The sequence below is a fragment of the Solanum stenotomum genome, chromosome 12 (genome assembly GCF_019186545.1).
Source record: "Solanum stenotomum isolate F172 chromosome 12, ASM1918654v1, whole genome shotgun sequence".
In the NCBI taxonomy this organism is placed as follows: Eukaryota; Viridiplantae; Streptophyta; class Magnoliopsida; order Solanales; family Solanaceae; genus Solanum; species Solanum stenotomum.
In genome coordinates, this window is record NC_064293.1 from 35586136 (window position 1) to 35658224 (window position 72089).

At 31.2% G+C, this 72089-nt stretch overlaps 5 protein-coding genes, 1 long non-coding RNA gene and 1 pseudogene across 6 annotated transcripts in view; 3 read left to right on the forward strand and 4 right to left on the reverse strand.

The window, feature by feature from the left end:
- Nucleotides 1-6473: 6473 nt before the first annotated feature.
- Nucleotides 6474-7231, reverse strand: LOC125849297 (homeobox-leucine zipper protein ATHB-52-like). The gene has a single exon (XM_049529358.1). The coding sequence runs from the start codon at nucleotides 7141-7143 to the stop codon at nucleotides 6604-6606; it is 540 nt and encodes a 179-aa protein (XP_049385315.1). The 5' UTR covers nucleotides 7144-7231; the 3' UTR covers nucleotides 6474-6603.
- Nucleotides 7232-17771: 10540 nt separating this feature from the next.
- On the forward strand, nucleotides 17772-27031 carry LOC125847229 (uncharacterized). Its single transcript, XM_049526895.1, has 14 exons — nucleotides 17772-18149; nucleotides 19686-19847; nucleotides 20239-20304; nucleotides 20577-20720; nucleotides 20826-20939; nucleotides 21219-21320; nucleotides 21434-21619; nucleotides 23060-23149; nucleotides 23217-23351; nucleotides 23624-23746; nucleotides 23845-23930; nucleotides 24005-24617; nucleotides 24865-24942; nucleotides 25455-27031. The coding sequence occupies exons 1-14, from the start codon at nucleotides 17856-17858 to the stop codon at nucleotides 26496-26498; spliced, it is 3237 nt and encodes a 1078-aa protein (XP_049382852.1). The 5' UTR covers nucleotides 17772-17855; the 3' UTR covers nucleotides 26499-27031.
- A 717-nt stretch (nucleotides 27032-27748) lies between these two features.
- Nucleotides 27749-32027, reverse strand: LOC125848055 (NAC domain-containing protein 73-like). Its single transcript, XM_049527847.1, has 4 exons — nucleotides 31917-32027; nucleotides 31584-31762; nucleotides 31273-31465; nucleotides 27749-28669 (listed from the first exon to the last, which is right to left on the reverse strand). The coding sequence occupies exons 2-4, from the start codon at nucleotides 31719-31721 to the stop codon at nucleotides 28113-28115; spliced, it is 888 nt and encodes a 295-aa protein (XP_049383804.1). The 5' UTR covers nucleotides 31722-31762; nucleotides 31917-32027; the 3' UTR covers nucleotides 27749-28112.
- A 2877-nt stretch (nucleotides 32028-34904) lies between these two features.
- On the forward strand, nucleotides 34905-37371 carry LOC125849432 (uncharacterized). Its single transcript, XR_007444627.1, has 2 exons — nucleotides 34905-35006; nucleotides 37049-37371. It is a non-coding gene; the product is annotated as an uncharacterized LOC125849432 (long non-coding RNA).
- LOC125847921 (flavonol 4'-sulfotransferase-like) lies at nucleotides 35686-37042 on the reverse strand (annotated as a pseudogene).
- A 4891-nt stretch (nucleotides 37372-42262) lies between the features above and the next one.
- LOC125846769 (receptor-like protein kinase HSL1) lies at nucleotides 42263-46023 on the reverse strand. The gene is made up of 2 exons (XM_049526364.1): nucleotides 43301-46023; nucleotides 42263-42741 (listed from the first exon to the last, which is right to left on the reverse strand). The coding sequence occupies exons 1-2, from the start codon at nucleotides 45909-45911 to the stop codon at nucleotides 42350-42352; spliced, it is 3003 nt and encodes a 1000-aa protein (XP_049382321.1). The 5' UTR covers nucleotides 45912-46023; the 3' UTR covers nucleotides 42263-42349.
- Nucleotides 46024-72039: 26016 nt separating this feature from the next.
- The window catches only part of LOC125848837 (protein DMP6-like), a 792-nt gene continuing 742 nt past the window's right edge, over nucleotides 72040-72089 (forward strand). The window contains exon 1 of the mRNA XM_049528780.1: nucleotides 72040-72089. This exon is cut by the window's right edge and continues 742 nt beyond it. The gene's annotated coding sequence lies outside the window, so the exon portion shown is untranslated.

Consider the following 72089-nt stretch of genomic DNA (forward strand, 5'->3'; position numbering starts at 1 on the left):
TCAATGGAACCAAGTCTGGCCTAAAGCGTCTTTGAGCTTGCTTAATGGGACGAGAACCATTTTTGACTGCCAACTGATGGACCGCTACTTTAGGATTCAATCCAGGCATTTCTTTATAACTCCAAGCGAAGACATCCCTGTATTCTTTGAGTATATTCATATAAGTGGCTTCTTCATCAATTTCTAGAAAGGCACTCAAGTAAGTCGGCCTTGGGTCTTTATCAGTGCCAAGGTTAACTTCTTTCAAAGGATCTATTGTGGTCTTTACTCCTTATTCAAGTTCCGGTGGAGCATCTCTAGCATCTTCCTCTTCTAACGGATCATTGTCATTGATAGATATATGACAACACCAGACAACATCTTCTAACTCTTCATCAATCTTTATTTGAGGCAGAGAATCGTACTCATTTTGGATTGTAACATGATTTGAGCAGCCTACACTTTCTTCATCTTCCTCGCGCTCCTTGGTGTAAACCACGGTGCAAACCTTTGCCTTAAGCTCCTCTTTACATGAAACTACAAGTTCCACTCGTCGCCTTATTCTAGAAGGAATCAAACTTTTGAAATCCTTTCGAACCAAATGTGAAGTAGGCGTTGTAACTTTTAAATAACTTCTCAGATTCTTATTTTTTTTCAATGGACCTAATCTCTTGAACACAGAAGTTCTTGCAGTCAATTCTCCGAGTCGATCAAAGACGGAAAGCTTTCTATTGGGAGCAGTAACATCATCTTCAAAAGTTATATGATTATTACTTGCTCTTCTTATGGAGATGCGAACTGGCGGTGGTTGGTTATAGCCTATGCCCTCACGTGATTGCCTGGTTTTATCAACTGATGGAAGTTTTCCTAACATTGATGGCTTATTAGGGTTATATCCAGCCTTCGCAAATAACTTGTAAGCATTAGGATCAAAACCTTCTCCCGTGCGTTTTGTAGGGAGTGCTACATCTCGCACTTGATTTTGAGCGACTGTCTTTACTGACAGCTCTGAAAGCAAGTTTATTGCATCAATCCGTCTGATAGGAAAAGTTAGTCCTCTTAATGCATCTTCTTGAAGGTTAGATGATTTGACTTCTTCTTTCTTTACTTTTGGAACATAGCGAAGTCCAGAATTCAGATTCTTCTTTGAAGACATGGTCTTCCCTTCATTGAGATTGGAACAAAGTACTTTAGTGTCAACTTTCACCTTTTCGACAACCGTATCAATTATTTTGCTTGTGATCTTGTCATACTTGATTGATTTGACATCATTGGATTTTGTCCCTTTAACAACATAACTCTTCAAGTAGAATTTTGCATCGGCAAAGTGCGTCTCAACTTCGGTGAAAGGATTATCGTCTGCAACTATCTTCCTTTCAATCCCGTCTTCAAGATACTTCAAACATTGATAGTAAGAAGATGAGACAATTCTATTCTTGTGTACCCAAGGCCTACCAAGTAATATATTGTATGAAGTCTTTGCATCGATCACGTGCATCCATGCGCTTGATTGCAAATCTTCCATGTGAATTTCTAATTTAATAGAGCCTATGGACCTCTGTCCTCCTTGATTGAATCCTTGTATCAACAAACGACTTTCACTAAGTTCTTCGGTCGTGATGCCAAGTTCCTTCAATGTATGAATGGGCAGGATGTTAACTCCAGATCCTTCATCTATCAAGATTCTATTTATCTTCTTCTTTCGCACGTGACCAACCATATACAAAGGACGATTGTGTAGTGTTTCACCAAACAGAAGATCGTTATCTGTGAATGTGATTTTTGTGTCACATGTATAAACTTCTTGGGAAGAAGGTTCAATAGGCTTTTCAGAAGATGAATGAGTCATCATTGACGAGATTTTCCTTGTTGCTTTTTCTTCGTCACTAGGAGACACTTTTGGTGAGGATTCTCTCGTTGTTCCTTCTCTGTCAGTTGGAGACACCTTCATTGTTTCTTCTTTATCAACATTGAAACATGATGCCTCGATATTTTCTTGAGTAGACTTTGTGCGCAACCAACTTGGTAAGAATTCTTCTAGAGTTACAGGATGTCGGGGTTTCTGGTAGTGATGCACTTCTACCTTCGCCTTCTTTGGGCACTTGATTGATTTCTGTTTCATCGATTTCTTCACCATTTTCTTTCTACTCGGTTGCTCACATGATTCTTTTTGTAAACTTGACTTGTTGCGTCTTCGCCTAGTCACAAGAATCCAGCCTTCATCACCATCTATATCAACTTAAGATTTGTCTAGTTCCAATAACTCTTCTTCATGCTTTTTAGCGATATGTATTTGGATCGAATCGAGCGAGCCGAATGTGATGGAGATTTGATTAGAACTAGCTTTCTCATCGTCAAGGACAATCTTCTTTTCTCTAACCAATCGCATCACTCTATCCTTGAAGACAAAACATTTTTCAAGAGGATGACTCACAAGTCTATGATATTTGCAATAATTTGGGTCATCAACTTTTCCAGCTTCATCAGGCCGCTTCATCTCTGGCAACTCAATCAGCTTTAATTCAAACAACTCATCGAAAATATCAGAAACGTCAGAATCCAAGAAGGGGTATTCCTTTTCTTGCATTTCCCTTAGGATTGATTTTTGGTCTGAACGCGCTTGAGAATTTGTTCTCACACTTTGCTTCTTCCCTTCCTTCGTAGTGAACTTTACAGGTGACACATTAACATTCATTGACTCTTTGTTGTCATTCTTGGGCACAAATTTGCTCCATCTATTAGGTTCCTGCTTGTCTCTTCCTTTGCGAGGGTCATGGACAAACGTCATATCCTTTCCAGCAGAGGACATGCTCAACTCCATATCATGAGCACGAGTAGCTAGATCTTCAAAGGATTTTGGTTTTATTCCTTGTAAGATATAAAGAAGCTCCCAGTGCATCCCTTGGATACACATTTCTATTGCAGAAGCTTCACTAAGCCTATCCTTGCAATTCAGACTCGCGTTCCTCCATCGATTTATAAAGTCTATGGCTGGTTCATCCTTCCTTTGGCGAGTATTCGTAAGTTCTACCATGCTTACAGTACGTCTCGTGCTATAGAATCGATTGAGAAACTCGTGCTCTAGCTGCTCCCAACTATCAGTAGAATTGGGCTCAAGATCTGTGTACCAATCAAAGGCATTTCCTTTTAGAGACCGGACAAACTGCTTGACAAGATAGTCTCCATATGTTCCAGCGTTATTACATGTCTCCACAAAGTGTGCAACATGTTGCTTTGGATTTCCTCTACCCTCAAATTGTTGAAATTTAGGGGGTTGATAACCAACAGGCATTTTTAAATTATCAATTCTTGCAGTGTATGGCTTGGCATACATATGAGAAGACTTGGTGGAGACTTCATACTTATCTTTGATAGTGCCTTCAATGAACTCCTTCAAGCGATCGAATGGGATCATTCCTTCAGAAGAAACTGGCATCTCATTAACAATCGGTGCTTTCTTTGTAGGATCTCCAATCTCTTGAACTTCAACACATTTTTCGGGCGCATGACTCGCTTCTCCATCTAAAAGTCCTTCCATTCGATCCATCAACTTATCGATTCTAGACTCTTGGTGTTGTACATGCTTTGTCAATCCTTCAACCAACTTCGTCAGATTTGCGAGTTGTTCCTCAGAAGAAGAAGCAGCAGCCACCATTGTTTGCATGATCATTGGAGATGTAGGAGAGTAGCATGGATTGTCGCGTAAGTTGATCTTCAGTGGACTCACATTACGCGATGCACGTGGAGGTGACTCATTCGTTGAATTATAGCTCTCCCTTGTGGTAGAGTTCTTGGAACCAGATTACTCAAGTAAAGCCAATGTCTTCTTGATCTTTTCAGCAATACTATTTCCTCCTTCCAAAGCATTTGTGGAGGAACTCTCTCTTTCTGGAGTTGAAGACCCAAAAACAGGAGTTGATGCGGACGACACTTGTAGTGTTTGTTGTCCTAGCGTAGCAGCTTTGTTTCTTGTAACAACTCCGAAACTTCCAAAGGTAACATCAAGAATGCCTTCAACTTCAGTAGAGAACTTGGAGCTAGTGGCCTTAGAGGCAGTTGATCGAGAGTTGTTCTTCATGGAAGTCATCTCGATGTTGTTTGATGCTTGAAAAGTTGAGATGAGAGGTAGAGATTGTCCCACTGGGCGTCCCAGAATTTGTAGACAATAAAATTGGCGTCGAGAAAACAATAATCAAGAACGAAAAATTATGCAACAATCGTTTTTATTATTTCAAAGTGCGAGTGTTACAATCTCTATTATTCCTCTGAATTCGCCTTTTCAAATATAATTCAAGGGCTCTTGAGCTTGATCTTGAACTTGAGATTTATCTCGATCTTGATCTTGATCTTAAACTTGGACTTGGACTTGGACTTGATTTTGAACTTTATCTTGATCTTGTACTTGAACTTGAACTTTATCTTGATCTTGACTTCTAGTTGAATCCAAGGGCTTCGAGCTTGATCTTGAATCCGGCGGTCTTGATCTTGATCGTTCTTGATCTTTATCGTTCTTGATCTTGATCGTTCTTGAGACTTGAATGTTCTTGAAACTTGAATGCTTGAATTCTTGAACTTGTAGAGAAATCTGCAGCTTTTGATCCACGAGCTTTCTCTAGCTTCTTGTTAAAATTCTTGGTCCTCTTTTCTGATTTATGAAGACCCCTATTTATAGTTTTAAAATAGAGGATTTGTGATTAGAAGAGGACTCCCCCCGGCCAATCAGATTTAAGTGACATGGCATATGGGCTTTATGGAGCGGGCTTTAATTAAATTCATATTTATTGAATTTAAATAATTAACTCAATTATATTAATCCATAATATTTATTTGGACTAATATATTAATGAATTTAATATAATTCCAATCATTTTATAAATTTATATTTAATAAATTTTAAATGATTACAAGTATATTAAGTCAAAAATTTTAAAGCAAATAGATAATTTAAAAAGTAAATAGAGACCGAGGGAGTATGCGTTATCACATGAATAATATTAATGGATTTTGAGTTCCGACTATGATTGTGATTGAAGATCTAATTTATATTACTTAACTAGTAGTTAGTATATATCTGTTATTCTGTTAATGTGTCGTGCTTACTTTTTTGTGTGTTAAATTATTTGTTGTGATTTATTTTTAGAAGAAAAATTTAGTTATTTTATTCTTTATTTTTATTTGGACAATTATATATATATATATATATATATATATATATATATAACATCACACTTATAAACGACTATTAATATTTAACCCCTTTGATCAATCCTTAATATATTTTTTGAATAATTTTTTTGCAAATACACTGATCAGTTTCTTCAATCCCTTTCTAATAAGAAACTCAAGAGATAATTAGGATCTGAATTATAAATTTTAAATAATAGAATAAAGTATGAATCACAAAAGAGAATATAGTCAGCGTGCAAAATGTGAAAGACTCCTCTTAATTAGATGATTAGTAGAATAGTAAGAAGTAAGTGATCAATTAACCCCCTTATACACTGATAATCATGGACTTAATTCTTTCGAATGCCCATATGATTATTCTAATTAATATCAATAATTAACCAGTGTATTCAACAAAAGAAAATCGTTAAACAAAGAAAAAATGGTTATAAAAAAAAGGAATTTTCGCAAATAGCCATTATAATAAACTTAATTATGCTTCATAGCTATAGTTTGCATATTTACGGGTTGTAGCTATAGTTTTAGCGGCCTCATTTGTATAATTCGTGGATTTGTATAATTCACATGTTTTTATAATTCGCAAGTTTGTATAATTCGCGGGTACATTCATTTGTATAATTCAGTTATTTTTATATAAAATCAAAATAACAAATTATACAATTATGTAAGCATTTATACACATTATATTATACAAAAATTATACAAATTTCGAATTATACAAACATGTGAAATATACAAAAATAAAAGGCTGAGCTGCGTAATTATAGCTAAAAGTAGATCGTGAATTATAATTAAAGTAAATTATAGCTATATTAACTAATTAACCAATATATGTTTGCTTAATTTGCGTAATTTTCCCAAAAAAAGAAACATAACGAATAGGAAAAAGAGTTCATAGGCCCATTGACAAATAATGGCCCAATGTTACTTTTTAGAGTTCAAAATAGGAGTAACTAATTATAGGGACGGAGGGAGTGTTTTAAATTTTAATTACCACATTAATGAATAAAATCACATTTATTTTAAAAGAATTTCTCTGAATGAATAAACGAATATGAGATGAACAACCTAAAATTTGAATGAAATTAAACCAACATGAATCTAGGTATGAGTAAATTTAGGAGCTTCATTATTTATTTCATACATAAAAGCAACAAACAATTAATTTATAGTCAAATATGAGTATATAGAGCACATCCAGGAATAGAATCATCAAGATTCAAGATAATATGAAACTCTTTTAGCCATAATTATTTGTTTGTCCAACTCAAATATTTTTTGTATGTACAAGAAAAAAGGGTAATAAATTAATTATGAAAAAACGTATCTTAAAATATTATATAAAAAGAAGAAGAAAACACAACTACATATCACATAAAGTCATAAACATCCTTCATTTTTTGGACTTAATAAGTTACCATATACATATGTAGCTTATCAAGACAAAGATGAAGCAAAGAAATTATGCCCATCATGATGTGTCCCAAAGTGGCCTTCATCACCAATTAAACAAGCATAAAACTCCTTATCAAGATGATTATGCTTGGATTGATCATGAAGTTGCAAACATGAAGTACTCCCAACTTCATCACATGAACTTGAAATTGATGAATAATTATTAGTTGTGGTGTTGAATCCCAACAACACTTCTTGATTTTTGTTTAGCTCCTTTCTAAGCCTCTCAACTTCCAATTTCAACTTCTCATTATCCTCAAGGGCATTATCTAGTCTTTGTTGCAAGGTTTTATAGTCAACCTCTAGGCTTTGACTTTTCCATCGTGCTCGCTTGTTCTGATACCATATTGCGACTTGCCTGGGTGGTAACCCCAGTTCCTGGGCAAGTTGGGATTTTCTATCGGAATCAAGCTTGTTATTGGAGCTAAAGCTAATCTCTAAGAGCCTCACTTGATCTTGGTTGAGCCTTTTCTTGTGACATTTTAGATGAATTTTTCGAGTTTGAGAACTCAAGAAATTCATTTTGATTAATAATATAATATAGTAGAAAGTTTATGAAAAATTCAAGAATTCGGGAGTCATATATTATGAGGAGAAGAGAATGATTAGGAATTTGGCTCCCATATATAGTTCACTTTCATTACTAAAGGGAGCCTACTAGAAAGTTGGGCAATATATCGTTTTCATGCATACACGAGGTCATCACGTGGGTGTGGTCTACTTATGATAGGATATTGACATAAAGTCTTTTTAATCAAATTAAAATCATATCATACTTATAAATTTAAATCTCTAATTATTCAATAATTTTTAATTTTGTTTATTGTCTTTACTCTCAATTAAATTTTCTAGCTCCAAAAGTCTTTAGGTGTAATTTGTAAACCCTAATTGAGGACATACATGGACTTAGGCATCTACCTAGTGGTAATTTGTGCATCCACACGTACATCACAATCTCAAATAAGTTGAGACTCATGAATTATATTATAATTAATTATTAAGTAAATAATTGTGATTTTCAAAATTACGTATATCATTGTAATCGATCTAGAATATTCTCTATATATATAGAAATTTCTCAAACTACATATATAAGTGGTTCTAAATTAATGGAAGCAATAAAACAACATAGTATTGATCTTTGACCATTGCCACAAAACACTAAAAAAATCATAGATAAATTTGGGAAGTATACGTTTGCTGACCAACTTCAATGATTTCAAAAGTTTTAAAAAGTACAAAAGAGAAGCATACAACTTCCTAGTGACTTTGGTACTTATTTGACTTTTTATACATAGTATTATCACAATTAGAACGTAGTAGTAATTACTACTACTATTGAAAAGACTTGACAAGGTGCTACCATGCACCACTAGAGACAATAGAGGAGTCAAATTGGGGGTGTTTGTAAGTGTAAGATTTTCATAAATTAATGTTAGAAATTTTAAAATATAAAAAAGTGTATTCGAAATCGAGTTATTATGAAGGTTTAGTATAATTAACACAACTGTTAATAAATTACCCTTGTACTCTGATTAAACCTTGTTTCGATGACTTTGATCCTTTAGATAAGCTATAATGACATCTTAACTACACATTTAATCTAGGTCAGACCCACAAACCATCTCCCTCCCACACAAAACATCAAGGAAAAAGAAAAGCAAATGAGTTTAAGTTATATTAAGTTATATATATTAAGTTATATATATATATATATATATATATATATATATATTAACTACACATTTAATCTAGGTCAGACCCACAAACCATCTCCCTCCCACACAAAACATCAAGGAAAAAGAAAAGCAAATGAGTTTAAGTTATATTAAGTTAATATATATATATATATATATATTCTGATGATGATGTAAATAATTTTTATATTATCGATAAAATTTATTATGCCATTTTCTGTGAAATTTAATGATCAAGTCTAACAAATCACGATTCAATGATACTATTGTAACTTTGGTCGACACATAAGATTCATGAAACTTTTAGACTTAATAAGTTATTTTTTTTGTAAGATTATCATATTAGATTTGATATAAAAAGTTTATTGTTCATTGTAACTTGACAATATAAAAACTCTTTATATCATCAGTATACTATAAAATATTAACTCGTTTGAATTTTATATAATTCTACCTAGGTTATCGATATTTTTTTTCTTCTAATTTTGTCTTCCAAATGTACATGAGAAGTTGCAAAAGGAAAATGTTCGAAAAACTACTCAAAGTCATAAAAGGTTATATACTATTGGTTCAATTTAGTACTCCTTCCATTTCATAGTAACTTAAGCTTTGAGGTGTTTCACATCCTTTAAGAAAAGTAGGTTAGGACATAAATTGAACATAATTTTCCATTTTTACCCTTATTAATTATTGTCAAAAATAACTAAACACTAATTATAATAACTAATTCCAATACTAACTTAAAGGGTAAAATTGAAAGAATATTTTAAAAATAGTCTTGAAGATTAAAAACTTAAGTTAATTTAAAAAATAACAAAGGGCTCAAAGCTTAAGTTAATATGGAATGGAGGGAGTACTCTATAATCTTTGGGGGTATGGAAAATAGCTATTTCTATTATTTGATTGATATAAAGTTCGAAAGAATATGTCGTTAGGAAGGAGGGCAATATTAGCCCCACTTTACAATGGCTAGTTAAATGCCATATTTCTACTTAATTTTCACCTGTACCTAGTGGGGTATTAAATATTTGGCATTTTGTATGACAGCATGGTAGTTTTAAAAAAGAGTTTAATATCCATGTGTCGATCACTCAAATATGTTTATATATATCAGATCACCTAAAAAAAAATCATAAAATAACAAGTTTGCTACAACAAATTAAGTTACTGATTGACGATTGTATAATATATCTTCCCATATTAGATTATCATATAATTAAGTTAAATCCTTTTCTAAAAAGTTGAAGAATTTTGAAGGTTGCACATATATATCCAATCTTGAGTAATTGGCATTTTCTGGCAAGTGCATGAACGCTGAAACCCTATTCATTTATATTCATTCCCCTTCTCACAACTAATTGATCTATTTCAATTCAAAGTATTAGTACTTAGTAGGGACTTAAGAAGCATGTAGACCAAGAAAGAGGACCCATAAATATTTGAAGCCATCATATATATGATTTTTTGTAAACAAGTAAGTGCGTTTGGTACGAATTTTTTTTTATTATATTTTTTACATAAAATATTATCATTTAAAAATAAATTAATTTTCGTTTAATTTAGACAAATGCTATAACTATAAAAGTGGGGGTAAAGGGCTAAATTTTTTTGTTTTGTCTATTATCCTAAAAATAGTTTTTAAAAAATTCTTTAAGGAGCTATTTTTTCTAAATTTTTTATTTTAATATCTAGACTGACCAAATTAAACATGAAAAATTGAAAAATATTTATCTTCCTACCAATCACATTCCACAAGTTATAAGAAAACAAATTCTGAAACTAGCTTACTTTCATGACTCATAAGACACTATATTCAGTGTATTACCACTTATGTTGTCACTTCTATTGACATTAATTAACATATCATGTCACACTTTATTCTGTCATTCTAAGTTTTTCTTTTGTAAAAGTATATTTTTGAGAGCATTTGGAATTGGAGGACAAAAAATTTTATGTTTCAAATTACATATGCTATAATTGTCGTGGGCAAAGCGCTCTCCCAACACTAGTCCTTTTTTTTTCTTCCAGATAATTTAACTTTTATGCACGAATAGTGTAAAAAGAATAGTTACACGATTAAATTACTTATAAGATTATTACAAGGAAACTTTTATTATAAGTATTGATTGATTTATTATAATTAACTTGATAAAAATAAGATCTTATTTTGTTATTATAATAAGTTAAATTATATTGATAATACGTAAGTATTATTCTTACACTATCAGGGGTCGTTTGGTTTGAAAATGAGTTATGATGGGATAAGTTATGTTGAGATAAGTTATATTGAGATAAGTTATGATGGAATAAGTTGTGTTGAGATTATTTTTTATTGAGTGTTTGGTTTGTTGTATTTAAAATAATAAATTTTAAGAACAATTTATTTGTTTACAAAAATGTCCTTCATTAATGTAAAAAGTGATATAACAAAAGGGTTAAAAGAGACATTTTTGTCATTTACCTATTTTATCCCGGGATAAGTTATCCCGGGATTACTATACCACCCAAGGAGAGGGATAACTTATCCCGGTACTAATTATTAATCCCGGGATAAGTTATCCCGAACTTGCCAACCAAACAACAAAATAAACGGTACTATAATTTAATCCCGGGACTATTTGGTATTATCCCTCACACCAAACAACCCCTCAAGGTATATAATTACTCTTATAACCAAATGATTAATTCCTATGGGTCCACTTTCATGTCCACCTAGGGGTGTATAAAATCGAATCGAAAATTGAACCAAACCGCAAACTGAGTCAACCCGAAAAAAAACCCGACTAGTGTTTGGTTTGACTTGGTTTGGTATTGGAAAAAAAAACCCGACTATATTTGGGTTGGTTTGGTTTTAACTAAAAAAACAACCCGAGACCAAACCAACCCGACATTATATAATTTTAAAATTTTATTTTATACATAAAAATATTTACTTTGATATAGTTTTTAAATATTTCTTATACTTTTTCATAGTTTTTATCTTTTAATATATTATTTCAAGTTTGAAACTTAGAATTATGAATGGTCCAATAAAAATTATAGTCCACATATGTTGGTAATTATAATAAAGCTTAAATCAAAATCAAATTAATATTAATGCAAAAAGAAAATCAATTCAACACTAAGAATGACAATACTATTGAATATTTGTTCTTTAGTTTTACATTGATTTAGACAATTAAAATACAAAATCTAATTTTAATTTCTTTTAATATTTAGTCATGTAACTAATACTTATTAAACTTATTTTAGCATGATTTAGTACTTTTAAATTATGATCATTTTCATTATGACTTGTTAATTTGCAATATTTGTTTTATGCTATTTCATTATTATTACTATTTTTGTTGAATATTTTAGTGTCATTAATCAGATCATATTGTGTTATTTTTTTAAGAAATACCTTAGATATTTGTATTTTGGTAGGACTAAAGAAATATTTGAAGTACAAGTAAATTATATGTTTGTATGAATACTTTACCGGAAAAACCCAAAACAACCCGAAAAACCAAAAAATCCGAAAAAACCCGAGGTTGAAAAACCCTAGTTTTATTGGTTTGATTTGGTTTATAAATTTAAAAATCCAATACAAATAATTTGGTTTGATATTTGAAAAGCTTGAACCAACCCGGCAACCCCTATGCTGCTGGATTTCCAATTATCCAAATTTTTGGATTAACATTTGAATTTAACTTTAAACTTTGTACTTATTATATGTGGGATGTTTCCACTAATTCCATGCGTCTTAATTATTCTTGATTAAGTTTTGTTATTATTAAACAATAATAATAATAATTCTAGATCTTCACTATTCCAGACAACAAATTAAAGGTCATTTTCTGCCGACGAAGTTTTATCAATTTAACCTCAATTTTCAAAAACTATTTTAAAGCCTATTTGAATGAGTTTATAACTTGGCCTATAAGTATAAAGCCATATTAAAAAAATTTAACTTTATGACTTTTGACCTATTTTTGTTATTCTGGTTTCGAAAATGTATTTTAAAGCATTTTTTTATTTTATTCAAACACTACAAATTTTGGCTAACCTGTAAAACAATCCAATTCAAAAGTATCGTTTGGTATATATTTCCTTAATTATCACCATCTGCCATTTTATTTACTTTCTATCAAAACAATCTATTTACTGCTCCACAAAGGTAAATGTAAGATATGCGTACATCATATATATCCTCTTTAAACCCTACTTAATTATGAATTTACATTGAATATATATGTTATTTACGTAACTAGTTTGTTTAATGTAAGCAGTGTGCTTTTGATTTTTAAAGACACTAATCAACCTATCATGACAAAAACTCCAATAGGAAAAGGATAATGATAATCCTAGTCGTTTTAGCTTAACTTGGAAGTGATTAAGAATTATTAAATTAAGTGAAAGCACTAATTTTAATGTGTTAAAAAGAACAAAGATAAGGCTGTCATTTTAGTAGCTAATCACTTTCTACATTTGTCTAGCAAGCCCTATTGATATCAACATCCTAAATTAAAGCAGCTACCTCCAGCTATATTTGATTGGATCTAACTCTTAAGTTATAATACACCAGCAGTTTAAAGATAGTAACATGTAAACATATTTTTCTTTCCCTTGCATGTAGGGCTGTGTATCAGACGGATTGATTCGGTAACATATTAGCAATTATCAGATGGTTATCGGGCGGTGTATCAATTAATCTCTAATCTCTATGGTATTTTTTTCCCGATGAATGCACCTTACAAAAATGATGACTTTTAAACCATAACAAGATAAAATGGATAAATTGATTTGTCACATTTTAATTGTCCAGTTGAAACATCTTTATCAATGACTCGATAAATTGTTGCATATTTTTCATGTACATATCCTCAGTGCTTTTCTGAGTTTGCTGACTTGCGCTCTATTCTTTAAAGCAAAATAGATAATTATAAAAAAGTATATAGATTTTCATAGCTATACCTATACGGCTTTAGCCTTTAGGAATTAGGACTAAGAAAAGATAAATATATAATTACTCTTATATATTATGGTAAAATATTAAATGAGGTTAATATGCCTAGTATAAAAATATAGGGTTGACGGTTTACCTAGTAAGAAAATTGAATAATTCTTCCCTTCATCAATAAGTCGTTAATTATAAAATTTTAATTTGTTCCCCAATCATTTATTTGATAACTCAATACCAATAAGCCAATAAACCAATTTTGTGATTGGCTTATTGATTACGGTTAGATTTTGAATACCTTACTTGCATGTGCATATCGAAACCATTTGATAAACTCATTAAGTAACTATTCGATTGTGAGAGAGAGAGACGATTCTTTGATAAAAATATAAACTTTGAACTAATTAAATCAACCTCAAAACTCAGTTTAAGAGTTGATGATTTCTCAAAACTCTATTAAGGAAAACGATCACATCTTTACCAATGTGGAGTATGGGCACGCCAAACAATTATAGCATGAACAATATTATAGTATTTATTTTTTTAAAAGAGAAAAGGGTTAAAAATGCCCTCAACGTATTGCAAATGGGACAAAAATGCCCTTCTTCCACCTATTGGATCAAAAATGCCCTTAAGGTTATTTTTAAGGTTAAAAATGCCCTTCTTTAACAGAATTTTGACATGGCATAAATGAATTTTTAAATTAAACACATGGCATTAAAGTATTGGTCCACGTAAATTTTTGACCCAACTCAAAGAATTCGACTGATGATTGGATTGGACTTCCATCTTCCTGTTTCCTATTATTGAGGAACCAGTGCTCACTTCCCCCAAAAACTCCATTGCATCCCACCAGTAACCTTAGCCTGAACATGGTAACAATCCCCGCAGTGGAACCACCCAGGATATTTGTGACCACGGTCTGTCCGATCGTCCCACGAAGGTCCAGTTTCCTTGATCAACCATATGTGGGTAACGCAACAAGAATTCTATGGAAGGATCCAGGATTAAACCCAAACCACAACAACAATGTTCCTAATAGATTTCAGTCTCTGACACTCAAACCAAGCAACCGTGGTGAAATCCATTCAATAAATTAAGTAGATTCGAACAAAAAAAAAACAGAAAATCAGCTGGGTTATATTAAAAAGGGTAGGTCAGTTCCATGGGGTTGGGTCAAAAATTCATGTGGACCAATACTTTAACGCCATGTGTTTAATTTAAAAATTTATTTATGTCATGTTATAATTCTGTTAAAGAAGGGCATTTTTAACCTTAAAAATAACTTTAAGGGCATTTTTGATCCAATAGGTGAAAGGAGGGCATTTTTGACCTATTTTCAATACGTTGAGGGCATTTTTAACCCTTTTTCCTTTAAAAATATATAAATTATAGAGTGTTCAAAGTTGGATAAATAAAAAATTAAAATGGATCCAAGCATGATAACATATCATGAATATTCGGTCGATATACAAAACTGATAAAAATACTATTAATATGAAAATTTCTGCCAAAAACTAATTGGACTTAACTAACTAACTGGGCCAATAATACAGCAGAGCCCAAACCAGATGACTAGCCCAATACAAATTTAACTCAACATAAGTTGGCAGGAGAAATTAAAAATTACTGAAATACACGTCTTATGTTTCTCTTATTTCCAATATCTCTTTCTATTTCTAATATCCCTTATTTCTTTAATATATCCGAGCTACATATTAATGTATTCGAGCCAGTATTTAATGTATCCGAGCTACATATTATGTATCCGGTTGATTTTATAATGTATTCGAGCTAGTTTTTAATGTATCTGAGCTAGTTTTTAATGTATCCGAGATACATATTATGTATCCGGTTTATTTTATAATGTATCCGAGCTACATATTATGTATACGGTTTGTGTAACTTTTTAAGGAATTAATGTAACTACAAACTAAAGAGGGATAGATTGTAATTTCATATTAAAACTATGTGATTCCTAAAATTTACCCAAATAATAATAGAATATAATTTAGAAAATTGAATTGTTTCTCACGCACAAAAAAAAATAAATCATGATAGATAACTTGTTGTACACAATCTAAAAATCACACATTAGAATCACAAAAATAGTTGGTGATGTAACGACCGGTAACAATTGAGCACTCTAATGTATAATAAAATATCTTTACTATACACTTTCAATTTTAAAAAATTTAAAGTTTTTGTAAGTATTAGTAGACGTCAATACTTAGAATATATCACCTCTTTTAATTATTAACAATAGTCTCCATAAACTTGCGAATATAATATATTTTTCAGTTGATATTTGTAGTTGTATAATTAATGAAGAGAAAATACATAATTACCCCATCAAACTTAGACCCTTTTCTGAAGAAGACACCTTAAGTTTGCGGAGGTCCTATCATCCCACGAAACCATTTAAATTTACAATAAATACGCCATTTTGATCCATTTTTACAGCAATTATAATTTCACACTAGAAAAGCGCGTAAAAGAGTAAAATTGCGGCCCCAATCCAATGGAAAACTGACACATGACATTGTTAAACCAAAGTGAAAAGAGGCCCACGTTTCTTCTTCCCCAAACCACCATTAATGGCTGTTGAGAGCTTTTCTCAACAACAAAAGTTGGTTTTTTACTACGTGAAGCGAATTTTTTTATTGTATACTCTATTATCAAGTTCTAGCAATTCATCTTAAGGCCTTTTATTAGAAAAAAATCTACTTAACAACGACATAATACTTGATCAATTTAGCACCTAATTTACCTTTCAGCAAAGAAATTTGAACCCATTTATGTTCATATAGCTTCCCCAAATCAAAAGTATCAAAGAATCTACTTGAACAAATTCAAAAAAATGTGAAATTCACTTATAGAACTCAAAGTTGGTCTTGATTTCGGAATACCCACAAAGCTAAAAAGGATTAAACTATTTTTTGAAGAAAAATATTTGAAATCAAACACCAAAAACACTGAACAATAACAAACAAAACTTACATAAATATATATCTACAAAGAAATTCAGAAAAAAAAATTCTTTTGAAGTGAAGTAAATCGAAAGAACTGGGAAAAGGAATTGGGAAAGATGAACGATGAATTTTCTAAAAAGATTTAAGGGTTAAAATGTGAGTGGGTTGGGGTTTTACCCGACCCACTATTAAAGAAGTAAGAAAAATAAAAAAATATTATTTTTTATGGGGTGAAACACACGCACTGGTCATGAGATTACAAATATTGTAAAAGTAGTGTATTTAAAATTGTTGAAAATGGTTGGATGGGGTAATAGAACCCCCGCAAACTTTAGATGTCTACTTCAAAAAATGGTACAAGTTTGATGGGGTAATTATGTATTTTCCCATTAATGAAAGACACATGTTTATGCGATTAACTAATCTATCTAATAGACATGTGAGAATACATATATAGGTAAACATTTTATAAATATGAATCAGAAATATCTAATTAAATTATTTAATATATGTTGAGATGATTAATTTCAATCATATATTATAAAAGGGAAAAGAGTAAAAAATGCCCTTAAACTATATGAAATGAACAAAAATGCCCTTCATTTATAGTTTGGCTAAAAAATGTTCTTGCTGTCAATACTTTGGTCCAAAAATGTCCTTGCAGTCAATACTTTGGTCTAAAAATGCCCATATAGTAACAAAATGGGTCAAAAATACCCTTTTCTGAATAAATATATATATTTTTCCTTTTAAACACATTTTCTTCCTAATTAAAATATTATTAAAGAACACTATTCTTGTTTTCTTTCTTCTAAAATCACTTTAGCAAATAAAAATGTAGGAAATATTTTTTTCTTCTTCTTAATCTCATTTTATCAATTAAATTAAAATAACTTCATGTACCCTTTCGACAAATAATATATGTCATATATATAAATCATAGTATATCCATCATTAATTTATATTTATATAACGATAAAAAATAATGATAATAAAATAAGAAATATTTTCATTTTTTATTTTTTTTCTTAATTGATGTAAGATAAATATTTGCTAATTTTTAAAAAAATTGTTAGGAAAAGAATGTGTTAAAAAGAAAATAATAATATATTTATTTGGAAAATGAGCATTTTGACCCATTAAATAACAATAAAGGCATTTTGCGACCAGACTACAAACGGAAGGCCTTTTTATTCCTTTCGCATAGTTTAAGGGCATTTTTGAACCGAAGTATTGACGATAAGGATATTTTTGAGCCAAACTATAAACTGAGGGCCATTTTGTTCCTTTCATATAGTTTAAGAGCATTTTTGATCATTTTTCCATTATAAAAAAACAGCTTGTGTAATTGGGAAAAAGAAGGAAAAGACTATTTTGGCATTCCATAAAAACCCATAACTACATTTCTGTACGGACACTCCTTTTCTATTGGCAAGGGTAAGGATGTAAATTAAAATATTCTTCTCAATAGCCACACGCTGGGACACCCTATAAACTCTTCCATGTCTCTTAATTGCCGTTTTTTCCCTCTTTTCCATTTACATATAAAAAAAGCTCTCCACATAAAATTCGAATTCCTCTCTCTTCGTTTCGCGTAAAGTAACACCGTCAGTGTGTGAGAATATGTTGAGGTTTTTCGGCAGAGGCTCCACCGGAGACTCGCCGCAGCAAGATTCTCCGTCACCGTCACCGTCTCCATCTCCATCGTCCTCGCCTTCTCCATCGCCTCCAAAGCGCTCCTCTGTCAATGTTGCTTCGGGACCAGCGAGGCCGATACGTTTTGTGTATTGCGATGAGAAAGGGAAGTTCCAGATCGATCCCGAAGCCCTAGCGGTACTTCAGCTTGTCAAGGAACCAGTTGGTGTTGTCTCCGTTTGCGGTCGCGCTCGTCAAGGAAAGAGCTTTATATTAAACCAGGTTAGTCTAATTTTAAATTTCAGTAAAGCAAACATTTTTATTCTTAGGTTATCTGTGCTATTTATGGTGTGCAATATATATTTCATTATTAGGGTTCATGCTTGCAGGTGTTGTAGTTTTTAACTTGAAGTGAGACTTTGTGACCTAGTAATAGCTACATAATTGTTCAGATAAACTAATTTCATAAAGCACAATGCTTTGAAATGAAAAACAGAATAGGAGGTAAATACTAAGGAACTAAAGCAGCAGCAAAAATAGGTTTGGTGAATTAGGACGAGAACTTTCCTGAATATTGAATTGCAGAAGTTGGGAAACTATGTGTAAGTAAGTGGTTTGCAAATGTCATGTTAGAGATTGAAGCTAGGGTGAGTTTGTAGTTCTGAGACTGCAGATGGAAAAAGTTTGTTTTTTGGCTGTCTAATTATTTGCTAAGGTTCCAGGAAGATATTGACCAACAATGAGAGGATTTAGCATGTCAGCTGTATCAACTAGGATGTTCATTGTAGATGACTAAAAACAAGATGGAGAATCTGAAGCACACTAATAGAATACTCATAAAAAAATTTGACCAGATAAATAAGGAACTATGCAACAGAGTGTTCATGCTGGAGTTTTCTAAATTGTTCTTTTAGAACCGTGGTATCCGGACCAACTTGCACCCCACCTCAACTAATTCCACTAGGTACCTTCTATCTCTTACTGATGCATATATCGGGTAGCTTGTCCACCAAGGCTTGATCAGATATGAAGAAGTTTGGTTTTGAACCTGAGAGTTGAGACCTAATAGTTCTCAACCACTCCGGTCTAGAACTCCTTATCTGTTGCCTCATGTAGTAAGCTTGATCTGCCTTGAGTAACTACCCTCCTGTTTTGAAGGTTGCCCGCATGTGTCTCTTATGCCATGTGGAAGGAGAGGAGTGTCAGATGTTTTAAGGGGAAGACAGATATTGTACAGAAGCCGAAATACATATGTTTATGCTTTTTGTTGTTATCTACAGGATCTGAAGGATGAAAATAGCATTGCTAGATTTCATAGAATCTTTCAAGAATAGGTTTTTGTACAGCAGAATTCCTTCCTTTTAGTTGCTTTTAATGAAGGATCCCTAATTCATGTTCTGCCTTTGCACCATCTTATTGCTAGACCGCTCTATTTTTAATATAACGTTTACTCACCTATGAAAAGAAACTCCATTTTTTGCCTCATAAAGTAAAACTTTATCTCCATTGTGCACAGTGTTCCTTTTTTTTTTTTTTCCCTTTAATTTATTTAAGCACAATTTGCATATACTGCTGTCAAGCCTTACTGATAGAAATAGTATAGCTTGTCGTCACCCCATGGGCCAAAGCCATAATAAAATGATAGCTAGTGTTTTTCTTTAGGAGACTTGTTTGATTTATTGTATGGATAAATTTATCAGGAAAATAAACCCCTTCCGTTCTTTGGCCATTTCCTTCTGATGTTAGATATTTAACGTAAGGAAGAGTTCCCTAGTTATCAAAAACAAGATAACTGAGAGTTTCCTCCATTTGATGTAGCTTCTTGGGAGGAGCAGTGGCTTTCAAGTAGCACCAACTCATCGCCCATGTACCAAAGGCATTTGGCTGTGGAGTGCACCTTTACGAAGAACAGCTCTTGATGGAACAGAATACAACCTTCTACTGCTGGACACTGAAGGAATCGATGCTTATGATCAAACGGTTAGATTTTGTGCTTAAATATTTTTATCATTGCTGTACTGGTAAAATACGGGCAGCTTTCTTTGATTCACCATGCTTTTTTTCCTTATAGTAGATCCTTTTACTTTTACCTACTCCCCCACCTCCACTAAATGACAAAGAAAATGTCAGCTATGTGTCAACTCTGAATAATTGTTTTTCTTTCTTGTTTGGGTTAGTATTCTGCATAATTGTTCCTCACTGAGTATTACTCTTACTCTTCAAAAAAAAAAAATTGTCTCCTTCTAACTTGTTCATTTTGGGTTCGATTAAACTTTAAAGGAATAGGAACTCAAGGAATACTTTTTCTCTGGCAATCCCCCTCCCTTCTATTTATGTCTTCCTCCTTATTCATCTTTTAGTTGTTCAACAGGGAACATACAGCACACAGATATTCTCCTTGGCAGTCCTCCTCTCGAGTATGTTTGTTTATAATCAGGTTTGAACGACCCAGGCATGGATCTCCTATCTTTTTCTGACAAGATGTTCTTGCTAGATAATCATTCAATCATAAAGGGCTTAGGTTATGTGTCTTGCAGGAATGCCTTTTTTCTTGTAGTTACTAATGAGAAAAAGACATTCTCATAAGATACATCCTTTCTCCTTTCGATTTATATACTTCTGTTGTTTTTACTGTTTGCTTTTTTTTTTTTACTTCTTGTTTGACTTGTATCCAATTTAGACTAGTTTCCTAATATTTTTATTGATTAGATGGGTGGTATTGATGAAGCTGCTCTTGATCGGCTCTCTCTCGTCACTGAAATGACTAAGCATATACGTGTTAGAGCTTCTGGAGGAAGGACCAGTGCCTCTGAGCTTGGACAGTTCTCTCCAATCTTTGTTTGGTTGCTTAGGGTAAGTTGGAATTTATTTATTAATATCAGTTTAGCTTCTTTTAAGGTTTCCCCTTCTGAATTATAAGTAAATGGCATGCACGTATTACTTTTTTCTTTTGAATAGGATTTTTATTTAGACTTGACTGAGGATAATCATAAGATAACACCACGGGACTACCTAGAGCTTGCTTTACGACCAGTTCAAGGTGGTAGGAGAGATGTAGCTGCTAAAAATGAGGTACTCACATCAAATCATTATTCTTTCATTTTGCTTATCCACAAAAGCTCAATTGCTATGAGTAATCTTCTCTATCCTAAGGGCTTCAATGGTAGTTCTGTTTTGCCTTTTTTGATCTGGCGCTAGTTCTTTCTTACTTATTAATAAAGAGAGTATTCTCTCTATCCAAAGGACTGGCTGGCTGATCTTGTAGAATACTTGCACTTGATTTATTTTTGTCTCATATTTTGTATAAATAAATTCCCATAGTAGATAAAAAATTTTAACTTGTGACTGCAGATTAGGGAGTCCATTCGTGCTCTTTTCCCTGACAGAGAATGCTTCACCCTTGTGCGGCCACTGAGCAACGAGAATGAGCTCCAACGGCTTGACCAAATACCTGTCAGTGCTTATGATTCATTTCTTGTATTCTCTGTGATTATAATTACTATCTGATTGTTTTATTGTGGGAATAATCCTTCATAGTTCTTACTGTGGTTTCATGGCACATGCAGATAGAAAAACTAAGGCCGGAGTTTAAAGCAGGTCTTGATGCTTTGACAAGATTTGTTTTTGAGAGGACTAAACCCAAGCAGTTTGGAGCTACTGTAATGACAGGGCCGATATTTGCCCGTATAACTCAGTCCTTCGTTGATGCTCTTAACAATGGGGCAGTGCCCACAATTACATCTTCATGGCAGGTAGATATTAGTACATTTTGTTTCTTCAATCTGCTTGTTGTTCTTATTTGTATCTACAGTAGTATGAGTTGTTATATATTATTTGGTTGTGGACACTGAGAGGATAAACTGGGGAAAAACGATTATTCTTGCTTTAGATGTTTTTATGTGCATGATTTGTAACCAAGCGTCATTGATATTTTGTATTAGAGGCTTGTGACCTTTATATAATGTTTCATGACCATGCATTTCTTCGGGCTTATGGTAAATATTGTGTCATAAGGGACTGAATGCTGATACATATGAAAGCCACTAATCATATATTATTTATTTTTTTGAACTGGTAAACATGAGGCCACTAATCATATATGACGGTATTTATATTCCGGTCATGACTTCTGTAAAGCAACAAAAATCCTTCTTTACCATGTTGTATTATTTATTTAATAGAGGCATCTTTATTTCCTCTACTACGATCTGAATCAAATATTGTTTGTTTTCTTTGACAAAAGAATGATAATATGACATCTTTATGCTCATGTTGCCTTTCTTCCTTCTTATAGATTTGAATATAAAGTTTCACCAATTCCATTGTCTAGAGTTGAACTATTTGCTTATCTTGTTCTATGGGCCTTCTTTGTATAATTGTGTCTTCTGATTGCTCATGACCCATATGATTTTTCTGTATCTTGGCTGCCCTTCTTGTTTTAGTTCAGCTCGATTAGACTATCGAAAAATCAGAAAAAATGAATTTGGAATACATGATGGGACCAGCGGATAATTGTAGAATTGCTCAACGTTCTAAACTATGTGAGAAAATTGAGCTGGGAAGCACTTTGCTGATAGCTTTTAGAAGTAGGGGAGCATGCTGAGATGTATAGATGTCCAATCCTGCAACAGCTAGTTGTTTGGCCTAGTCTTGGGATTGTCTCAGACTTCAATGGACAAAATAAGTGACTATGGTTCATTTTGTGGCTAAAATTGCACTTCTCTGCGGTATGAAGAAATGGATGACTTTTTTTCAGGGTTCTTTTATTAGATGCTAATAACTGCATGCTGTTTATTTCCTTTCTAGCTCGTCTATCTTATTTGGTTTGCAAGTAAGTCTTTTTCTATTCCCTTTGCTGTTAAATTGGACTGACAAAAATGGCAGACTTACTAGTTTAGTAGTGAATAGGCAGAGAACCATATTTTGGTCTAGGTTTCTCATGCCTTTTGGTATGCTACTTGTATTGTATATCGTGGTTCTTCCACATTAATAAAGTTAGTTTCTACTTCGTAAAAAAAAAACTAGTGAATTGTATATGGAGGATCTTGCGGATATTATTCAACTTCCCATCTGTAATTGTATTTATGAAAAGTAGTTTTCAGATGAAGCACAATGCTAGTAACCATTTTTTATCCTTTATGTACCCTTGCACATGATATGAAATTTTGTTGACTGTGATTTTCCTGTGGCAGAGCGTTGAGGAAGCTGAGTGTCAAAGAGCATATGATTTGGCTGCTGAAATGTACATGACTTCTTTTGATCGTTCTAAGCCTCCGGAGGAAGTAAGTACTGCTGTGTTTCGTAAGTAATGCAATTTAAAAATATCTACTGATATTTTTGTAATTGCAGGCTGCACTAAGAGAAGCACATGAAGATGCTATCCAGAAGTCCATGGCTGCATTTAATTCTACGGCTGTAGGGGCTGGATCCATCAGAACCAAATATGAGAAACGTCTCCAAAATTTCATAAAGAAAGCATTTGAGGTTTTGATTATTATTTCTGCCCCTCTTTTTTTGTTTGTTTGCTTTGATGACTGTAGTGTCAGGGCCATCTTTCACGCACCTCGACTAAATTCCCCCTAATATTTAGGAAAAGAGGTCCACAAGAGAGGTGTATAGTTGGAGAAAGCTTAAATTCACCCTTAAAATGATTGGACATGTCACCATTTTAGTTGTTGTCTTTACCTTTGCTTGCATATTAACTGTACTTTGATATATCTCCAAAAATATGCTGATTTGTACTGATTCTAATGTAGGACATTAGAAAGGATGCTTTTAGGGAGTCTTCTCTACAATGTTCTAATGCGATACAGGACATGGAAAATAGACTGAGAAAAGCTTGTCATGCTCCTGATGCAAAAGTAGATACTGTGCTCAAAGTAAGTCTTTATGGTAGACTTTAAAACCTATTTGGGTAGCTAAACTAAAATTGTTTGTATAATGAGTTGTTTACGTTGTAAATCCATGTTGTATGTAGGTTCTTGATGATTCTGTGTCCAAATATGAGGCGATGTGTCAAGGTCCTGAAAAATGTAGAAAGTTACTAGTCTTCTTACAACAAAGGTTTGTTATTCCATAGTTCTTACTGAAGCACTTCAGTTTAGGAATGTATATGTGATTCATTTTGAATTTTGCAGCTTGGAGGGGCCACTTGTTGATCTCATCAATAAACAAATAGACCAAATTGGGTCAGAGAAAACTGCACTTGCATTGAAGTGTCGTTCCATTGAGGATAAGATGAGCTTCCTTAACAAACAACTGGAAGCTAGTGAGAAGTTTAAATCTGAATACTTGAAGCGCTATGAAGATGCCACCAGTGACAAGAAGAAGCTTGCAGAAGATTATGCAGGCCGTATTGCAAATTTGCAGAGTAAACATAGTATGTTAGAAGAAAGATATGCCAGCTTATCAAAAACATTAGATTCTACTAGAATCGAGTCCATGGAATGGAAAAGGAAATATGAGCAATTACTTTCGAAACAGAAGGCTGGGGAGGAACAGTCAAATGCAGAGATAAGTATTCTTAAGTCGAGAACTAGTGCTGCAGAAGCAAGGGTTAATGCTGCCAAAGAGCAAGCTGAATCTGCTCAAGAGGAGGCAGAGGAGTGGAAACGTAAGTACGGCATTGCTGCCAAGGAAGCAAAGAATGCTCTTGAGAAGGCAGCAGCTGTCCAAGAGCGCACTAGCAAGCAAGCACAATTGCGAGAGGATGCTTTACGGGATGAATTTTCGAGTACTTTGGCTAATAAGGTGAATTTCTACTTGATAGATTGATGCTAGTTATTGGCTTCATTTTCTTTTGCTTCTCATCCCTCTACCTAAAAACCTCAGTAAAATGTTAAAATGGTGCCTAACTCCGTGCAGCTATGTTTTCTCTTGTACTTTGCTTGATGGACTGTGCCAGCCGACTTGATTGGTGTTCCGAAATGATAATTGAGATTCTTGCCTTTTCTTTTCAGTACAGTAATTGAGATTTTCTGTTCTTGTGAAATTGCAGGAAGAGGAGATTAAGGAGAAGGCAGCAAAACTTGAGCAAGCTGAGCAGCGTTTGTCAACTTTAAATTTGGAGTTGAAGGTGCACGTCTTCTATATAAAACTAGTTTACGTGTATCTTCACCTGATTTGTGCATGATTTCTTTTTTTAAAACAGGATGGAGAAAAATGTATGGGAGAAAGATGGGAGGTTGGGAGAGACAGATGTTTAACTTGCTTTAAAGTGACCTGTAAATTCCATGCTTGCAGAAGAAGTCACTACCTCCATCATCCAATATCTGTTCCTTAGATTTATGAAAAGTTGTCTCTCAGCTCTGTAGTTATTGGTAGCCATGACATTTGTGTATTGGTCATGGATAGACAGATTTAGATAGTTTGTCCCTATGCTGGTGCATACCTTGCAAGATGATTGTCATATACCTGGCATTGCTCCTTATAATATGAGAATAGTAGTCCGTTAGATCTTCATATTCATATCTCACTTCATATAGTTAGCCCAATATATGCACAAGTTCTGGTACTAATGACATACTCTACCTACTAAAAAAAAGGTACTTTTACTATTGGTTATGCTAAGATCTTTACCTTACACAGGTTGCTGAGTCAAAGATAGAGAACTATGACCTGGAGGTCTCATCCTTGAAGCGTGCAATTAAGGAATTAGGTGAAAGGTTTGAGCGCATCAATGCTACTGCATTATCATTTGAAAGAGAAGTTAGGATTCTGGAACAAGAGAAAGTTCATCTGGAGCAGAAGTATCGGTCTGAGTTCAGTAGATTTGAAGATGTTGAGGATAGATGTAAATCAGCTGAAAGAGAGGCTAAAAGAGCGACTGAGCTGGCTGATAAAGCAAGGGTTGAAGCAGCTACTGCCCAGAAAGAAAAGAGTGAAATCCATCGAGTAGCTATGGAAAGGTCGGCTCAGATCGAGAGGAATGAGAGAAATATACAAAACTTGGAGAGGCAAAGAGATGACTTGGCCGATGAATTAGAGAGGTGCCGTGCATCTGAGTTTGATGCACAGTCAAAAGTTACAACTTTGGAGGCCAGAGTCGAAGAAAGGGAAAAGGAAATTGAATCACTTCTGAAATCAAATAATGAACAGAGAGCCAGTACTGTGCAGGTCCTTGAGAGTTTGTTGGAGACTGAGCGTGCTGCGCGTTCTGAGGCAAACAACAGGGCAGAAGCACTATCAGTTCAGTTGCAAACTACACAAGGAAAGCTGGATCTTCTTCAGCAACAGCTAACTAAAGTTCGGCTGAATGAAACAGCATTAGATAGCAAACTTAGAACTGCTTCCCATGGAAAACGTGCCAGGATAGAAGAATATGAAGCCGGTGTCGAATCTGCTCTTGATATGGGCACAAGTGATAGAGCAACCAGGGGAAATAAGAGGTCAAAGAGTACGACCAGCCCCATGGCAGTCACCTGTCCAGAAGATGGGGGCTCCGAGTTTAGGGGAGATGATGTTACTAGTAGTCAACAAACAAATACCGAGGATTATACTAAATACACAGTGCAGAAACTGAAGCAAGAGCTCACAAAGCATAATTTTGGTGCTGAACTGCTCCTATTGAAAAATCCCAACAAGAAGGATATTCTAGCTTTATATGAGAAATGTGTTCTCCAGAAATCGTAGCTTCCGCTGTGCTTCCTAGAAAGGTTTGAAGTAACTCCCCAACAAATTTGACCAGGTGACTCTCTGATATCTTAGGAGATTTTACATGGAAATCTTTAGCGCACTACCTTTTGACAGAAGCTGGTATAACTGCTGATGCTGCTGACTTAACCATTGATGTAACTTAAAGACTGTTTTCCCATCTGGGGTGTATTCTATTCTGGTCTATAGACATTTTGTTGTTTGTTCGCTGTGCTTAGTGCGCTGCAGCGACTCAAGAGTTGAAATTGGTGTATTGAGAGACTACTAGTATGCGGTTGTCACCCCTCGTTTTGGGGCTGACTCTAGGTTTTAAGTTTGTTTGATTCGTTTCTTCTTCCCCTGTTTCAGTTTTAGATGTTAATGATTGGTACTTGGTAAGATCACGTTATGTAAATCCCAGGACAAGCATGTTGTGTAAGAATTCCTGCTGAGGTAGTTGATTTTTTTTCCACTTTTCAACTTCATTTCCTGTAAGCTGTTGATTTTGTCAACTAAAAATTGGAGTTATTTATTTATTTATTAAATATGTATGTTTTTCTTAATTTTGTATTTCATTGTCATAACTCATATTTATGTTCGTAAGTGGGGTTATCACAGCTTTGCTGAGTACAACTTCTCTACGATTTAAACCAATGCTGCCTTTTTTGATCCAAGTTCTGCTGGAGCTTTTGGTGGTAGCAATGCATTTTTGTGAATTTGAATCTAATTGGAGATAGTACGAGAGAGACATTCATTAAAATTGAAAAGTATATCTTCACTTGCCAGAAAGTGAATGCACATTCATTTGATCCTTGTGGATTGAAAGGTAGACTAGACCGGACCTGCATGACCCTCCAGTCCTCCTAGGAGCCAATAGATGAATGAAGGATAATTTTTAAATAAATCCAATAATATACTACTCCATAATTTTAGCCCTTCTCCACAACGTAACATGGGTCAAGTTTCAACATAGAAATATATTTTTTTTTGCTTAAAACTAACTTGATCCAAATGTTGCCTACGTTCTCTCACAAACTAGAACTCAAAATTCTTAGTAGGCCAAATTATGAAAATGTAATTTAATACAATATTCTCCTAATTAGTGAATGAAATAAAAAGAAAATCAAACTACCAATCTTTCTAGATTATCCCATATTTTTCCAAATTGTTTGTTCAATCAAACCATTAACTAAATTGATTAGCCAGCTTTGTTCCAAATTTCCATACCAACAAGAAGTCATGAGAATATATATATGAATACAAAGAAAATTTAAATTAAGCTTATGAAGACGTAATCGTTCATCATTTACATCTTACATACATACATAACTCTTAATAAAAATAAAAAACAAGTAAATAATGAACACTGTATATTGTCTACCTTTAAAACAAAAACAAAAAAAAAAACCTAATTAAACAAAGAACTGATGACTATGCATTACTAAGAAAGTAGATTATTAATCTTTAATCTGTTTAAAATAAACATTTATTTTATTCCTCCATCCTCATTAGTACCTCAAATCTTTTAACTTACTTGACTATTACACACTACAACAACAACCCCAACATTTTTTTTTTAATATTCTTAATAGTAATTATTTTCTTCCTACTTTCTCATTTCTCTTTGCTTGCTTCTGAAGGTATAACAAAAGATGAGCCATCACCATGAACAACCAAATTCTGAATTAACTCATCATGAGGTGAGCTTTGGCTCTCAACATTATATGAAATGAAAGGATTAGGATTATAATAATCGACGAAATTCGTTGTTTTAAGGACAGGGTTAATAATAATATTGTTGCTGTGATGATCAAGTGGTTTTTTTATGGCAAATGATCCACATTGTCTAGGTTGTGTTTGGTAGAAAACTTTTGAAACAACTAATTCTCCATCTTTTTCTTCTTCATTTTCACCTAAGTGATATTGGTGCATTACCCAATTTGTTTTCTCAGGCTTTCTTTGCCTACCATAATTTGTATAAAGTACCAAAATTTTCTTGTAACCTTTGAGAACTCCACTTATATAAACTGGCCTTGTTTTACCTGTCTTGTGCCATCTTGTTTCACCACCATCAATTTCAGTGTGTACCTTTCGACGTTTTCTAGTCCCCGTCGTGTATGCTTTTGATGGACGATGAAAGAAATGACGCACTTGACCATCCTTGCTCACTCCTGTATGCATGCAGTAGCGTATTCAGAATTTTAAGTAATATTTAATGTACTATATCCTTTGATCATCTCTAGGAATGAAATGTTCTATAAGAAAATGACACAACTTTTCAGTAGTTAAAAGGAGCCAATCATAGGCAGTATGAAATTTTTATTTTTATTTTTTCCTCTTCATCTTTTTAATAATAAGTAAAGTAACACATGAATAATGTGTATTTGTGTGTCATATACTCTTGTTACAATAACAAGGAAAGAATTTACGTGATCCATGACAAATGGCATAGCATATAATTAGCATCAAAATATGATATTCCGTCCATTTAATTTGATATTTTTCACAAAATCTATAACAAACTTTTTATAAGGTTAGTAATTATTCAATGGAATCAATAAGGTGCGAGTAAATTATTTTTGAATGCCACTATTATAAACAGAAATCTATAACAATCTTTCTAAGAGGCAATAAGTACACAATGAAATAGTTAAAGTGCAAGCATATTATTTTTGAACGTCATCATTATAAACAAATTAAAATCTTAACTTTTTAAGAGGTAGCAAATACTCTCAATATAATAGTCAAGGTACAAGTAAACTGTTTTATTAACGTAACCATTATAAACAAAAATCTATAACAAGCTTTTTAAGAGGTAGGAAGTAGTGTACTGAATGGAATAGTTAAGGTGTAATAATTGAACTATTTTTTAACACCATCATTATAAACAAATTAAAATCTAAAATCTTAAAAGATAGAAAATACTCAATTGAATAATCAAGGTAAAAGTAAATTGTTTCTTAACACAACCATTATAAACAAAAATCTATATGAAAAGCAATATTCTAAAAGGTATATAGCATGTACTCAATGAAATAGTTGGAGTGTTAGTATACACTATTTTTTAATAAATGCCACCATTATAAACTACTATTTTTTAGACACCACCATTTAAAAAAATTATAACAAATTTCACACACTACTAAAAATAATAGTTTTTTCATTGTTAATGAATGAAAATTTTGTGTTATATAACATGATTTTTTCACTCATTTTTCAACAAAGCAGCTCATTGAAAAAAGACATAATGGAAAACAGATTCTCACTTAAATACTAAAAAACTTTCAAATTTTACCGTGTAAAAACACTGATATTTTTTTTTCCTCGCCAATTCAATCAAAATATTTATAAAAAGTATTTATTGAACATTTTCTAGTGGAAAATTTTATAGAAAAATGTAGTAACTTTTTAAATAGTGATAGTTAGTATGTTGCATAAGGTACACTCCATTGACATTGGTATCTTGAATAACTTTTTACCAAATAGGTAACTTAGTTCCCTTAACCAAGTATTTTCCACTTTTGGATATTTGAAGAAAGAGTGAAATTCTCAATCCAGTTGGCAGTTGGCACCTTCAACAGCTAGCCACTAAAGGCTATTTTGTTAGTAACAACTTCTCAAACCAAGTGAATAAAAGGCCACAAAATGAGGAAAAAGGAAATAACTCATTAACAGAATTTCATGGCTTGAAATTTCCAAGAAATGAATAAAACAAATTTAGAATAATACAAATACTTAACTTTTACCACTAAATTGTCTCACTTGGGAAATTTCCTAAACCATAAAATAATACTGTAACAAATTGTGACATATATAAAAGAATTATCCCCATAGGTTGAAGATTTTTCACGAAAACAAAAATCAAGAAAAAAGAAAGATTATTAATAGTAGTAAATATTTTTTTAGAAAATTTGCCTACCAAAATTAGAAAAATTCTAATTTTATATAATGCTAATTGCTAAGTGTGACCCACTCTAATAACTAATCCGAATATAAATCCTGGAAGGAATAAAATCTGGACAAGAAAACATCATGAATCTTCTTAGTAATTTCACTACTTCCTCTTTTTTGTTTTTGTGAATGTAGAAACATTGTCTTTTATCTTAAACTCCGCCAGCGTGAGCTTGTTTACATTGCTAGTCCTCAATTCAGATAAAGTGAGCATTATAGTTTCAACATTACGACAAAATTATATAAAATATATAGCTGATTTGGACGTTTTAACCAAAACGAATTCTATTTCGATTGTTACCTTCTTCATTACAATGTTCTCATACACAAGAATATATATATTCTGGTTATGGATAGTTGTGGTAGGCTAATAACCAGTGTAAGGTAATTAAATACATATTCTTTTATAATGTATTGTATTGTATTATATTATATTGTATTGTATTTCATCGTTGCGTAATGTTACACGTCAATAGTTGGAAAGATAAACGCACAAAGAAAATAGTGTATAGGCTAGGTAAATCTACTATAGGTAAATGAATAAAATAAGATTATTGAAAATTAAAGTAAAGACATAATGGTAAAAAAAAGAAAGGTAACGACTCGATCAACCAAACCAGTCCTTTCATAAAATGGAACTTTTCGTTATTACCCAACACTCAATTTAACGATATATACGACACAACAAAATTGAAGTAACAATCAAAATAAATACATGTATTTGTATTAACAAAACAATATAGGTAACAAGCAGTTAATTGTTTATGATTTATATTGATGTAAATATATATGATTTATGAATATTAATGAAAAAAAATATTACCTGGTAATTTCTGTGGATGAGTGTAGCAAATACCATTTTGTCCATCAATGGTCAAAATGAAATCATCAATAAGGGGATGAATTTTATGGGTATCTGAAAGGACTTTTGCTTCTAAATGTTCAAGTATCTCTCCATCTGATGGATCAAACTTCACTCCAGCTGGTAGACCAGGCAAATCATGTCGTATTCCCCTCTATTTTCATTATATAAACACCCAAAATTACTTCTTTCGTCTCAATTTATGTGACACAGTTTACAAATTTGAATCTCGAAATTCTAATTGAGAGATAAGGGAGTAGTATTTAAAATACCTGATGTTGAAGCTGTATGTTGTGTCCACATGAAGGACAAGTTATGAATCTAGTTTTTGAAGTGATCATAATAACATTATTTTCCTGATCTGATGATGATATTATTGGGAGAGCTGTTGATTGACTGCACCATGCCATATTTCTACTTACATCGATCCCTAATTTAATTTGATTGATTTCTATAAAAACAGAAAGAAAACTGTAAAGACGACGACAATAACAACATATCCAGTGTAAAGATCGAGACAATAAATAATTTAATTAGATGAGGAGAATATTTAAATTAAAAAGCATGTTTTTGAAGTGATGAGAAGGAATTGAGCTCTCTCTTACTTTTTTTTTTGTAGTTTCTAATTCTCTTCTGTTTAGATGAAAATGGAGTACTGTTTTTGTGCTGCTGTGTTGAAACCAGTAAAAAGAGAAGAGGAAGAAAAAGGGTCAGATTTTTGTGTGAAAGGAACAAGCTTGGAATTAATATTGTTTTTAAATTTCTAGAGATGAGAAGAAAAAATGAAAAAAGAAAATTAGTTGCTTGGACGTCAAGTTTAGTTATCTTAATGTGTATATATACACATGTACCAGATTAAATACAACTTTTTCCGTTTTAATTTATTTGACTTGATATAAAGTTAAGAAAGTAAAGAAGATTTTTAAATCATATGATATTAAATTAAAGATATGTTAATTGGATCAAAATGTTCTCTAATTTTTTTATCTTAAATACCTCATGTGGAAAGTTGAAATTAAAACGGAGAAAACTTTCAAGTCAGTTTTTCATACTATTCCATGCAAAGGCGGACCCACCCTATAAGGTGGGGTGCACGTGCACCCATTAACTTCGGAATAAATTATGTGTGTATATATATATATATATATGTATGTATGTCTATATTGAGAAACTGGTAGAAATTATGATATAATTAGCAGTACACCTATGAAGAACATAAGAGTGATGTTGTGCTACTGGTACAAGCCAAAGGAACCGGAAAGTATTGATAGAGGGCTCTTTACCTCTCAATGTAAATTTAAATTTAGTCAGATTCTAATTATGCAGGTTTATCTTAGAGCTCATATTTGACCTAAAGTAATATTGATGCATCCGAAGTCTTCAAATCTTGAATTCGCCTCTGATTCCATGATTTTGAATCTATATTTGTAATTTACCCATAACTATAAAAGAAAGTATTGATAGAGAGCGTTGTACCTCTCAACGCGAATTTAAATTTAGTCAAATTTTAATTATGCAGGTACGTACACAACACCGGATGAAAAAAATTCGACCCTTACTTTACTAAAAATGGGTTTATTTACTTGACCTAATGAAATGAAATATGAGTATAATAAGTATAGTAGAGTGTAGAAGGGGGCAAAGAGAAATTCTTGTGTAGGACATTTCACCTCTTTTAGGTTCATCACTCTAACAAGAAGAAAGAGATGGAGGGATATAATTAGCTGCAGTGTCAACCTAGAGTATTCTTAAAGCTATAATATATATAAGATAGATTGGTAATTGAAGGTTTGGTATATATATACGTACGTACCAACAAATGTGAAAGTAACAAACGCTGAATTACAACCTAACTTATCTTGTATTTTTATACTCTTTCTTTTCTTTGCGTGATCGAGTGATATGATGAATAATGAATGTGATTCATCCATCCTTAATCATAAATATTAATTTCAAACTTGTAAAAATGATAAATTTTCTATTAGTTAGTGCTTTCGATCGTCTGCCCTTTTAATGAGCTCTATGCAAAACGATTTCAAATAAATCGAGCCAATTTGTATTGATAGTATTATATTTGATGTATATCTCTGCATAGTCACTATATTGAACATATTATTCATGGTCTTTGATTCCCTGAGTATACTTGATTCCAATAAGGTAGAATCCAAGATATTAGTTAGAATCCTAAGATAAGAGTTTATTGGATTTTTGGTTGAAAATTTTGAAAGAGGCGGAATAGGTATAACTTTTTACTCCAAAGTTGAACAGATGAAGCAGTTCATTTTGGCGAAAACTAGATTCATAGAACATTATTTTGATAACGACAATAGAAAAATTGTAACCTTTTTCACATTATAAGAAATTGTAGCAGCCGACACGCTAAGGGTTTATTGGATATTAGTATTTTGTAGGTCGTTATCTAATCGAAATGGTAGTCATTAAATAATTATGAAACTGAAACTTATCAGAGAAGCTACGCAATATGAAGCTTTATGAGGAAGCTTTGGTTTTTAGGGTTTTACTTTAACGTATGGACAGAGTTTTTTTGCCAGGATATATATAATATTATAAGCCATAAATAATTCGATCGATTTTTCTTGTATACTTTATTACAAAGATCAAGAACTTTACTTGTAATTTTAATTTGATCAATTATTATAACATTTCTTTGGGTTAATTTTTTAAGTTAAATAAAATTTGATTAATTTAATATTTAAGTTTAAAATTTAAATATTCGAAAACTATATGAAAAATACTTTAAGTTGCACTCCTTAAAACATCATAAAGTATTAGTCAAAGTTTATTCAATTTAATTCTCGATAAGTAAAACATGACAAGTAAAAATGACGAAAAAAAACACTAGATATAGTCCCTATTGTAATTAGAGATATGGTCAAAATGACATTGATTTTTTTATTAAAAAAAATTTCCCTTGACTAACTTGCACCTTCAATTGAACTTTTAAGCTTGACCTCTGTTCCTTTTTGAGGAATTTTAATGACTTAATATCATCTTTGGAACTTCCCCTCGCATTGATTGTTAATCCATGTGTATTAGTGTTTGTATTATAGAAAAGTCGAATATATCGATAATTTTTTTAAAATTGCACTAAATTTTATTTAGCTATTTGAAGTATAATATATTTTTAATTGAATATTTTGAACATGTGATAAATAATTTCTATTATATATTTTTTGTACATATTTCGGAAAAGTTTCTTTATAATAAATAAGTTAATCACACAAACCACAACACCCTCTTTAATTATACACATCATCAACAAGGGGAACATACTCTCGGAACATGCATGAGTTTCTACAAATTATTCATAAGGTTGATTTGCGTAATTAAAGAAGTTGACATATTTTAACTTATTATCTTATCTACGTAATAGGTGTTTGAGAACACATACACCATTTTTTCAATTTTTTGAATAAAAAATGCAATAACATGTTATCACTATTTCAAATGCTCAAGGAAAACATGTTATAACAGAAGTATCTAAATAAAATTCAGTGGGCTTTGAATGTTGGCCCATATCTCACACCTGAAAAGGGCTTTGACCCGTTTGGATACCAAATCATAAAATGAAATTAGAGTAAAAGCTTTGAACGCTGCGGCGGCAGTTACAGGGAAATCAAAGGCCCTTCCTTGAAGACAATTTTCTCCATAACAAGGTTTTTTGGTATCAAGAGGTAAGTTAAATCTCAAAACTAATTTGTTCTTGCTATATTGATGTTTCATTAATATGATTTGCAAATTTATCTGTTGTGATTTTGTCAATTCAATCATTGTTTTGAGTGTTACAAATATGTAAGCAGCAAGGAATAGAACACTTCATTTGTAAAACTAACCCCAATATTAGGAGTTGGTATAGTGTGCAGAGTGAGTGTAAACAATTGTATTCTTGGACAAACTTTTAGGGGGGCGGAGCCTATAGCAATTAGAAAAATCTGGTCCAAAGTGGGGAGGGGCTTAAGTGCTACACTTGGCTAATGGCAAGGACAATTTTGGTCCAAAAAACAAAAAGGACAACAAAATTGTGTTATTTCAGTAGTTCAGAGATATTTTTTACCCTTTTCCCAATACTCAATGATTATAATAGAATAGAAGGCCCTGATGAGGCGTAAAAACTAATTGTCCAAAAAAAAAAACAACAACTAATGAGGTTAAGAGACATTGTTATCAGAGATAAGTTTCTATATACCTTGATAAATGTAAGACTTAAACGTGTGATTTTAAATAGAAATCATGAAATATGAAGTATTGATTACAAAGTGAAATGCAAAAAGAAAATAACGATAGTGATATTCTGAAAGATAACGGAACCACTCAGACATACAATTTATTTCATTTAAGAGAAATAGGATTTGCCTATGAATTTGTGATGGTTGACACACCAAATTTAAAGTTTGATCCTCTTAGCTTTTCTTTTGTGATATGATCCATTCTTTCTATCATGTTATCTGTTAGATGATTCTTCCAATCTCCGGGCTTACCCTTCCTGAAATAGGCGCTGTTATCTATCTGCAAAGAGGATATTGACCGATCCTGCCCATTCTTAATCACCTCCAAATTGCTCAAGTTGTCAAAACTACATAATATGACAATCCTTTCTGGTAACCCTTCTCCCTCTTCGTCCCTTGAAAATGGTTTTCCCATGAACTCAGCCAATTTTCTCACGTAGAACAATGTGTCTTTTGTTAATTCTTCATATTTGAGAAACAATAGTGATTCTGGCTTGTCTAAATTTTGTTTCCAAAACATGATCCCAGTACGGTCCCCACATTGTTTTCCCTTCACAGAACAACTCGAACCCTTCCTCAAAGGAAATTAACAATTCTGTTGTTTCATCTGACTCTCCTTGCTGCAGCCATGTAAATCTTTGCATGAAATGCCAAAGAGAAATGAAAGTGTCCTTGGGTTCCCTGCACAAGTAAATCATCTTTGTACCGTCCAGGGACTGGACAGATTTGGGTAAAGCATCAAATGGTATATGTGTGGCTATAAGAGGAATATTTTGAGCCTTCATATCGGAAGGATTTTTTGGAGAATCAAATTCCAAGGAAGGAATGAGAACATGAGGAAGATTAGTGAGCAAAGGGCTGTTTTCCATATTAAAATGATCTCTGGTTACAATTGCGTAACACAGAGCTTTGAGTCATGTGCAACCAGTTTTAGGAGCACTACAAAAGTATATATCGTTCCAAGAAGACTTAAAGTTTTGTTGTGCTGAAATGATAGCTTGAAGCACTGGAAACGGATACCAAAAGCCTTGGTACTGATACAAATCCATGAAATCATTCGACCCTTTTCCCTTTGGAAGCGTTGATATAAGCTTCTTGAATTTAGAGCTCGCTTCTTCTTCTTCTTCGGCAACATGAGAGAGGTTTATGGTCATGTTATTGATGGGGGAAGAATCCATGAAGGTTTAATTCAACCAAATACTGGCTAGCTAGCTAGCTTATGAGAGAATGAAGAGAAGATAGTAAATGGATCATGGATTGGGTTGTGAGAGGTTCTCTTTTTTCTTTAAAAAATAATTATTTGACTTTATACTTACTATTTTACTCGCAATGGCATGTTCATATATGATATATTTAATCCTGCAAGTGTTAGGCCGTCTCAACAAGATTGAACATGCCATTACTAGTCCTCCACATGGTCTTAGACATTTCTTTATTCTTTGAGATTTTTCTTGTTTTGCTTATGTTAGCAAAAGCAATTGCATATCCAGGATTTGAACTGATCAAAACCTTTGATTAAAGATGAAGAAGTAGTTACCACCGTCCTCCACAACCTTTGTTGGTGAGATTCTACCTTAGTTATCACTTGACGAGTGATTCAATTCCACTATTAATTTTATAGCATCTGCTCTGTCACTTACATTGCCAGCACATGTTATTGCAAGAAGTATTTCCTTCGTTATTTTTGGGTGATCGGTTTTATGGCTACTGCACATGTTATTTTTTTTTAGTTATATGATTTTTTCATTGGAGATCAATAAAATATTGTATATTATTCAACTTATACAATTGATCATAAGAAATTATTTCTTTACATTTTTCTTCGTTATTCATCAGAATGCATGTATCTCTGAAGCTCTATCTCCACTTATAACAAACAATTAAATTTTAATTCACTTATAAATATCCATCTTAGGGTGAAGACAGGCATATGAAATAGCGTTTGGCCATTCGATACCATATCACGATATGGAATCGTGAGATGGAACTAGCGTTTGGACATGCGCTTTCACGCTAATTCCATCTCATAATTTCATATTATGAGATGAAATATCATATTCTCCAAAAATCATGATATGAGAATTTCATATCATGATTTTGGATTTTTTTAATACAAAAGTTAATCCACAAGTTTATATTTTGTTAAAACAACCCCACATTATATCTACTAAACATTTATTTCGTATGTAAATAAAATTAATAATCATATTATTACATTTAAAAAATTATTATTCTCACCAACATAAAATTTATTATTACTTTAAATTTGATAAATATAAATGATAAAGTAGGAATTGATTTGGTGAATATAAATAAATAAGAGCGGAGGGAGTGATACTTTTTTGGTTTTTCATAATAAGAAAAACTTTTCTTTCAGCTACATATGAAAATGTTTTAAGCAATTTAATATGAAAAAGGACAAAAATTGGTGATGTATGTTTGATAATCACTACTTCCAATATGTTTGATTTTAGCTCAAAATTAATGCACTGAAAATGTGTAATTGCACACAAGTGGAACAAGGCATGAACCATTATGACAATTGACACACAAGTGAAAATTATCATAACTTGTACATTGTCACGTAATTATTTGTGAGAATATCAAAGAAGTGATAAAATATTTATGGTTTATGAGCATGAAAACATAGTTGCTAATGATATTGACCAACAAATGACCCAAAGTAAAAATGTTGGTTCGTCTTCTCGGTCATATGATCGAAAAATGCAAGTTTAACGTGAAGAGATTGTTCGTACTATATGGAAAATTATATTAAAGACTAGTACACTACAATCTATGTTCATTTTTTTTATTGAATTAAAGTTAGGTGAAACAGTTACTTAAGTGGAAAACAAATAGTTTTGTAATAATATTATGAGATTTTATAATTTTTTGTTTATTTGGTAAGATTGAATAAACAATTGGGAATATTTTAATAGTTTTACAACTTATGAGATTTTTATGTTTATGAGAAAATATACAATCCAAAATATCATGTCGCATGTCCAAACAAATTCAATTTCATCTCATGATTTCATATTTTGATATCATATCATGATTCCATATCACGATTTTATATTGCATGGCCAAACAGGGCCGAAATGAGATGGAGAGAACAAATAAGAATCGCACTATGTATCTAGGCAAAAATTATGTTATCCCTTTGATTCAATCCGTTTCAAATGAGTTGGTTATCCAATCATACAAAAGTGGATTAACCAGTCTACTAATTGCACTTTCTTTAAAATAGGTAAAGGTGTAGATACTTCTAAAAGAAAAATGAGTTATTTTTCTTTGATTTAAGAAAAATGGCTTTCATATGTAAATTAAGGAAAAAATAATTGTAACTTTCTTAAATTAGAAAAATATTTTTCAAAAATTTTCTTAAACAGATCCAGACTTGAGATCTGACTTCTGACATATAGACTCGATTCAAGACCACTCAGTTTTCAAAAAAGAAATATATCTTTTAAGAAAACATAGAATCTTGCTTGCAACTTAGACGTTCTTATTTCTTTACCTAATAAGAAGTAATGGATAGTATGGGTGTAATATCATCCCTTTTTATTCATATCAAATGTGAATTGGGTCGAATATTTTGTCTATTTAACTTAACACAAGTGATGAATGGAGCAGTAATGAGGAGAAGAAAGAACAATCATTGAAAGTTTTGGTGTTGACGTGATATTAAAGAAAGTTAGGGTGTGGAAGCATTAATGAGGAAGAATTAAAGAGCTACCAAAAATACTGAGGAAATTATAAAAGCTGAAAATGAAAGGATATTGAGAAAATGGGCCACGGGGAATCAGTATTAAAGCCCGAGTAAGTACTGACAAATGTACAGAGTGGGGTCAAAGGCCCACAAAGATACTGGATTTGTAATTTGGGCCTGTTATGTGTACACGTGCATGGGCCTATCAAAATCTTACTATTGGGAAAGCAACCGGGTCATTTGCACTTTTGCCCCTAACTTTTTTGCGAGCATAAATTTGAGTATTTTTGTATCATAATATCTCACAAAGTTATGCCCCGCGCCATTAAACAATATAGGATTAATTACAAAAATCCCACTTTTTGGTTTACTTATTACCGTTATCCCCAATAAGTTTTACAAATTTCCAAAATTCCTCATTTTCACGCATCAGATTAGTGTATCTTGCGCATCAGATTAATGTATCAGTGCATCAAATTAGTGTATCTCACGCATCAGATTAGTGTATCATGTATAAAATGTAATGTATCTTACTTAACGATTAATGTATCTCGCTCATCAGATTAATGTATCAGTACTTATATTATTGTATCCGTTTGAGGAATTTCTGTAATTATAAACTTTTATGGGATAGATTGTAATTTTACCTTAAAAGTATGTGATTTCTGTAATTTGCCCAAGAATATTATGTCCATTGAGGATAAGTTTGATTTTTAAGGGTAAAAATTAGAGAAAAATTACTTTTTACACGATAAAGTGTTTATAGATGAGTTAACTTTATGTATATTAGTAAAATGGAGTGCATTGAATAATAAGGAATTGGGAATTTATTTCTCAACTAAATCTACTATATCAACTTTGCTCTAAATCCTATTTCTTTCTCTTGTTTTTACTCTTTTTCAATGAGACAAGAGGGTTATCTCACGTACATTGAATTGAATGATAATGAATTGGGAATTTTTTTTCCAACCACCCTGCCCTTCACCAAAGACAAACTTATTGGATAAAGTTCAACTACTATTTCATAAGTTCATATCATCCATTTTACCCTTAATTCTTCTCCATTTATTTTTCTTATTAATAAAAGATATCTCCCTTTAAATATATTTAGGAATTAAGATCTTGACGCGTTTATAAAATGAAGAAAATAAAATGTCTTTTTCAGATTTTTTTATCGTAAAAACGAGAATCTTTTTATATAAAAGGGAAAAGGGTTTGAAATATATTCGAACTTTGATTGAAATTGTTGTAACAATTTCAAACTTTGGACATGATCTATTATCCCATGCACTATTTAATAGTGTATTTTAAAGATATACAGGGTAATAGTTCCTACCCAAAGTTTGGAATTGTTACACCAATTTCGATCAAAGTTCAGATATATTTCAAACATTTTCCCTTTATAAAAAGGACACAAAATTATATCGCATTCTAGGTCACTTTCCTCCCCGTGAAAATAAGACTTATGCAGTATATTTATGCCAATTTATTGTGAAGTTCCAAAGTTTACCTACCTCAGATATTATTGTATCCTTCCATTTTAAAGGGTGTGAGGTGTCAAATAGTGACCACCCAGAAGAATTGCTGTATAATTAGATAGAAATAGGAAAGATAATTAGTTACTTATCCACATGGGAAACAAATTAAGTACAATAAATATGAATATAAGGAATTGTTGTTCCAACTACCATGTCCTTATTCAATGAACAAAACTATTGGATAATCCCTCTAAAGTAATTTCAAGTTAAGTTTTTAGGGGTCATTTGATAGTTGGTTAGAGTCATGCAGGTATTATTAATGTAGAAATTAATTATAAATGACATATGCATTATTATATATATGTATTACTAGTTATGTATGTATTATCCTTCATAAAATAATACATAAATTTCCTCATAACTTTTACATGTATTATTTATTTATACGGATTTCTGAAAAGCTTATATTCTATCGAAATTTCTTCTTTTATTAAAAAAAAATACATAATTTTCTTCAAAACTAATAATTTACATAACTAATATCAGTACCAAACCATCCTAGATGTTTCCCTAAAAACAACCTTTTTGTCTACCTTTTCAATGTAAAGAGTAATAGGTATATACCTAATGTTTTATTTGAATTTTGAACAGTCCAGATTTGATAAAGTTGATCCAATATCTAAATTATTCTTTTCATTTTTTTCTTAATCCCAATATTTAAAATATTATAAATCAAGAAAAAAAAACAAGCACACGTGCAAGAAGTCTCAGATGTGGGCTACCAAATGGCTAGTGTCCTTGTGGACATGCTCTGGATTGTCCTCTTCCCTTAGCTATATTTCTGGTGAACTGTTTCAGATGTATTTGAGCCGTAGAGATGAATAAGCTAAGGGACCCCATTACACTTTAATGTGAAACAGGGCCATAAATAACTCACCAAACTATACTACTTCCTAATAATTGGCTTCACATTCTCTTACACAGTTACAAATTTCAAAATACTACAGTAACATCTTTCAACAATTAAGCCTAGAGGAAGCTGAAATATTCCCCTTCTTTTGCTAGTTACTTCTCCATTTGATTGTCTGGTTTTGATATGATACAAGAGTATTAAGAAAATAATTGGTTTTTAAAGTTGAAACTAAAGAGTTGAATTAAAAAGAAAGAGATATTCTTTTTTAAATGGATTATAGATGGAAGTAAGACAAACGAATGGAAACGGAGAGTATTAAAAGCAGTAGTTCAATTGTAACAACTAACTTTAAAATTTGCTTGATTAGACTCAAAAGAATAAATAAAAATCACAGTCAAGGAAATAGAGTATAGGTAGCACATTTAAGATCTTTTAGTGCCAGATAGTAAAATACTTACTGCAATAACTTTTGGTAGTTGGATGAGATTTTTACAATGAAAAACAAGCTTCTTGATCCAACTCTATTTTTTTTCCTAATATTCTTTTTTTTCATTCAACTTCAATTCTTTCTTTGCCATCAACCCAAACATCTAGTGGGAAATAGTGGGGAAAGAATTAAGTAGTTAGCAGATGAACAAAGAAGTTAATTGAGTCTCACTTTTAAAGGACAAAATTTGTTGAGACATTCTTAAGCCACACTTCCTTGATCAGATGTTTCTTCATAGTAATAAGGTGTCAACTTGCCATCCTTTGAGGCAGCCTTGGGCAAGTTCCCACCACCCACTTCTTGCAACATTTTAACGACTCGTCTCATCGAGGGTCGGTTAATTGGGAGAGGGCTAGTGCAGAGTAGGCCAATGTTTAGGGCCTTGCATATCTCCTCCTTGAAACAAGTATCAAGTTTAGGGTCAATTACATGATCTACACCCTTTTGGTCCAATGCACTGCATACCCATTTCACCAGATCCTTTTCCCCGAACTCAGGATCCACAGGGCGTTTCCCCGTTACAAGCTCTAGGATGACCACACCGAAGCTGTATATATCACTCTTCTCGTTCACCCGCAGTGTGTATGCATATTCTGGAATGCAAAAAAGAATTCAGTCAACTCAGCAGTTGCAAGGAAACAAACACAACAAAGAATGACCAACATGAAACGAAAAATATGGGTGGGTGGTTATAAAACATAGCAGCCGCCCACAATATAGCTAGCTGTTCAGATTTCAAACATCATAAGTGGAAAGCTAAATATATATCTTTTTCTACAGTCCTAATACAGTCTTTTGTGCTCAAGAGCGATTAAATCAGAACCGTTTAACTTGGTTACGGAAACTCGTGGAGCCTACTTAACTGTTCACAAACTATGATCTAGAGCAATGGTACACTGTTACTGTATTAGGGGGTACTCCAGATATGAGCCAATTACTTAACAAATGTGGAATATCTAGGAAATATTGTAGTATATAGATCTAGCCTTCTACACAATAGATGCCACATAGCTACAGTAATACTAGATCTCATTTTTGAAAGGCTACAGTAATCCATAAACTTACAGGCATAATAATTTGCAAGTAAAACTCAATATGAACAAATTCAACACAAATTCATGAAACTGAAGCTGAAAAAGTTAATCCACTAACCTGGAGCAATGTAACCACAAGACCCTGCAATAACAGACATAGACTTGATTGCCTTAGCATTGGCATCGACCGCCTTTGCAACACCAAAGTCAGCAACACGAGCTCCAAACTCACCATCCAGCAAGATGTTATTTGACTTAACATCTCTGTGAACGATAGGTGGAGCACAGTCATGATGCAAGTAAGAGAGTCCCTCAGCTGCATCCATGGCTATCTTATATCTCATAGGCCAGTCTAGCAGGCCACTTTTGCTGCTGTGTAGCAAATCACCCAAACTTCCATTAGGCATATACTCATAGACCAAAAGTTTGCAATCCCTAGTTGTACAACAACACCATAGCTTAACAATGTTCTTGTGTCGAATCTTCCCCAACGTCTCAACCTCTGCTTCAAACCCATCTTCTTGAATGCTACCTTTCTCGATATCACTACAATCATCTACAATTTTCACACTTCTCAAAATCTTCTTCACCGCAACAGTGTCACCCTTGCTCAGAACCACCTTGTAAACCTTCCCAGAAGAGCCACTGCCAATTAAGTTGTCCTCATCAAGAGCATCCAAGATTTCATACTCGTTGAAACCCAATTTATGAAACGACATCAAAGTCCATTTAGACTTATCAATAGCCCTTTTAGCTTCCTTAAAATTCTTGTACTTCCAGTAGAACCAAGCAACCCCAATAACAAACACCAATCCAGCAAGGGTGAAGAGTAACCTCAATAACCAAACATAACCAGCAGTTTTACCTTCAGCTGTTCCTTCACACAAGCCCTCAATGTCTCCACATAAACCAGCATTCCCCAAAAAGCTACTCTTATACATTTCCTTTGCATAAACAGGGGGAACATCACCCGAAAGGTCATTATTCGACAAGTTCAGCTGATTGAGCTTCAAATTCTGCAACTCCACTGGGATTTTCCCTGAAAACTGGTTCCCTGATAGATCAAGATAATTCAAAACAGACAAGCTCCCAATCTCCTTGGGGATATCTCCAGAAAGATCATTGTTTGCCAAGTTCAATTCATTCAATTTCTTCAAAGAATGAATCCCACTTGGAAGCTTACCAGTTAACTCATTGTTGTGAAGATCCAGCCTTCCCAATTGTCCAAGAATCACCAGGCTTGCAGGTAAAGGCCCAGAAAACTGGTTATCATTGCCCACAAAATCAAGAAGATTTTCCAGAGAACCAATCTCCTCTGGGATGGAACCTGAAAATTTGTTCTTAGACAAAATCAAAGCTGATAAATTTGAAGCACCGGCTATAGTTTTCGCGATATCACCGGAGAGTGAATTGTCCATGAGCTCAAGCAGAGAAAGGTGTGGCAGACCCCAGAACCCCTCCGGAACATCACCGGATAACTGATTGTGTGCCAATCTCACGCGCAGTAAGCTCCGGCATTCACTCAAACTCGCCGGAATTTCACCGGAAAGTAAGTTATTTATCATCAAAAGCTCCAACAACAACCCTTTCCCACACAAATTTTCCGGAATTTCACCAGAAAAATTGTTTTCTGACACATCAATCCACAACAAAGGTGAATTTTTTCCAAGATGTTTAGGTAAACTCCCATTAAAACGGTTGTGAAAAAGGCGCAACTCATACAAGTTTGGTGAAGTTGCAATGCCTTGTGGCAATTCACCAAACATCTGGTTCTCATAAAGATTGAGTGACTCAAGTGGCAGCTCACACAACTCCCTCGGAATCGTACCAGTTACCCGGTTCATCGAAACGTCGATTCGCCTCAACGCCGTCATTTTCGACCACCCATTCACCGGAAACTCCCCGGTAAACGAGTTGTTATACAGCTCAATTTGTTCAGCACTAGTCAGCTCAGTGAGCCAACTCGGAATCGGCCCATCCAAGTAGTTAACAGCTAGGTCCAAATCCACTATCTTCTTCAAGCTCCCCAATGTGTCAGGAACCTCCCCAATCAAATTACAGTCGGAAAGCCACAAAACCTCAAGATTCGTCAGATTCCCCAGCTCCGGCGGGATCCGACCCGTAGTAAACGGGTTGTACGACAGATTCAGCTGCTTCAACGTCGTAACGTTCCCGAGAAATGCCGGTATACTCCCGTCAAGCAAGTTTCCAACTAACCCAAGAACTTCAAGCTGCTGAAAAGAACCAAAACTTGCCGGAATATCTCCGGTAAAGTTATTACCCGACAAGTCAAGATATTTCAAGTTTGGGAGCTCAGATAAACTCGCCGGAAGTGTACCCACCAAGAAATTCTGCGCCAAATCAAGATGCTCCACTGCTTCACACCCAGAGAAATCTTCAAGAATAGTACTGTTGACAGAGTTGTTATACAACGAAATGTAACGAAGCTTCTTCAACCGACAAAGCAGAGTCGGAAAAGGACCAGCAACATTAGCATTAGAAAGGTCCAATGATGTAACAGAGCGAGTCAATTGGTCACATGAAACACCAAACCAGTTACATGGAGTATCATCATATTCATTCCAGTTTGAAAGAACATTATCAGGATCATCAAATCCAAGCTTCACATTATGTAAATAAAGACCCTCTTGGTTAAGTGAGAAAATCAAAGTTGGGAGCAAAAGGGTAACCAAGATTTGAAGAAACATTATTGAAATTGAAGATTTCATTTTTTGGTTTTCTGGGGATCAAGAAAGAACAAAGAAGAAGAAGAAGAAAGACTGCAATTTTCTTTTTGGGAAAAGGGAGTAGTAAAAGCTGACTAAGACATGTTAGTATTAGTAAGTTATTTTTTCAGAGAGACATTTATAGTGAATTGGTTTTTTTTTTTATTTTCATATATTATCCTTTTTTTCAAATATTCTTTGAATGTGGAAATGATTGTGTGTGTTTTTTCCTTTTGTTATAATTTTCCATGAGTACAAAAAAATTGCATCAAAATCTGGGTTTTATCTAAAGGGGAAACACAACCATTTTTATATATGAGTAATGTTTATTTATTACTATCCATTGAAATACGTTAATTTATTTATTTTTTAAATTTATATTTTAAGATATATTAATTTTTTATTTTTAATGAAGAGTAAGGAAAGGAGAAATGAAAGAGGAAATTAGAAAGTGAGGAATTGAAGCTTATCAAAATAAATTAAACGTTCATATAGTTAACTAACTAAGCTATTAAGATTCTTCAAAGAAATATGATCATGTGGTTAACTCTTATATATTTTTCAAGTTAAATGATGTATTATTATGAGTAATTTTAAAATTAAATCAGATGTTTCCGTTTTAAAGTTTATATTATGTTTTGTGTTTAACTATTAAATTTTTGGTTGAATTAAAACGTGTATACCATTATTGAAAAATTATTATTAGAGTAACCAAAAAAAAATCATATAATTAATAGGTAGTGTATCTGTTTGTTAATTTGTTAGTTACTAGTACAAAACATATACTATATTGATTATTAAAACATTATCTATAACTTTTTAAAAGGAAAAATCATTTTGGCCAGAAAATTTGTCTAGAATTTGGCCATAATGGTAAAATAACATATTTCACACTATGTTATTTTACTTTTTTGAATATTTTTACCCTTTTAACTTTAATATATTTTAATTAAAAATGAAAAAAAAATCAGTTTATTTTAAAATAAAAAAAATATTATAAATTTTTTAAATTTTTGGCAAAATTTTTTGGTCATTTAGCATTACCCTTTTTTTAAAATAAAATTGAAGTAGTTTCATGTGATAAAAATGGATAAAATTTAAATCGACCAATTCGATAGAAAGGTCTTTAACATTTTTGAAATAAAGATGTAGAATTTAATTAATTCATTTTGTGCTACACTAATTAATGGTGGAAATACCACAATTTATTAGCATGAACTTTCATGTTGTATGGGTCCAGTTTTTAATTATGGTAACGTATCTATGACATCGATTCAAATTTTTAGTCTCTTTAAAAACATTGCATAAAATGAGCGTTATTTTCTAATGGTTTTATATTATCAAGTGAATGCATAGTAGCTACTGATAAAATTTTGAATTATTAAAATGTTAGTGAAATAATTAATCTTTGGCTATCAGAATATTCTTTCAAAAGCATAAAACTTTAAATAAAAAGTTCAGCATTGTAATTTTTTTACAAGATAAATCACTTGCAAATATTGACATGCACAATTATTCAAATATTTTACTTGTTAACTAAAATTAATGTCACGACTCAAACCATCGTGATTGACACCCACACTAACCTTTCGGTAGGAGAATCATTTATACTAATTAGCTAACCAACTTAATCAAAATACTAAAGCATTTAAGTTACGGAAGGAAGTTAACTGCTAAGGAAAAAAATAGGGAGTTCCCATAAACTCCAAATCAATAGTCTAACAACTAAACAAATGCGGAAAAATACACCTAGAACCTGAAAGTCAATGTACCAAAACATCTAACAAGATCCATAAGTCTAAACAAGAAGGGTTACAACCCCAAACTAATGTACTAACAACTACTAGAAAGTCTAAGTCTGAAATGTGGACATAGACAGAAAGAGAAATCATGGCAGCCCGAAAGAACTGGCTCACCCTTGAATTCGATTGGTGATCACTGATCTTTTAAGCGAGGTCTATCAATAGCCGCCTGAAGATGCCCTGTACTCAAAAAAGAAAGAGTAAGTGCAGTATCAGTACACAACCACAGTGTACTGGTAGGATCACGCGGTTATCCCACTAAGTGCAACATATATAAGTCAATACAACATAATAATAACATGCATACACCGAACATATACAATATCATCATCATTTACGAACAACGTACAATTTCACATTCTCAAAATACACAATTATATCAACTCATTAGTCCTCTCATGGAACCCAAACCCAAACAGTTAGCATATCGGAACGTGGCAACCGATCTCATATTTGTGTCGGAACGTGGCAACTGATCCAAGTTAGTGTGTTGAAACGCAACACCCGATCCATTCAACACGCCACAATCACAATCACAAGTACATTCTCATAATCATACAATCAAGTCATGATTCATGGCATTCATCATTCATCTATCTCATTTACAACTAGTGTGATCAATAATGCAACATTCACATACATACACGTATTATAACGAAACAATAACAAACAGATATCACACAATCATGAAATCACAATCATCACCTACCTCAAACAAAGCTTGAATCCCCTAAGAAACTTGATTCTTCCCTTTTCGAATTCGTTCCGTTTGTTCTTGGTCTACAAACAATTAATTTAACATGAAAAAAAATAAACAATAACTAATTATCCGAATTACTAACAATTCTATCAACCCCAGATCATACCCATGTTCCTTATATTCAATTTAGGGTTTTTTCCACCATAATTTACAGATCAAAACTTTCCCCATCGATAATTACCCATTAGATTACGTTCTACGGATCGAAAACTGATTCGGGGAGTTAAAATCTTACCTTTAGCCTCAAGAATGGTGAAAAACCGTCAAGAAAACACCTGGGTTCGTTCCTTAGCTCTCCGGTTCGAAAATTGCAGAATAAAGACGTTTTAGGGTTTATTTCCGACTTTAAGTCGCGACTGTCCCGCCACAGCAGTACTCACCCCGCTACAACGTCCCCGTCCTGGTGGGAATAATCCCGCCTCAGCGGCTTGCACGAGACCAGTGAGTCGATTTAAGAATTCCAAACTCCCATTTCATAACACACCTTCATTCCATGACACTCAGAAAATACTCGTTCATGCTAAAATCAATTTCGGGAGCTCTACTTGCCTGAATTCAATTCCCTAAAGTCGTACGGGTTCCTTAACGTTTTAGCTATCTACTCATGTGATCAAAATCGTAATTAGATCACCCAATTGCTACCAGATTTCCGTAGACCTTACTGACTCCGATTTCGTCCAAATTTGAACTAGGTTGAAAAAATCTCAAGATACTACGAAAAAGTTTTTCGGCCCTAAATTTTTCCCCGTTTGCCTTTCTATAACAACGAAAACAGGTCGTTACAGCAAATAGATTTTACATTATAATTGTAAGTAATGAAATAAAAATAAGGTATAATTTTATATCAAAACGACTTCTAACATTATCGGACGGAGTGAGTGGTGTTGTTAAATAACTTGAATGATAAGCATTGTTTTGAGCAATTCACCAGCCAGCAGTAAATTAAGGTTATGAAAATAATATCATGAACGTGTCAGATATATAAATTTAGAAATATAGATTTGAAGAAAAATGTCAGCTGTAATTAGGAGTATAAATCACGACATATATATCTCATGACAATTGGTTAAATGTATTCAAAATTCCCAAATAAATTATCAATATACTCTATCACAAATGATATCAGTAAAATCTCCTCATGTGTTTGACTTTGACCTATTTTTATACTAGTATTATCCTACATCTCCTCACTCAAAATTTCAAAGTTTTTGATATATTTAAAAGCGGGTTTAGAGGTAAGTTATATAAATATTAATTATGAATAAATATATCATATTTGCTAGCTAGAGTAGTTGATTAAGAGAAAAAGTTTTTTTGTATAAAATTAATACAAATATATATTTAAATTAAAAGAAAAATCTATTATTTTATATAAAATAAAAGATGGAATAAATAAATAATATATATATATATATATATATATATATATATATATATATTATTATATAAAAATTGGATCTCACGTCTATTTTTATTGAGTTGTTGCAAAGTAACCTGCACATGTCTAATTTTAGAATTTAATTAATCCTAATACAATATTGTAGTATTATTGTATGAATATACTAGAAAGTATTGAACTATCTCTGCTACTTATATTTAAAAAATCTAAACAACAATTTGTCAGTAAGAATAAAGATCAAGGGAAATTGTTTGACAGAATTACTTATATATTAATTTTTATATAAATATATAATGCTTGATAGTTAGCTGTTAGAAAATGAGTTATCTATGTATAAAATTATTATCGTTTATAGAATAAAAAATAAAATAACTTATATTAATATTTATATAACTCTAATCAACTATTGAACAAAAGGTTGTATATAATGAACCGCCAAATGGACATGATTTCACATATATTAGAAGTTGAAGTCTGAAAAAATATTGTGAACTTGAACAAGTTACATTTGGATTATAGTTATTTTTTTTATTTGACAACCTTTTTTTGTGAAAATAAAAATAAAAATCTGGATTTCTCAAACAAACTTCAACTTGCCAAGATTCACCGTCCTAGGATTTAACAAAGACAAGGAGACAAAAAAGAAGCAATAAAAAGAGTGTTCATAGTTTACCAAAGTAGTCAAAATGTCAAATACTCCCTCCATTTTATATTACTTTGGTCCGATGAATTTAAATTAATAATTTAAAATTTTAATTTATATATTATTATTTTATCTATTTTACTTAGTTATTTAATAAAATAGTAAAAAAAATCAATTGAATTGCTAAAAGAATAATAATTTATTTTTAATACAGGGATCAAATAAAATGAGAGGAAAAAATAGAACTTTAAAATATGTCTTCCCAAATTTACCTTTTCTCAATAAATTTAGGGGCATTACCCATTTCTTGGTCATTGCAATTTTCTTTCGAATTCAAAATAAGATTCCTCTAGCTTGTAACCATAAATAATTTTCTATGTTAAAGTAAAAGTGAATGACTAATATGAGATACAGAAAATGATAACGATTATGTTATTTCCTGTTAATAAATCTTTTACCAGTTAATTAATCGTCTATTATTTGAAATAATGTGGCCATAAAAGTAAATTATTAAATAAATAAAAAGTAATACTGAATTTTGTCAATAATAATTGTCAACTTAATATAACGTGATTTTATTAGCATGCTTGTTGTCTGTTTTTTCTTCTCATTATATACCAGGCAATACTTTATAGTAAACACTTTTTTCACAAAGTTGTTTAAACTTTGCCCTGCACATTCAAAACTGTTTTTGTTTTCTTCATACATAAATTATTACTTTTACACACCCAAAACTCATATGCATGAATATACTTTTTACTTTTCATAGACAAAAATTGAAAAGTGGAAACATAAATAAACAATTGGGTTTTATTTGTGATTCAAATTTAATTGACTACTCTTTATGTTTAAATTAATTAAACTCTTCCTAAACATATTCGTAATTTGTGAAATTAGTTAAGTAATTAAGGAAGTGAAATCTAAATAGGAGAAAACGAATGATTGAGGAGGACAAAATATGAGGTTGGTGGGACAGGATTTGAAAATAACTGATGCTACATAACAACATTTAACAAGTACTGTACAGCGAAAAATATTTTTCAAATTTTGTATCTTTGGTTGACAAAATACTTGAAAAATATATTATTAGTGTTTTTTAAAAAATAAGTTTTACAAGGAAAATGATTTTCCTAATGCAAATATGAAGAACAAATTTCAATAGATTATGTTTTCTAGTTTTCAACACAACTCATCTTTACTCCACGCCCCTTACGTCACCTTACCTCTGTAACACACACCAAAAAAAAAAAATGCCTCCCTTATTTTTTTGAAAATATTTTTTAAAACAAAACATTTTCGTGAACACCCAAATCTCTCACTTGAAAATAGTTCCATGTGACAGCAACATGTTTGTACTAATTATACTACTTATACTGTAATGTTTTTTGTCCAAAAAAACCGACAGCGGCCGTTGATCTGTTGACTAATGATGCATTAAGATTTACTAAGCACCTGAGGATTTAATTTGCAATGTTAATTACTTACATTTTAAGAGGCATTAAATAATTTGGATGTCTTAATTACTTTAAACAATGTCATCATTAGTAAGTACTAACCTATTTCATGTCTCTTAATCTTCACAAATTTTATGTAATCGTGTGATCAATATAGGGTAAAGGAGCTAAGTGGTCCAAGTTAATCTTTTTATTAAAATATACTAAACCACTCAAGAAAAATTATTCCCAAATGGTTAAATCTCTCTAATTAAATTTACACAATGATCTCTTCCATGTGGTTTGTTTGCCCCACCTCCTTCAACATATATATCTAATTAGAGATTTCGTATTTAAATATTGTGTTTAAACTACTTTTATTTGAGCCCTTTACGGTTACGTACTATTAAAATGGCGTGAATCCAAATTAATTAAACGATTGATAATTTTATTTAATTAAGATCTTTCTTCCATATGCATGGATGAGATAATTGATAATGAAAGTTCATTACATACGAACCATCATTTCTTTCATTGGCTAGTAGCATAGCAGAATTTTGACTTTCCTCTTTCAAATAGTACTCCTACTACCACTCCCTATAGACTACATAGTAAAAGTGTTAATCTTCTTTTCTCCCTTTTCTTCGATAAGGCGGATTCAAAATTTAAATTTTAAAATAATAAATTTTGGATATGGTTTCACCCCTTGATATGTGACTTTGAATTTTAAAATAATAAATTTTGGATATGATTTCACCCCTNTTAAGATTTACTAAGCACCTGAAGATTTAATTTGCAATGTTAATTACTTACATTTTACGGGGCATTAAATAATTTGGGCGTCTTAATTACTTTAAACAATGTCATCATTAATAAGTACTAACCTATTCTCATGTCTCTTAATCTTCACAAATTTTATGTAATCGTGTGATCAATAGGGTAAAGGAGCTAAGTGGTCCAAGTTAATCTTTTTATTAAAATATACTAAACCACTCAAGAAAAATTATTCCCAAATGGTTAAATCTCTCTAATTAAATTTACACAATGATCTCTTCCATGTGGTTTGTTTGCCCCACCTCCTTCAACATATATATATCTAATTAGAGATTTCGTATTTAAATATTGTGTATTAAACTATTTCTATATGAGCCCTTTACAGTTACGTACTATCAAAATGGCGTAAATCCAAATTAATTAAATGATCGATAATTTTATTTAATCAAGATCTTTCTTCCATATGCATAGATGAGATAATTGATAATGAAGGTTCATTACATACGAACCATCATTTCTTTCATTGGCTAGCATAGCAGAATTTTGACTTTCTTCTTTCAAATAGTACTCCTACTATCACTCCCTATAGACTACATAGTAAAAGTATTAATCTTCTTTTCTTCCTTTTTTCCGATAAGGCGGATTGAGAATTTAAATTTTAAAATAATAAATTTTGGATATGGTCTCACCCCTTGATATGTGACTTTGAATTTAAAATAATAAATTTTCGATATGGTTCCATCCCTTGATAGGTAGGGTCACAGAGATGGAGTCAGGATTAAGAGTTTGAGGGTTCTAAATTTCTTTTTTTCAAAAAGAAAAGGGGGTTTGAACCCACAACTCTGACATGAAGAGCATTTCTATGGTCCCTTCCTTACCAGTTACCACTTAACTGTCAATCAATTTTATTAGGAGTTCACAAGTTAATATAAATATATATTTATTTAAGTTTTTAGTATAAATACAAGGCTTATGAAAAAACTATTGCATTCGTCCAAACCCACGAACCCCCACCTAGCTCCGCCTCTGAGTGGGGAGCTGGGGTAAGATATATTTGATAGGGTACAAATGATTTGAGTGAGGTAATAGTATAGCAAGAAGTGATAAGGGTAAAAGTGCTAACAATAATTCTTACTATGCTTAGTAGCTAAGGGAAATTGGTGATTATTAATTGTAATAATATATAATATTGCGTGGAATGTTCTCATTATAACTGTCATGATCATTTTCTTTAATGTCATGGAACCAGCTATAATTTCTAAAATATCATGTCTGTTGCAAGTTTTTTCTTTTATTATTACATATACCAGCATGTATTATGACGATACCTCATTAAATCACTCATGACTTGTAAAGAGTACACTAAATAGCAAAAAGGCTAATTACCTACAGCAAGCAATTATCCTTGTTGTCGCAGTAGTAATACTTATATGAAAGATTTGCTCTCCAATAGTAAATTAGTAATATATATTCTCTGTCCAATAATAATTGTCTAATACTATTGACTTGCTATAGAGATTAAGAAGCAGTAAATAATAAGAGTAATTTTATCAAATCACCTTTATAAGTCATTTAAACATTAATAAATAAATAGTACTCCTTCCGTTTGAAAAAGAATGACCTCCTTTCTTTTTTAGTCTGTTTCAAAAAGAATGACGATCTCTTTCTTTTTTTGGTAACATTTTAATTTCAGCTTTTCACGTGGCATGTTTAAGGCCACAAGATTAAAGGGCAATTTTGTACATTTGACATAACTTTAATTTAGGACCACAAAATTCAAAAGTCTTCTTTATTTTCTTAAACTCCGTGTCAAATCAAACTAGACCATTCTTTGTGAAACGGAGGGAGTATTTAATAGCAAGGGAAAAATAGATATAAAATGATAAATTGTTTATTAATTTTTATTATAAACTGAATAAGTATTGTTGAATATTTCAAAATAATATAATGGACAAGTAAATATAAATAAAAGGAGTAAATTTTTATGTAAACATAAAAGTGCTCCTATATTTAACGATTCTTGCTATAATGAATTATAGCCAATCTGGTAAAGCCTATGTCTTAGTGAAGCTTTACATCATCACTTCAAATAAACTCTGATGTTCAAAGAAAATTTAGAGTTGAGACTAAGGTTTATTGCATCCAAAAAATAGTACCTTTTCTAGTCAAATATCCAAAATTAATATGCATTATTTTGTATCTAAAGTATATATGTTATATATTAATATATTAAAAATGTATATATTTATTAACTACTATTATTTTGGTGGAGACTATATTTATCAATTTCTCTTCATTTAAATTCTAATTCAACTCCACCAAAATCTCTGCTAGCTAATTTTGTTAAATATCTAGGATCACCACATTTAACAAAACCGAAAAAGACTCTGAAAATGAGTTTGTTTGGATTAACTTTTGGCTTATGATTAATAAGTTAAAAACTACTAATATTAAAAAATTTAATTTTTAATTTTTAAGCACTTTTATATTTTACCCAAACACTACAAAACTGATTAAAAACTACTAAAATAGACCGCTCCAAACCGACACTAAGAGAGTAAAGTTAAATAATGTCAGTTTATTGCATTTTCCAAGTACAACTCGTCAACTCCCAATAAATAAGCTAGCGGTATAGATTTGAGTGTTTGAAAAATTATCTTTAAGGGCCCGTTTGGTCATGCATCATGATATGATATCATAACATGGAATGATGATATGAAATTGAATTTTTGTTTGGATATGCAATATTAAATTTTTGTGTTGTATATTTTCTTATAAACATAAGAAACTTATGAATTGTAAAACTATTAAAATAATCTCAATTGTTTATTCAATCTTACCAAATAAACAAAAAATTATAAAATCGCACAATAAATTATTACAAAGTTATTTGTTCTCCACTTAAGTAACTGTTTCATCTAACTTTAATTCATCAACCTTTAATTCAATAAAAAAAATTGAACATAAATTGTAGTGTACTAGTCTTTAATATAATTCTCCTGCATAGTACGGACAATTCCTCACGTTGAACTTGCATTTTTCGATAATGTGACTGGGAAGACGAACCAACATTGTTACTTTGAGTTGTAATAAATACAAAACGGTAGAAGTAACATATTAGGTGTTGGAGAGTAAATAAAGAGAACAAATTTATTACTCAACAATCGGTTGGTGTGAGTTAAAATGACTATATGTTGGTGAGAATAATAAATTTTAAAAAGTAATAATGTGATTATAAATTTTATTTACATATGAAATAAATGGTTAATAGATATAAATGTGGGGTTTTTTTTAATAAAATAAACTTGTGGATCAATATTTATATTAAAAATATCTCAAATCATGATATGAAATTCCTATATCATGATTTTTGGAGAAAATGGAATCACATCTCATGATATAGAATCATGTGATGAAATCAACGTAAAATCACATGTTCAAAGGGTGATTTCATCTCACGATTCCATATCATGATATGGTATCACATGGCCAAACACCTACTAAATATCTGTTTGGATTTCTAGTTCAAAAATTAAAATTTTAAAGTTGAAGTTCTTACTTCAAAATCAACAATCAAATGGAAGCTAAAATACATTTCTTGATGCATAGTAGTTTCCGGACGAGAAATTAAATTCCGAAAAGAATGATACGTGAAGTATAAACTATATAGTATCTCACAAGCTTAATTGTTGCAGTTACCTTTCTATATTTATGTAGAAAGTTATTTAATATACAAGAAAGAATTTCACCTATTATTACTCAAAATAGCAAGTGTACTAGTCTCTTTACTTTGACTAGGAAGTAGGCTTTTCATTAATTTATTTTTTGTTCATGTGCCCAAATTAAACGTCCAATGTGCTTTTTTGCTCTATATTCATGAGGCATGTCGGAAATATTTACTTCGTTTAGTTGCCCCCAGTTCGAATTTAATTTTGCATGATGCATGTTTTTTTTTTTTTGGAACTCCAGGATAACCCGCAACCGCTATAATCTCTGTCACAGCCTCTGCCCTTCGGGTGCGCACTGGGTGCATGATGCATGTTAGAAAATTACATATTCAGAAAAATATATAGGACATAAATAAATCATAATATAAGTATATTTTACAAGATTAAAAGTACTACTAGTTAAATATTAAGTAATAATAAATCTCCAAATAAAAACGCAAGTATGTATAATATAAAATAGAATAGAGAGACGAGAGAGAATTGTTCGGATGGTAAGCACCCCTCACTTCCAATCCGAATATTGCGAGTTCGAGTTACCAAAGGTCCATAAAGGGATGGGGGAGCTCCTAGGGAGGTAAAAAATAATAATAACAATAATAAAAAAAAAAATAGAGAAATTCTTTGGTGTTCAAGTGAAAAAGTCTTACCTATACCTTTTTTCTTTATACCCTGATTTATATTTTGTTACCGACAAACGTGGATACATAAAAGAATTAAAATGTGGCTTGGATTGATCCAAAAAAAAAGTAATTTTTAAGTTTAAAAAATCCAATTTTAATGACTTTTGAGTCAAAAAATAAAAAGTAAAGAAAAATTTTACTTTTGATTTTAAACTTTTTTGTAACTGATTTTAAGTTATTTTAACTTTGTCAAACACTCTTAAAGTTAAAAATAGCTTAAAAGTAGATTTGACTAGGTTCTTATAATGTCAGAAAACTTAATAAATTTTAACACATCGATAATGACGTGGATTCCACTATACGGTGACTTGTTTATGTTAATAATTTAAATGAGGTGTGGTAATAAAAATAAGAATTTAGTGGAAAATTATTAGAGGTTATTGGTCTAGTTGATGTGCTTTCAAGAAATTAAAGGACTTAAGCATATAAGAACCTTCGGATCAAGAATGGTTACTGTGGGATGGATAAAATTTCTTTATTTTTAATTAAAAGTTTCAAATTTGAGTTTTGAATATAAAAAAAATTATATTAAAGAGTGTTTTCCTCTCTTGCACAGTGTATATCTAATCATCAATCAAGGCCTCAATACGAAAATCGAACAAAAAAATAAATAAATATGAAAGGCTTTTAGCAATTGATGGAATGATGAGGTGATCTTTTATAAGATTATTAAACTCTCAAAAAGAAGGAAAATAGAAAACGAGAATGAATGCTAGCTCATCAAAAATCCTATAAGATTGGGAGAAATCACTAAATGAGATCTCTTTGGGACCCCATGATATATGTTTCCTTTTACAAACTTTGAGGCAAGATCAAAAACCCTACTCAAATAATAAAAATATATATTTTGAAGTGAAAAAAAACAAAAAAGTAGAGAATAGTTGAATAGTGTAAAGATTCTAAAAAGGCAAAGTTGTGTCAACAACCCATTTGAGTTTGTTCCTCACTCCATATTCATCATTCTCATCTAATGCTTTAACCCCACACCCTTCACCAATATCTCTCTTCAATCTTTCCCGCCCTGTCATAATTTACGTGACACACTTTAGACTTTTTCATATCATGTTAATGTTTTAGACTTCTTTTATATCACAAATCATTTTTCATTCATAAATTTCATGTCTAATCAAATATAACCAGTATAGAGCCTAATATTGTAACTCCAAATCCCAAAGGGGAGGAAAAGACACTACCATTTTCTTCTTTCTTCTTCTTCTTCTTGTCACTCACTTTTTAGTATAAGCAAAGTTGAATTTCATTACTTGTTGTGGGAACTCAACTAGTTCCTTTTACTATAATATTTGTATTGACCCAATCTCAAATAGCCTTTCTCTTCTTTTGTCACACAAAGAGTCCCTTTTTTGCTTACTACCAATGCTTTGTGAATGATTACTTTGTGGTGCCCTTTTGGGACCTAAGTATTATCTTAATCAAACAAAAAAAATCTTTTCTTTTTTCAATTATTCAAATTTACACTTTAATACGTGTAAGGAAATAAATATTCTTTGTGTTTAATAATATGAAGCAAACGCAAATTATATACCTAGTACTTACTACTATTACTATATTATCCTTTTGAGTTGGAGAATGGCCAGAAATAAATCACATCAAATTACTATAGTTAATAAATATTTATGAATGGCACAATCACGTGAAATTGGGTAAGACGTGACTAACTCTGGGACCCCATAGATTTAACCTAATGTATTTTAAATTATATAATAAACTGTGGAAACTTTCATGTGGTAGCATATCAAATCCAAACCAAACTATATTGGCATCATCACAACAATTAAGTACAAATTATTAATATTCTATCGTCTTCATAAGATCCAAATTGCGATGACAACCCATGTACTTACAAATTAGTTTTCAAAGAGAAATACAGTTGTCTGAATCAATTAATTATTAAATCATACTGTATGACGACTTAGGATGGGGCAACAACTAAGAGTAAGAGGTAGAGAAAGAAAAATAAAGGAAAAGATAGTCACAAATGACTAATAACGATGTATGTATCTATTATTGTACGTTAATTAATTTAATACTAAGGGGTCGTTTGGTGTGAAGTAGTGGCGGAGCCAGAATTTTTAATAAGGGGGTTAAAAATCTTTAGAAATAGACACACGAAGTAGTCGAAGGGTTCGACATCTACTATATATATATATATATAAAATTATTTTAATCATGTATAATTAATATAATTTTCTGCCGAAAGGGGGTTCGGATGAACCCCTTAGTACAAGGTGGCTCCGCCCCTGGTGTGAAGGATAATACCAAATAGTCCTAGGATTAAATTATACTACCACTTAATTTTTTGTTGGTTTGACAAGTTCGAGATAATTTATCCCGTGATTAATAATTAATACCGGGATAAGTTATCCCTCCCTTGGGAGGTATAGTAGTCCCGGGATAAAATAAGTGAATGACAAAAATGTCTCTTTCAACCCTTCTGTTACATCACATTTTACATTCATGAAGGACATTTTTGTAAACAAATAAATTGTTCTTAAAATTTATTAATTTGAATACAACAAACCAAACACTCAATAAAAAATAATCTCATCATAATTTATCCCATCATAATTTGAATTCAAACCAAACTATTCATAAGTAAATAGAACTTAAATTGATTTTTCTGGATCTTCACATGAATAGATGACTGGATTCATTATTTCTTTCCTAATCGGTATACATAGACTATGTCGTTTGGTTTGAATTCAAGTTATAAAGAGATTAGTTGTGATAGGATAAATTATGATGGGATTAGTTATGATGAGATAAGTTATGATAAGATTATTTTTTATTGAGTGTTTAGTTTGTTTATTCAAAATAATAAATTTTAAGAACAATTTATTTGTTTACAAAAATGTCCTTTATGAATGTAAAAATGATGTATAAAAAAGGTTTGAAGAGACATTTTTGTCATTTACTTATTTTATCCCGGGATAAGTTATCCCAGGATTACTATACTACCAAGGGGAGGGAAAATTTATCCCGGTACTAATTATTAATCACGGAATAAATTATCTCAAACTTACCAACCAAACAACAAATTAAGTGGCACTATAATTTAATTCTATAACTATTTGATATTATCCTTCACACCAAACGACCCAACTATATACTGTTATACACATTTTGCACGACTATTTAAATTAATTGTTTTAAAAGAAAAGATGGGTATTGGGTAAAGCTGAACTAGTCTTTTATTTAAGGCCCACCTAGTAAATTACTACTCCTCAAAATAATATCAAAGAAAATAAACACCAAGTAATGGAAAATTACCTTAGTAATTCTATTCATGTATTTTAAATATATGTATTTTTGTTAAGATACACTAAAATAGGAAGGAAGATGAGCAAGATTTGTTCATGTGTCTCAGGTACATGCGAATTCACTTGGATATAACGTATCTAGAGCAAATTACATTTAATTTTGACCTTATATTATATCTCAAAAAATACTTATATCTGGACATATTTGAACGTGCTAAAATCTTATAAGTTTCGTAATAATATTATAAATTAGAATATATCTAAGTAATTAGCTCATAAGAGTTTAGGTACTTTGTCGAACAAGTAAGATTATAAAAGGTGGATGAATAGTGATTTATGTTGGGTTCGAAAGTGAATATGGCGCCATGCGGAAGCTTACAATTACAAATCATTGAGATGGTACATTAAATGACAAACAAAACTATTCTAAAAGACATAATATTATTAGAGTTTGGTCGAACGACCTACATATTAAACACTAATAAAAAGAAAATATTAAAATTGTTGAGGGAAAATCTCCCCATAAACTAAACTCTTAAACATCTACATTGTGCATGTTATTTATGGTGTTATGCTATGCGAATAAGGATCTTCAATTTATAGATCTCCAAACTTTTCTTCTAAGGAAAAAATAAACCAAATATAGAAGAAAATTATATTTTCCTTTCAGAAAAAGTTCAAGCATTTATAATAATACCTTGACTTTACTTTAAGGGAAAAAAATAAACTTCAAATAAGAAAAGAAAATTAGGGCAAAACCCTAACAAATATTTCAAGGGATTATTCTATGGGGTAATTTTTTTTGTTGCTTGTGGTTGTATTTTCTTTTATCCTTTCTGGCAATTTTGGTCTTTTTTAGAGAATCATGGAATCTAAAACTTTTTACAGCAAATAATATACAATAGTTAAAAAAAAAAAAAAAAAAGACAACTGCTGACTAAAAATATATAGGATAAGCCTACTCTCCAGCTTTTGGCATTTATCTAAAAATGATATAATCAAAAAGAAAACGAGACAAAATGGGAGATTGACAAAATTACAAAAGAAATTTAATAATAATATATATGTTGATAATCCAAGATAATTTTAGATTTTTCAACTTTACAGGGATGCAATATTTGTCTTGGTTATTTTAGGAACATTAATTAATAATGCACCTTGGATTAAAAGAAATTACTAATTTCCATATTTTAGACCTTCACCTAGGGCTTGGAATTATTCTAGCTTTTGATATTTTTTAGAATAGAATAAAAGTGTATAATGCAGAGACTTGCATATAACAATCCATGACAGAGAGATTTAACGGGCGTTTAAATATAAAAATTGTGATACTAACTATAGTTATTTTCCAAATTACCAAATTTATTATCTATTCAAAGACCGATATAATAAGCTATCATCTCATTCATGATTTCTTAAGGAGAAATATTGATCACCACATGATTTTAGTTTCAGAAACTAAAAAGAAACAACATAAGTTAAAGAAAAACTACATAATTAGACATAATTCACTATCATATATATTATTGTTATTTATATTTATAAAATATTACGTATCTTATCATTAATTAAAAGTTTTATATTATATATTGAAAAAAATACACTTAGATACATATATATTTGCTACTAGATAGGGATAGAGGCGAGCGATATTCAGACATATCTCAAATACATGTGAATCACACTAAATACATGAATTTGTTTCTATTCGGTGTGATTCGCATCCCAGATACATGGGAAAGTGGCGAGTGGATGGAGGAGAGGCGATCGAGATTTGTAATATATTTCAGATACATACGAATTTATTTGGATACAATATATCTAGAATAAATTACACTTAATTTTGACCCCATGTATTTGAGATACATGTATCTGGACATATCTGAAGACACTAAAATCTAGTAAGATACGTAATATTGCAAACCATAGTGTATATAAGTAATTATCCCTTAAACTAGTGGAATTTATTTAAGTTGCCCTACATTTAAAGAAGTACATGCATTAGACATATTTATTGTATAAAATCCAAGATTTATTGAAACTTTGTTTCTAATTTTCAAAGCATATAGTTGGTAGGTGCATTAGATAATATCAAGTTCTAGGAGTATTTTGTTGTAACCAGCCATTATCAAAGCATTATGATTGCATTGTCATGATTTGACACCTTTGAGCTAGCCCTCAAGTATTACTCAATACAAATTGAACAATGAAAGGTCAGCATGTAATCAACTCATAATAGGAAAAAATGAAAAAGAATGAAGAAAATAAGCACACATTACTAGAAATTTTCATGCTACATACTTATGAAGCATGGAGAAAAATAAATTATCACTATTATTTGAGTGCTAAAAAAGATCCACATTTATTTTACCAACATTTTTGTTTGTGCAAATATGTTCTTGCTTAGAGGTACACAAAATTCTTAAATTAATCATCGCTAGTCTATACTCCATATATATAAGTTTATACTCAATATACTATTACTATGACAGATGAAGAATTTTGCGGCAATTATTTAGCGATAATAATATTATTGTTGCTATATTATATTTAGTGTTAATAATAGATTGAGTATTTATAATCAACACTCTAGATAAAATATCTGAATGCAATGACATTAACTCAATTACCGTTAAATATTTTGCGTCAGTAAATATTACCACTAAGAAAATTATTTCCACTGAATGTCTTGTAGTATATACATACACAATAATTATACTTGACGTATACACTGATTATACTAGCTAAAATTTGTTTTTTTATAGAGCTATTTTTGTTGTTGGCTTTTGTTATTCTGCTATGCAGTGTAAAAAATCTGTATTATGATTTACTAATACAATAATTACAAAAGAGAGTATCACTAGGAGCATTAGAGTCAGTATCACAAGCCATAGATAATTAACACAAGAAGTTACTATTTTGTCTATTAAAATTGTTTCTAAAGCAAATAAAAGCAGAAGCGCTAAGTAGACAAAATGATTGTATTATAAAAACAATTATGTTTCCTTCAATTTCACCTTAAATGTTTTAAACAATTTTTTTATTTTTATTTTTTTTGGTTATTCTATGGCTCCCATTTTCATTTACACACTGTGAATGCATGACCTACTCGTCTTTATTACGTGGGCCAAATTAAAGGGGAGAATTATTCCCTCTCTCCAACAATACTTGTCCACTATTAACTTTGTACACTTTTTAAAAAACTATAAATAGAAGGATAACTTTACTATTTCACCTTTTGAATATAATAAATACAATGTATTGAAAAATATAATAGGGAAATGACTACAATTAATGATAAGGGTATATTAGGAAGTAAGTGTATATTATTTATTGATTTCATAAAGTAGACAAGTATTACTCCCTCCGTCCTATTTTATATGTCACATTTTTATTTTACACTTGCGTTAAGAAATGATGTAATTTTTCTCTTCTACCCTTATTTAATGTTTTCTTAAGTCAACTCTATCAATAAATGACAAGACTAATTAAATATTCTATCAAGGATATAATAGGCAAAATATGATAATTTATGCATAAATTTTATAAAATAACAAGTATTGTGGTCCAGCTATTTATAGAAAAGGATGACATACTTCCTCCGTCCCTATTAGTTGTCCATATTTCCTCTTTTAGTTGTCCCTATTTAGTTGTCCATTTTGACAAATCAAGAAAGGACAACAAATTTTTTCCTATTATATCCTTATTTAAATAAAATTGACATAAATAAAGTAAATAAACTTATGAATTTCTCAGCATTGATTAGTTATTTTGAGTGAATTTATTTTAGAATTGTAAATTGTACTATAAGGGTAAAATTGTAACNAGAATTATTCCCTCTCTCCAACAATACTTGTCCACTATTAACTTTGCACACTTTTTAAAAAATTATAAACAGAAGGATAACTTTACTATTTCACCTTTTGAATATAATAAATACAATGTATTGAAAAATATAATAGGGAAATGACTACAATTAATGATAAGGGTATATTAGGAAGTAAGTGTATATTATTTATTGATTTCATAAAGTAGACAAGTATTACTCCCTCCGTCCTATTTTATATGTCACATTTTTACTTTACACTTGCGTTAAGAAATGATGTAATTTTTCCCTTCTACCCTTATTTAATGTTTTTTTTAAGTCAACTCTATCAATAAATGACAAGACTAATTAACTATTCTATCAAGGATATAATAGACAAAATATGATAATTTATGCATAAATTTTATAAAATGACAAGTATTGTGGTCCAGCTATTTATAGAAAGGGATGACATACTCCCTCCGTCCCTATTTAGTTGTCCATATTTCCTCTTTTAGTTGTCCCTAATTAGTTGTCCATTTTGACAAATCAAGAAAGGACAACAAATTTTTTCCTATTATATCCTTATTTAAATAAAATTGGCATAAATAAAGTAAATGAACTTATGAACTTCTCAGCATTGATTAGTTATCTTGAATGAATTTATTTTGGAATTATAAATTGTACTATAAGAGTAAAATTGTAACTTCACTATGCTAATCATTGTTGCCTTAATCTGTGTGCCATTTCTAAAGTGGACAACTAAATAGGGACGAAAGGAGTATAATATGGGACGGAGGGAGTGTTGAACATTTCAAAATAGTATAATGAACAACAATTGTTGAACGGAGAAAGTATTTGATACGCTATTAATTGAATCAGATAAAATCAAACTCAACTGCATTATTAGATGTGAGCACAAAATACCTATATGTCCTAAATTCAAGAAAATTAATGATATTTCTAATTTCCATGGAGTGAAACATATGCTAAATGTTAGACAAAACTTTGTGGAGAAAGTCCAAAATAATCTCTTATATTTGGATGAAGAGTTAAAGTCATTCTTGAGTTTTCATATGGAGCACTAATAGTCCGTCATAGTAATATTGGTGCATTTTTGTCCCTCAATTGTTGATATCTGATTTTAGTTGCTACGGCATCTGATTAAATATATTAAATTATTAATTAATTAAATTATGTATTTTTAATCAATTTACTTGTGAATAGTTTATCTACTGATACTTATAATTTTTCATGTATTATGCTAAATTTGTACTACTGCTGCATACGTGATGGTAATATAGTTTTTTACGTAAAGAAATTTGAAGATTAAATATGTTGAATCGTATATGACCAGGTTAAAAGTGTTAATTACAGTCAAAGATAGTTGGTTGCCTTTGCCCTTTGGTCATATTATATATACTCAAAGACCATATCATAATTAAACTGAACTAATCACTCTTGTTACAATCGATCAATAATTATAAATCATAATATAAAGAAAGAAAGAAAGAAAGAAGACAACTAAATTGAGACCTGAGGAGCATAGATTCTATTCTTGTATATCATGTGATGGTTTATTATATAAAAATAAAATGTCCCATCCTTCTCAGAATTTTGATTTTGTTTTCTTTTTTTAAAACCAATTAGCAACTTTATTCATATATATTTTTCCTTACTTTAAACCACAAAATTATTTGCCTCCAACCAGTGAACAAATACCTAACCCTAAAGGTGTTTAATAGACAAGCTTCTTCTATATTACTATATATATGTTAGTATAATAAAAAATATAAATTATATAATTCACATAATTAATTAAACACCAATTATTCCTATTATATATGGTGTTTGATAGACAACATAATGACCTTATCTACTCATGGACCTCATTTTTTCCCACTTTTTTTTAGTCTATGATGTTGCATTACCTTTAAATTTTATGATATCAAATTAAAAGTCTACCATTATGTCTAAATAATGTTGAAGATTTATTAATAAATCCACTTAAAGGTCTTTCGACATGACGAGTATTTTTTAAAAATATTTAGGTACCTATCTTATTGTAAAAACAGTATATCATTACTTTTAAATTGTTCAATATTTTTGATTTGCTGGTCAAAATTTAATTAAATGGTCCCTCGTAATTATCAAACATGACATATAACCATTACGTTTGAACTGATACTTTTTGACTATTATCAAGTTTTAGACCATGATTTGTTGGATATATCTATTTTTTAAAATGTTTTTAATTTATTTTGATAAAGTATATAGTTTTATTTTTCAGTGGGGGAGAGTGGAGAGTGGGTAAGGGAGCTTTTCTTTATGAAAAATAATTAAAACGTTAAGTTGTTGAGCTAATTGAAGTACAATATTACATATCATTTTTCACGTCATTCTACTATTATTTGGCAAAATCACCAAAAAAAATTTTAAAACTATAAAGAGAATCACAAATAGAACACGCAACAAAAAAAGTGAGTCCGGAATCTAAATAAGCCACAAAAAGATAAAAGTGATCAAAATAATTCACTATTCTAGTAAGTAACTAAAATAGGCTTAGTGGAAGAAAAAAATATGTGTTATGCAATATTCCAAACGTGATCCGTTAGTCTCATAACATTTATATTTTAATATATAACGGAACTATTTTTTACACTTTGTGAAGTGTAAGTTTTTCTTACACTTTGTAAAGTGGAAGTTTTTCTTACACTCTATAAAGTGGAAGAAAATCTTACATTTCAAGAAAAGTTACTTTCGTGAAATTCAGAATGATGGGTCACTTTTTTTTTTTTATATATATATATATATATATATCAAATTTTACATTTTAAAAGTTGAAATCCCGGATCATGCTTTTTGGAGAATTTGAAATTAAATTTCAAATCATAATTCCAAATTGCATATCCAATCATTAATTAAAAATCATGACTTCATATAGTATGTCCAAACACAAGCTAGACACCATCAAATTTATGTTTGTACTGATAAAATAGTGTGGTGTAGATTGTTGCTCGCGAGCCAGTGGGACCCAAATGATGTTGTTTGACAGAATATTATTTTTGTAATTAGTTTTAATTTACCTAAAGGAAAAATATAAATCTTTCATATTTGACTAATTCTTTGATTCTTGGAGTAAAACATTTTGGACTCTCTTATAGATTGAGATTTGGCATTTCTTCTCACTTTACGTTATACACAATATACAGATAAAGTAAGTTTTCTTAATGTGTAAAATTTTCTTCCATTTTATAAAGTGTAAGAAAAACTTCCACTTTATAAAGTGTAAGAAAAATTTACACTTTACAAAGTGTAAGAAATAGTTCCATTTTATAAGGTGTAAAAAATAGTTCCGTTATATATTAAAATATACACGTTATGAGACTAACGGAAAACGTTTGGAATTTTGCATAAAACATAATTTTTTCTTCCACTAAACCTATTTTGATTACTTACTAGAATAGTGACATATTTTGATCACTTTTATCTTTTTGTGGCTTATTTAGATTCCGAACTCAAAAAAAAGTAAACTTCTTTACAATAATAATAAAAACAAAATCAAAGTTGTTAATCATTTAGCAAAGAGGTCATCAAAACTTATGATATGAAAATTTAACATTTATGCTCGCAAAAAAGTTACTTCATATTGATTGTCGGAAGCTTACAAAAATTTCATTTATTTAGGAGCTATTTACTTAGATACACTCTAGTTTATAATATTATGATGTATAGCAAATTTCAGTGTGTGCAACTATATTCAAATACATGTATATCGGTATACACAAGTTCAAACTTAGATGTAATTTATTCTATATACACTGTGTCCAAATGGATTTGCATGTATCTAGAATATATAACAAATCTCGCTCATCTCCCTCCTATCTCTCTTGCCACTCTCTTATGTATCTGGTATCCCAGACACATGTGAATCGCCTCAGATACATACAGATACATGTATCAAGTATGTATTTAATGTGATTCGCATGTATCTAATATACATGACTATCTCGCTTGCTTCACTCCCTATTTTAGTGTATTTAGTAGCAAAAATACATATATCTTCTTCAATATATGGTAGAAAACTCTTAATTAGTGGTAATATATGTAATATTTTAAAAGTATAGATAATGATAATAATTTATATAATATAGTGAAATATGTCTAATAATGTACCGTCAAGAGAGGTCATTCTCAAAGCCCAAATGCTAGTAATTGGGCCGTCTTTACTTTACTTCCATATGTGGAACGGGCTAACTAGGAACTATCATTCTTCGTAGCACAAAACTTAGGAGTTTTATCTTTTAAAATGCTCTATCGAATAACGAATTTAACGCGCTAACAAATAACCAATCCATGGCAGCTTCGAGCATTGGGTATCAAATTCATATTTATAGACACGTAATTTTTGACCAAACATGTAATTCTATCCAACAGAAAAACATGAACCTGCACACAACAAACCCATACTAACAAAAAGAAACTCAGTATTCTGTACAAACACACACACGCATAAGAGCCAAAAAAAAGCGCAGAGACAAACATATCGAGAATTAAGTCAACATTAGGTTTACTTTCGCGATTTCGAGTTTGTGGTCATTTTTTTCAGTGAAGTAATATTCACAAAAGGTAACACTTAATTTTGTTATTTTATTTTATCTCACGATTATATAATATATAATTTCAATATTACAAAGTTACTCAAAATTTATGTATATTTAATTTTGACATTATAATATTGAAACATATTTAAACCTTTTATACCATTAATTTAGAATAAAATTGATATAACATATGATTATTTCTTACTTGGTTAAAGGTGCATTTCTCACTTTTTCCCTTAATAAATTAACAACAAATTTGGTATTTGTGCTTTTTCAATTTGAATGAATTGTAGCGACAAGTTGTTTTCATGTTATAATATGGGTGCTTCTTTGATATTTTGGGTGTTAATGTAGCTTTAATATATATATATATATATATATATATATATATATATATATATATATATTTTATTAATAAGAAAACTTCAAACTACTGCTACTACTTCATCAATTTCAATGTTTTTAAACTAGTTCCAAGTACTGTGTAAGAGATTGATAAATTTTAGTTGACCAATCGTAGTTCTACGCCCAATTGATTCATGCTTAAAATTGACAAACTAACGTCACGTGCATAAATGTGTTTTTAAAAGATAGTTTCGATTAAGAATGTGATTATATATATATATATTTTTTATTTTATTTTTTAATATATAAAAGAAATTTATTGATGCGGTCATGCACTTTGACTAATTTATTTTAATAAATTAATTTTCTTTAATTTAAATCAAGAGGTGTAAATAGAGATTATTAGGTATGATACACTCGGAAGAAAACAGTTATACCTCTAAGGCGTTGTATGTCAAAGACTAAGAATGTAGTGACGCATCTTGGTGAAGTCCAATGAAAGTTCAACAAACTTAAATACGAGCAAACCATAATCTAAATAGTTTAAGAAAAATATATGTGGATAAAAGTGACCGTGCCTCATATTTTCCCTTGATCAATAAAATTCCTCACCCAATTTTTTTGTTTTCGGAGATCAAAAATTAAAAAAGATAGACTTGAAAAACCTCACTCTTTCACTCTCTCTGATGCTAAACACCCATTGAAATGGAATCACATCGGATGCTTAGAATTTGTGCTTTACCAACCTTTTCAATAATCTCTCAGGGTTCCTTCTTCTTCTTCTTCTATTTTCTTTCTTTAAAAAAATTATAAAAAATTGACTTACCGCAAATGTGAATGTTTCGAGCAAATAATATATCTGAAGCATATATAGATTATACAAATTCGATAACTCGAATAATTTTTACTTTTTTAAAAAAGAAGGAGAAGAAGAAAACGACGATACATTCTAGAGCACCCAATGTGATTCCATTTCGATGAGAATTGAAATTGATAAGGAAGAATAATTGGACGATTGATATGAATTTGATACCCAATGCTCGAAGTTCTCATGGATTCGTTAATGTTAGTACGTTAAACTCCTTACCATTTAGGTTTAACACCCCGTGAGAAATTAGGTAAATTTATCATTTTATCCTTATTTAGTGTTCCAAACAATAAATGAACATGAATTGATTGCTTTGTTTTTCACAAATGTATACTTTCAAATTTCAATGCTAATAACTAGGGGTGTTCACGGGTTGGTTTGAATCGGTTATTGGTCAAAATCAAAATTAAACCAACTTAATCGGTTTTAAAATTATCAAAATCAAACCAAACCAAATATAATATACATTTACCGGTTTGGTGGTTATCGGTTTCGATTTGGTTTGGTTCGGTTATTCGGTTATTAACCATACACAAAAATAAAAGAAACAATTCATTCAAAATGTGAAAAAAAGTGACAACAATCCATTCAAAACAAAAAATAGTTAGAATGACTTAAATTACCGAACTTTCGATTTCAATAAAACTTTAAAATTCACTATATTGGCCTAGAAGGAAGAGACAATAACATTTTCAGTCCCACAAAGAATTGTCATAGACACTCATATTACATGAAATTAATAAGATAAATGTTTTCACCTTGGGCATTCTTGCTTTCAATAAGTGAAGTATAAATAAATTTTTATGCAAACATATATAAGATCTTTAAAATTGTTTATAAAAACAATATATTAAGTATGTATATTAACGAAATATATGTATATAATTCATCGATTCGGTTCGGTTATTTCTTTAGTTTTTTTTGAATAAAACCATAACCAAACCAAATACTACCAGTTTTTAAAAATCTAAAACCAAACCCAAATAAAATCGGTTTTATTTTATCGGTTTGGTTTGGTTTTTTGGTTTGGATCAGTTTTTATCCAAATCGTGAACACCCCTACTAATAACTTTCAAAAGTAAAATAGGAAAAATAAGTGTCATTTATGCATTAATTTAGTAAAATGACAAATATTAAAGAACATAGTATATTTTAAGTAAAGATGACATATGAATAGGAACGGAGGAAGTAACTTATTCTTTTTAAGTGGGCTAATTTTTAGGTAAATTCAACCTGATGGACATTTTGTCTATGGGAAGTGCTAAATGAACAAAAAATGTGGCCAAAATTTGACAAGAAAATTAAAAAAATTATAATATTTTTTTTATTTTAAAATAAGCTAATCTTTTTTTCATTTTGTTAGTTAAAAGGTATTAAAATTAAAAGGGTAAAAATGTTTTAAAAGGTAAAATAACATAGATAAAATATCATTCTGGTCAAAAAGATTTTTCCTTTATCTAATTTAGACTATAGTTTATTTATTGAATCCGCGGAAACCAAGACGGTGTTTTCTGAGGTGGTATAGCCAATGAAGTAGCCTGTCCCAAAAATCGTTATACGCTAAACTAGCATAACAAACTATAAAACCTAGTAAAAGGAAAAAAAAAACAAATTTGTTGAACCATCTTACGTCTACTAATCTACCTAATCAAAAAGATTACTTTTAAGGAAAAACATGCTTAAGTTGTCACCACAAAAATAAGCAAGAAAAGAATGCGTCATCGTCACTTCCAAAAAAACCTCCAAGAAAGCAACTAAAAGCTGCTTGTGATGAAAACAACAAACGTTCAAACTTACTTTTTAAAAAAGTTTCAAATTTCAGGTAAAGTGATTTCATTTTTTATGACAGAAGACCAAGTAAAAGGGTTAAAAATCGATACCTGAAACAACGTCGATTTCTAAAATTTGAGTTCCATAACTGTAAAGGAAACTGCAAGCAACTTTTAAAATACTTTAGGTAGTTATCTAGCACCAAATGGTAACTGAAATTCTAAATCTAGAATACCGCGGAAAAGTTGCTTCTGTTTTTCTTTCTTGTAAGGCATCATTAACCAAAGTGCAC

What these genes read in the sequence shown, in the direction of transcription:
- LOC125848055 (XM_049527847.1), bottom strand. Translation starts at nt 31,721, where the DNA reads ATGGCATGGTGCAGTCAATCAACAGCTCTCCCAATAATATCATCATCA. An exon ending in ACATACAGCTTCAACATCAG is followed by an intron (nt 31,466 to 31,583) that starts GTATTTTAAATA and finishes TAATGAAAATAG; the next exon opens with AGGGGAATACGACATGATTT. An exon ending in TCATCCACAGAAATTACCAG is followed by an intron (nt 28,670 to 31,272) that starts GTAATATTTTTT and finishes GCATGCATACAG; the next exon opens with GAGTGAGCAAGGATGGTCAA.
- LOC125847229 (XM_049526895.1), top strand. Translation starts at nt 17,856, where the DNA reads ATGTTGAGGTTTTTCGGCAGAGGCTCCACCGGAGACTCGCCGCAGCAA. An exon ending in AACGGCTTGACCAAATACCT is followed by an intron (nt 21,321 to 21,433) that starts GTCAGTGCTTAT and finishes TGGCACATGCAG; the next exon opens with ATAGAAAAACTAAGGCCGGA. An exon ending in CTTTAAATTTGGAGTTGAAG is followed by an intron (nt 24,943 to 25,454) that starts GTGCACGTCTTC and finishes TACCTTACACAG; the next exon opens with GTTGCTGAGTCAAAGATAGA.
- LOC125849297 (XM_049529358.1), bottom strand. Translation starts at nt 7,143, where the DNA reads ATGAATTTCTTGAGTTCTCAAACTCGAAAAATTCATCTAAAATGTCAC.
- LOC125846769 (XM_049526364.1), bottom strand. Translation starts at nt 45,911, where the DNA reads ATGAAATCTTCAATTTCAATAATGTTTCTTCAAATCTTGGTTACCCTT. An exon ending in TTGTGGTTACATTGCTCCAG is followed by an intron (nt 42,742 to 43,300) that starts GTTAGTGGATTA and finishes TTTGCATTCCAG; the next exon opens with AATATGCATACACACTGCGG.